General features: G+C 40.6%; 4 protein-coding genes and 3 long non-coding RNA genes across 11 annotated transcripts; 1 reads left to right on the plus strand and 6 right to left on the minus strand.

Annotated features, from left to right (window-relative positions):
- Positions 1–9,167: 9,167 nt before the first annotated feature.
- On the minus strand, positions 9,168–10,623 carry LOC143114584 (uncharacterized). Its single transcript, XM_076276262.1, has 4 exons — positions 10,317–10,623; positions 10,042–10,222; positions 9,632–9,759; positions 9,168–9,528 (listed from the first exon to the last, which is right to left on the minus strand). The coding sequence occupies exons 1-4, from the start codon at positions 10,617–10,619 to the stop codon at positions 9,205–9,207; spliced, it is 936 nt and encodes a 311-aa protein (XP_076132377.1). The 5' UTR covers positions 10,620–10,623; the 3' UTR covers positions 9,168–9,204.
- Positions 10,624–10,778: 155 nt separating this feature from the next.
- On the minus strand, positions 10,779–11,305 carry LOC143114590 (uncharacterized). Its single transcript, XR_012984956.1, has 3 exons — positions 11,205–11,305; positions 10,952–11,088; positions 10,779–10,865 (listed from the first exon to the last, which is right to left on the minus strand). It is a non-coding gene; the product is annotated as an uncharacterized LOC143114590 (long non-coding RNA).
- Positions 11,306–11,866: 561 nt separating this feature from the next.
- Positions 11,867–13,563, minus strand: LOC143114595 (uncharacterized). Its single transcript, XR_012984958.1, has 4 exons — positions 13,443–13,563; positions 13,049–13,113; positions 12,074–12,163; positions 11,867–11,992 (listed from the first exon to the last, which is right to left on the minus strand). It is a non-coding gene; the product is annotated as an uncharacterized LOC143114595 (long non-coding RNA).
- Positions 13,564–28,488: 14,925 nt separating this feature from the next.
- Positions 28,489–43,327, minus strand: LOC143116682 (flavin-containing monooxygenase 5-like). 5 transcript variants are annotated; one of them, XM_076277952.1, is made up of 10 exons: positions 39,045–39,270; positions 34,361–34,434; positions 34,127–34,270; positions 33,822–34,010; positions 33,547–33,712; positions 32,317–32,459; positions 31,715–31,911; positions 30,785–31,140; positions 30,493–30,565; positions 28,489–29,095 (listed from the first exon to the last, which is right to left on the minus strand). In XM_076277952.1, exons 1-10 carry the CDS (start codon positions 39,094–39,096, stop codon positions 28,681–28,683), a joined length of 1,809 nt encoding a protein of 602 aa, XP_076134067.1. In that variant the 5' UTR covers positions 39,097–39,270; the 3' UTR covers positions 28,489–28,680. The 5 variants fall into 5 exon arrangements, with proteins under 5 accessions (XP_076134067.1, XP_076134071.1, XP_076134069.1 ...); XM_076277956.1 differs by having other exon boundaries at positions 34,361–34,516; positions 39,045–39,106; XM_076277954.1 differs by lacking the exons at positions 34,361–34,434; positions 39,045–39,270 and adding an exon at positions 43,299–43,327.
- On the plus strand, positions 39,503–40,788 carry LOC143116683 (uncharacterized). The gene is made up of 2 exons (XR_012985897.1): positions 39,503–40,013; positions 40,675–40,788. It is a non-coding gene; the product is annotated as an uncharacterized LOC143116683 (long non-coding RNA).
- Positions 43,328–50,049: 6,722 nt separating the features above from the next.
- Positions 50,050–54,962, minus strand: LOC143116684 (flavin-containing monooxygenase 5-like). Its single transcript, XM_076277958.1, is given in 9 exon segments — positions 50,050–50,654; positions 50,759–50,831; positions 51,263–51,482; positions 51,571–51,703; positions 51,888–52,078; positions 53,515–53,580; positions 53,583–53,858; positions 54,005–54,193; positions 54,831–54,962. Coding segments are annotated over 9 exon segments (1,650 nt in total). The 3' UTR covers positions 50,050–50,284.
- A 3,902-nt stretch (positions 54,963–58,864) lies between these two features.
- Positions 58,865–68,224, minus strand: LOC143116685 (dimethylaniline monooxygenase [N-oxide-forming] 2-like). The gene is made up of 11 exons (XM_076277959.1): positions 68,077–68,224; positions 67,549–67,682; positions 66,540–66,687; positions 66,003–66,191; positions 65,663–65,828; positions 65,191–65,333; positions 64,331–64,530; positions 63,773–64,098; positions 63,101–63,122; positions 59,909–59,989; positions 58,865–59,629 (listed from the first exon to the last, which is right to left on the minus strand). Exons 3-11 carry the CDS (start codon positions 66,669–66,671, stop codon positions 59,200–59,202), a joined length of 1,689 nt encoding a protein of 562 aa, XP_076134074.1. The 5' UTR covers positions 66,672–66,687; positions 67,549–67,682; positions 68,077–68,224; the 3' UTR covers positions 58,865–59,199.
- Between the last annotated feature and the right edge of the window lie 3,448 nt (positions 68,225–71,672).

The following is a 71,672-nucleotide window of genomic DNA, read 5'->3' on the forward strand; positions in this document are numbered from 1 at the left end:
AGTAGGCCTAAGCTATAGGCTAATCTGCATAAAGTGTGCTGTCATAAATATCAGACATTCAGTATTCTGTCTTTTTATATCAGGATATAAAATAATACAGATATATTATATTGTAGTCTAGCCACCCCCCCCCCCTCCAAAAAAAGAGGTTTGTATCAAACCGTGGTTCAAAAATCACGATACGAATCAAATTGTTAAGTTGGTGTATTGTTACAGCCCTACTGTATATCGCTACAGCCCTATCCTCCAAAAATCTGTCTAAATTGGACCAAAAAACTCAACGTGACCAAACCAAGTTTAAATAGTGATTTAGAATCTTGAAAATGTCAGATATGGACTCAACATCAGTAACCCCTAAAAACATACTAACATTGTCCATTTTGGCCAAGCAGCTCTTATAATATCATCAATATAGGTGATTATGCTAATTTATGCTAATTAGTTCAATTACACAAATTGCCCAACATGTGCAAATTAGCATCCGGCAGTTTCTACATGCTGGGAACCCATACTATACATTTCCATCATAAAACTTTGGTGTACTCAACATTTCCGGTTCCACAATGGGGCTCTATGGGCTGTCCACCGGACTAACGGTCTAGCCGGCGGTTTCAGAAGTTCCCACTTCGGAAGCCGGTTTCAAAAGCTATCGGTTTCAGTCTCCTAAACTGCCGGCGTCGTGTACATGCAAGGCGTAACCGTTAACAAAACCTCACCGGTTTCACAAAAACCGGCGTCGTGTGCACGGACCCTAGAAGGTAATTAAAGACACACCTGAGAGCTCAGACCATACCTGAGCGATCCTGAGGACGCTGTATGCGAAACGCGTTGTTCGCTCTGAATAAAATCAAGTAAACGTCAAAACAGTGTGCGGTAGAACTATCTCAATTTTTGCTATTTAAGTATGTTCCTGCAATCTACCTGCACCTAACCAGGCTGTGCGTGGATCTTGGTATCATTTGGAATAATCAGTATAGTGTGAGTTCAGGGTTGGGAAATGTTTGAGAGTGCTGAGTAGTGAATGTGTGCAAAGTAATGTGAGTTCAGAGTTCGGATGGCCTTGGGATAAAAACTTCTCCTGAGTCTCTCAGTTCTGGCTTTGTGACTACATAGGCGTCTTCTTGATTTCAGCGGTAGGAATAATCCATTGTTAGGATGAGAAGAGTCCTTCAGAATCTTTTGGGCTCTTAGGAGTACTCTTCTGGAATAGATATCTTGTAGAGCAGGGAGTTGAGTTCTTATAGTACGTTCAGCTGAGCGCACTACTCTCTGCAGAGTACTACAATCTCTAACTGTGGAGTTCCCATACCAGGTGATGATGCTACCAGTTAGAACACTCTCAACCGCTGAAGTGTAGAAGGCCTTCATGATGGATGTAGAAACTTTGAATTTCCTTAGCTGACGAAGGGAGTAGAGTCGTTGTCTGGACTTCTTCAGAACATATTGAGTGTTAACAGTCTACTTGTGACTCTCTCTACAGGTTGCCCGCTGATCATTATTGGGGTGTAACTGTAGTTCTGCTGCTGCCTTGTGTAATCCACTACCATTTCCTTGGTTTTATTGACATTCAGTGTCAAGCTGTTAGATTGACACCACTGTGCCACCTCATCAACCTGATCCAAGTAGAGCTGTTCATTGTTGTTACTAATCAGGCCCAAGATAACTGTGTCATCTGCAAACTTGATGATGGAGGTATGACTAATGTTGGCTTTGCAGTCATGTGTGTAGATGTTGTACAGCAGTGGACTCAAAACACAGCCTTGGGGAGCACCAGTGCTGATGGTTAATGTGTCATTTAATACATTTCCAGTGTGTTTTTGCATGTAAGTGTTCCACAATGTTAAAGTTGTACAAACACATAGTTAAGCATTATTTAGCCTAGGAAAGTGTTTTTGGTGGTCTGATTTAGAGGTCACTGAATCATATACAGTATAGACAGTATAGTATGGTAATACAACTGAATACAACAGGAAAGCCCTGCAGCGCATAGTGAACACAGCTGGAAGGATTAATGGTGCTTCACTCCCCTCCCTGAAAGACATTTACACCACCCATCTCACCCGCAAGGCAACCACAATTGTGAGTGATGCAAGTCACCCCGCTCACAATTTATTTGATCTACTGCCCTCTGGGAAGAGGTACAGAAGCCTGCGCTCCCGCACCACCAGACTCACCAAAAGCTTCATACACCAGGCTGTTAGGATGCTGAACTCTCTCCCCCCTCCACCCTCAGCTACATAACATCCTGGACTTTGGACCCACAATGGCTGCCTTGCACTACTCCACTTGCACTACTCCACTTGTACACTGCACACTTTGCAACTTGTTGTTGTTGTCCTGTTGTCCTGAAAACACAAAACACTTCTGCTGCTCTTACATAACTTGCACCACTATGCCACTTGCTTACTTAGGTCAAACAGAACTACCTTAGCCATTTATTGGCCTGACTTTTGCACTATTATATTGACTGTCTATGCACAATTGCACAATTTCAACTTAATTTTGCTGCTCTTATTTCTTCATTGTATGTGCCTTCTTATTTACTTTTTATTGTTTACTGAATATTATGTTTGTCTGTGGACTTAATTGGTAAAATATGTCTTGTCTCCACCGTGGGATAGTGGGAAACGTAATTTCGATCTCTTTGTATGTCTTGGCATGTGAAGAAATTGACAATAAAGCAGAATTTGACTTTGACTTTGATAGGCCTATATCACACGAAAGTATCAGTCCATCATTTTCCAAGACTTATAGACTTTTAGTAATTGACCTCTTGCCCGGGGGTTGACTGAGAGACTGTCTGTCCAATCAGAGGGGCCTGTATGATGCCTCTTTACTTTGCACAATTTTGGCTAAAACAGTAATCAGACAGCATTCAGGACCAACAATCTGATGAATCCATTATGAGCAACCAGCCCTTGATGTTTCTCCACAGTATAACTTGCTCTGAACCAATTGTATTGCAGTTTGTTCTGAAGTAGGCTAATGTTCTAAACTGAGGGAAAGCATTGATCTCTCAGGGGCACAGTAAGTAGTATTCCATAATAGTGCAATCAGAGTAGCTTTAAAGCTCGTTCAGTAAAATGAAAATATCGGTACTAAACCGTGGTGAAGTTAGTGTGATGTTGGAAATTCAACAGATATTTGGATATTAATTTCGGTTCATCAGCAGTGTCGGCTGTGCTTTCACTCAGTCACTGAGCAAGGATTAAAGTTCTCCGTCGTAGGACGGATTTCCGTCAATTTGATTTTAGAAATGCCATATTTGAGATCGATGCAGATCTGATGAGAAAAACATTTCGGGGGGGGGGGGGGACTATCACCTTTTCTTTTCCTTTTTTTAAGGCAACTACAAATATTAGGTCCGATGAATTAATGTGTGTGATGGTAAATGTTTAAAGACCTAATAGTGTCTCAATCAGTGACCGCTCAAGAAGATACGTCAGCCATGAGTTTCGCTTTGTTTAGATGTTGTAGCTACACGCTTGTCTCATTGGCCTGGGGCGTTTGCTTAAAAAAAAGAACACGTCTGGATGACTAACGGTCTAAAAGTTGGATTATAGTGACACAATCGAGACAGGTGACGAGGTTGGCCAATCCGTTTAACTTTTTTAGATATGATACATTGTGAGCTCTATGTGCGAATTCGGAGAAGAGGCGTAGGCTGTGTTCTTTCCGTGCATCAATGTAGACAGTTTCTTGCAAACTCTTGTCAGGGGAAGTCATTCATTTTGGGTGTCGCTATGACTTGAACAGACAGCCTGCTATGCCACCCGATGTAACCTATTATTGTTACAGTTTTTAATCAATGCAACTAATAATATGTGTAAAGCGAGCGACGCAATATAAACCGTAGCCTATGCCATTTATTATCCCGTCTGTTATGACATGTACAACAATGTTTTTCACAATTTGCGGTAGGTTTTGCGGAAGGTTTTGACTGAGCTTGTTAACATAAAATAATAATACTGTCATCATCGCGAACTGTTGAGTAAGGGGGTCAGTCGTGTTTGTGACGCACAGACAGCCTTGTAGCCTATTTTGCTTAGGCCTTCACATTTAACGACAGTAGGTTGTGAGTGTATGTTGACAAAAAATAGCCATGCAATTAAAATAGTCGACTTTAAACTTTGCTATAAAATATTATTAATTTGTAGCACAAAACCATGACCAGTAGGCCAACCAGAACCTCGCATATTAGCGTCATGATTTGTGTGCGTCTATTTGGCAAGTCCACTAGCTGTCATGGATGCGTTGTTGCTAAAGGAAGGCACAGGTGTCATAAGTTAAAAAATAAATAGAGATGGGCGGCTGTTGGAAACGGGGGAGAACTACAAACTACGTTTATCTATGGCTGGCTCAGAAAGTAGGCTACGCGTGTTCTTTCATAGCGCAACACGACCTGTCCCTCACCATATCGCAACCTCTTGTCAACCTTATAAGCGCCCTCTCCAGATTGTCGTTATCAAATGCGCAGACCTCCTGCATGACCACACACAGTATTGCTGCTCATTGGATATCTGAGTTGTCTGTAAAACTCAAAATTACCACGTTTTCATTAAATGCGGATGAGGCAACAAATGGAAATATGAACAATATCTCGAATGTTCTGAGTCATTACTTTGATGAGGAAATGGGAAGTCTTGCAAACTTGATTTTATAGATTTTACTTGGTGTTGAATTGCATATTAACAAGAAAAGAAAAAAATCTCCCCTTTAAACACTTTTGGCCTGAAGTAATTAAATAAGAGTGTAAGTTAAAGCCCTTCTACAATATTGCTGCAGTAGAAAAGAACGGCAATGGCTTGTCAGCAATGGTCAGGGATGGTACTGAAATATTGTTTTGTTCATCAGGAAAACTCAATCTCAATCAGGGTACACAAACCATAGGATTGTTATGTTCTATGCATTCACCTGTAGGTGGCATTAATTATATAGTAAGTGTACCCTGTAGCCTCGTTTTGGTTTAAACAATGGCCGCCGTGTGAATAAGGTGAATACTCCCGTTACTTTGCTGTTTGCATCTTTTTGTACATAAAAAAAAAATTGGTCGCGACCGCAAAAGGGATGCTATCTCTATAGATAGATATGAACAACGTATGACTTATGGCCTTCAAAAAATTCAGTCAAACAGTTTTTTTTCACTTTAATCCCTGTGTCAGTCTTGGCAGACAATGGGACATCCCCCTGCTCCTAACTTTTTCCATACCTCCCAAGCCATGTGACCTAGTGACTCCAAACCAATGCAGAATAGTTCTCCTAGGGCTAATCAGGTACACCTCATTTTCTACCAATTGCATGCACACTCTATTTTATATTAATATTTTAAGGAAAATACATTATTTCCTATTAGGAATGGTCTCCTTTTTTCAATACAGACCTAGTAACTCCAAAACAATGCAGAATAGTTCTCCTATATGGGACTAATCAGGCACATTGTTTTTATACCAATTGTATTATTGGTATCCATTCGTCTTCAGGAGACGGTGGCGTAGCATCCGGTGTCGACCCCTTGCAAGGTTGCCGGAGTGTCCTCTCCAGTGGAACTACGAGGCCTGGGCAGGGTGATATGGAGGATCAGCTGTTCCCCAGGCAGACCCCCCCTCTCCACCTAGTTGGTGGACCCAAGGGAACGACGAGAGCCGATATACAACTTGGCACCATGGTGTGGCAGTATTTGCCAGAATGACGTTATGGTGTCAAGCTGCCTTAGGGACTCCATCTCCGGATTTTCTGTCAGGGTTTACACCCTTAAGGCCCATTTACACGTTCCCGACCTGTCGAAAGGGAGTTAAGTTATTTAGAGATGAGTGACCGTCGCAGGAAGTGCATCATAACACGGGACATCAGACCCTCTTGCAACAGCTGTACATGTACATCAGGCTTGGAAAAAGTTAGAAAATAAGACAGAAAAACAAAAAGTTTCCCATGCTACTTCCTTATATTGGAATGTGCAAAAATGTACAAAAAATTAAAAGGATACCTTCTTATTTGAGTGACTGATTAAAAAACCTAGGAACACTTTTAAAGGTGCCCTGCCACACAAAACTGTTTTTACTTGTATTTTTTAAAATATGTTAGGTCCATATGTGTTTGTGCTCTGTTGTGAATGTGAAAAATCCTCTGTCAGCTCTAGCCACTGAAAAGAAATACGCGAAAAAATCAGGCAATTGAAAAAGCTCTTCAGTTTGACGTGGAATTGATTGAGCTCATTACTATTCATGAGCTCGCCCAGTTGAGACCGTGCCCACAAAATTCGTTTAGCTCTGTGACACTTTTCGTATGCAAGGATGGATGAATGTCAACATTGTGCGCTATGCACAAATAGAACTTCAACAATGCATTTTGCTCAAGAACCCAGACTTGAGGATCAAATGGCTTCAGTTTATTTTTTGGAACAATGCCACAGGCTTTGCAAAAACATTGCTGTTGAAGCCTGGAGCAGTAGACTACCATCGAGGCAGTCTGCGACCAGTGCCCGGTCTGTAAGTACATATTGTCAACTCAAGGAAGTGATATGTTATACAGGTTTAATGCACTCGCTAGCCTAGCAGGTTTTATTTATGCCCATTTGGACAATGCTAGCACTCACAAGCCAAGCTAAGTTCATGCCATGAAGCTAAAATTAGTTGATAAAACGGCTGTCATGTTATAAACAACTTTTTCCTGCTGTATTCTCCATAAAGTGAAGTACAGTTGTAAATTATGTACATACTTCCGGCATTTTGACGCATTTGACGTCACTTCCTGGACTCGTCTGAGGCTGGTCTGAGGTCTCTAAATGACTTAACCCCTACTGGACCTGTCGCGTGACATTGTGACGTCAAAATGACGTAGATCTCGCTGGCGCGCCAGGATTTAAAGTGCGCGACCAGCTGTTGTGCACCACACTTTTTTTTCCAGCAGCATGCGACAAAGCGGAAACAGGAAGCATGGACGAGTTCGAGGGCCAGCTTTCTGAGCAAGTGCGCCTCTACAGGCATCTGTATGATCCTTCCATGAAGGAGCACAGAGATGTCAAAGTCCTTGCAGACTTGATGGAGAGTGTTACCTGTTACAGACGATGTTAAAGCAAACCCAGCAGCACCCGCCATGAACTTTGAATGCACATTTTAATGCACCTTATAACTATATATAAATCATATATTTTCTGAAAGCTTAGACCCTCAGGATGTGCTCTAACATGACATGAGACATGTCCCACCCTCCTCATTAGTATGCTGCCATTGCATAACACATTGGGTATTGGTAAATCGGTATATGGCTGATACCTTTGGGTCTGTGCCATTTAGGAAAAACTTGTTCAACTATATAAACCATATATTTTCTGAAAGCTTAGACCCTCAGGATGTGATCTAACATGACATGAGACATGTCCCACCCTCCTCATTAGTATGCTGCCATTGCATTACACATTGGGTATTGGTAAATCGGGTATATGGCTGATACCTTTAGGTCTGTGCCTGAGCATGTTTTCAAAAAATTATTTGATCATGAAAATACGTATATATATTTTAATGTAAGTTAATACATGTGTTATTCCACTTCATTTTAACATAATAATGAAGAAAAAAAGTCTTACTTTTGAAAACTTGGTAGATGTGACTCCACAAAATATGGCCGAAATCGCGTAAATTAATTTCTTAAATCGCGTATGATGAGAAGGTGTGGCCTTCGACATTACAGAGGTACTGAGCAAATATTTTGTGCTTAAAAGTGGCAAGTCATCAGCATACAGAAATAATTCACATGAACAGGAGTCTGCTATATTATTAATGTATGTAAAAAATAAGGACGGTTCGAGAATGCCTTGCCTGCATAATATATTGGGTATAGGAAAATCGGGTGTATGGCTAATACCTTTTGGGTTGTGCCATTTCGGGAAAACTGATTCACCCACCTAAACGATATATTTTCAGAAAGCATATACCCTCAAGATGAGATATAACATGGGTTTGGACATGTCCCACCCTCCTCTTTACTTTGCAGCCCATGCATAACACAGTGGGTATTAATAAATCAAGTGATATATGTTGGGCTGTACCTTGAAGGGAAAACTAATTAAGCCACCTAAACTATATGATGTAAACTAACATGGGCGTTGACATTTCCCACCTTCCTCATGATTTTGCTGCCCATGCCAGAGTCCTGCACGGGTCCAATTTTTTAAATCCGCACCCACCCGTACCCGTCATGTTTAAAACCGCATCCGACCCGTTTTCCGACACCAGAGCTTGTTAAAATCCGTACCCGACCCGACCCGCATTAAATAAAATTGACACCCGACCCGTACCCGAGTTAAACAGACACGTTTAATGAACTAATTACACAACCATTAACATTGCAGATCCAACTTCAGCTGAAGTTGACAGGCATACACAGCAAATTCTGGCCTTTGGAATAAACTCTCTGGGAGTTTATATCAACTACATTCGAGTGTACATGTGAGACCATCGAATGAACTCCAGGGAAAAGTTAAAGTAACTCTTTTCCGGGAGTTGATTTTAAACTCTTTTCTGGAGTTAAAACTGAACACTTGTGGGAGTTAAAATACTAATCCCATGTGGGGTAAAATACAACTCTCACCTGGGGTTAATTTTAATGTGAACTCTTTCATGGTGGTAACTGTTAACACTTAAAAATGTGTTTTATTTAACACTTTTCTGAGTTAATAATTAACAATTAAAATGAAAATGACTACAGAAAACATTTATTACCACAGTTTTATTTTAAATTCATGTTTGACATTTTGAATGACAAACTGTTTAAACATGTTACAGCCAACCAACCAAATTTCATATTTAAAACAAACTGCTTTAACAGCAGCTAAACATTGGAAAAGCAGTTGGATATTTCAAAAAACATGTCAGTATCACATCTCTCTGTGCAGAAAGTGCAAACATTGTATAAAAGCACTGCTGATAAAATAACGTTTCTGTAATGCAGTAATGTATTAACATGAGGTAGACTTTAAACCTGTAATATAAGTACATAAACATGTACATAAAAACAAATGTGAATTCCATATAGCTTACATTTAGTCAGCAATGTTGATACATTATAAAATACAACATACAAATGTGATACAACATACAAATGTGAATCACACATTTGAAAAATGTGTGATTCAAAGCTGTACCAAAGCTGTACCAAAGGTTGAAGCACAAAGGAAACATCTGAGCATTCTTGCTGGCTAAGTTAAAATTACTGCTTGTTCAACAGCTTTGCTCTGAGCTCTTTGACTCTTGGAGTTTCTTCTGTTGTACCTCTATCAATGTTGTACAGAGTAGTTTGCAAAAATGTGTACAGACTCAACAGAGCATCATCATATTTCATGCTGAAAACAAAGTGGGACTTGAACAACTCATCAAACGCACCCAAGGATGTGCATGACTGACATGGAAGAAGCTTTCTGTCCAAGACTATGTAGAAGCTGGAAACCTGTGCTTTTGAAGTTCCTGAGGCCAGAAGATATGGCTGAGGGCTTCCTTCAGTGGTCCTGAGGTGATCCTCCAGGCTCTGGCAGGACTGAAACACAAAGACAAACATCTACATATAAGTCATTAGTTTAAAATGACTTGAAATGTTGCATGAACCCTATTTGGAATTAGATCGTACTGTCTTCACAAACCTTTTGGAATTTTACCAGATGATCTGTTGCCTCTCTGACACTGATCTTCTTTGGCCTCTTCCTCCCAGCTGGTTGTGGAGTGAGAAGATGCAGCAAGACAAGAAGAGAAGCCATGTCGCTGTCCCACTCTGCAGACAGTGTAAATAACATGATTAACTCAAGAATATTTGCCTTCACATTTTTCCTATGTGGAGGACAAGGTTACCTCTTGTCTTGTGCCATTCATCTAAACTCTTAAACCTCACTGATCAGAGCAGACCGGTCATTACAAACTTGTGCAAAATGGTACATTTAGTCATTATAGTAAAATGTTAATGTGTAATTTATATGTACTGTTAATAGTTGTTTATTATTAAAAAGGCAGAACAAAGGTGCAAGCTGTTGAGATGTTTTGACTGTTACAATACTACCTGGCTCATCTGCAGTGTCAGGATTTTCATTCAGGGCAGATGTCAGCAGTTTTTTCAGGAGAGGTGTCTCTCTGAGGGCCCTGGCCTCTTGGATGACCTTGTCTTTAAAACCGGTCTCCCATTTTCCCAGGAACCTGGAAGCAGTCTCTGCTCCAAACATCAACAAGAAGTCTTGCAAAATCTATTACAAAACAATAAGGACTACCATTACAAATCACTGGAAGTAAATCACATATTTTCACAAATGTTTGTTAAAATTCAAATTTTTTGCCTACCAGTCCCTTCATGTCCAAGAAACGAGGAAATGTCTGAAGTATATCTGCTGATTGCTGTGGGTCATGGAGCATCTGTTGACGATATTGGAATGTCTCTTTCATCTTCTGGAAGACTAAGTCACGGTCAGTGGTGTGGTGAAGAAGAGACATGGCCTCCATACATTCATCTCCTGTTTGCTGGTCATCTATGGAGCAGACTGTTCTTGATGATGTGGGACCTCCTTTTAGCTCTACTCTGTTATGGGATGTAGATGTGGTTCTGGACTCGCCACTCAAGAAAGCCTTTGTTGCTCTGAATGTCATAGAAATGTTCCTGAAAGTAAAAGAGTACTTCTGGTTGGAGTGCAGACAATATAATGGCCCTGGTGCATTTATGCTGCTTAGACACAAAAGATCAACGAACCAAAATGTAACTGTCATCATTATTTCAGACCATGATTACAATGCAAACTCACATATCCCTTTTTTGAGTATGGGTCCTTCAAAGATGGGAAGAGCGACACAATCCCAAGGGCATGAAACTCCTTTGTCGTCTTACTTACAAATCTCCTGCAAAAGCAAAAGTATTGTTTGTGATAAGATTATTGACTTGTCTACAAATGTGAATTTTATGTCATTAACATCAAGAGTCTTACCCTTCCTTTTCACGCATGTGAGCCACAATGATGTTTACCATTAAACGCCGAGTGGAATCTTTCAAACTCCCGGTCTCTTCATACTGTTTGATCACCGTCATCCCTGCAGGCTTAGAAGTGAGAATTTGCTCCACTGCCTAGATACAAATGATATAAAATACAAAACAACAATTAACAACAAAATTAAGACATTAATTAAGGTGGGCTTTGAAGAAAGGCCAACAAGAACAAAGAATGGAGGTTATAAGATTACATTTTTTGCGCGGGTGCTGTCCATGCTGTCCATGACAGGCTGAATCATTTGAGATCCAGCATCACTTTGTGGACTGCTTAGACTGCTTGAGAGGGACAACGTATCTGTAAGACTTTTGCAGGAAGACCCTTCACCATCTTGCTGCAGTAGTGTAAAATCTGAGGACCACAAATAACAACATTAGGTTACAAGGCACATACAATCATAAATTAACAAACACAAAACTGCCATATACGTACATTAGGGTGCAAAGGAAGATCAAGCATGTTTTCATTCCAAAGGATCTCTTGACACCAAAGAACACTAAGACTTAGTTTACTTAAATCACAACTTGCCCCATTAGATGAGAGAGCCATTTTGTATTTCATAATAAACTTTTACTATAAGCCTGCCTACCACAAGGTGTGAGTGTCACAAATTCCGTCAGGTTGGAGTAGTCTGCGAACTCTGTTGAGAGTGAGCAGTCAGCTATGTTCTTGGATGATTCTGCAAGTAGGATGACTGAAATGCACATGATAGAGGAGAGTTAAAATACATTTTTTGATTACTCAGGATATCATCTGCAAGCTGCTGACATTTTTTTTTGACAAACATTAACACAAATCTTTAAAAGCTTTCCTGCAAAAAACAAACTAGGAAATGTTCAATACCCTTACCATCATCAGTAGAGATGACGAAACACATTGCTTCTGTTGCAAGTTCTGGAAAGACATCCTCATCCACCTCTATGCCCTGCTCATCTGCGACTTTCAGCACTTTATCTTCTGGTATGAGAAACTTCTGCTTCACTATAGCACAACATTCAACACGTTATTAAATTATTATGTCCCCTTTAATGACATCAGACAACACATAGGTACATCACCTACCTGCATTGATAAAGTCTGAGAAGCTGACCTCTTCCAGTTTCACATATTTCTTTGTCCTTTCATGTTGTACCTTCAACAACATCTTGACCACTGGAGGGAAAATAATAATTTTACCACTAATAAAAGCAACATGTGGACTGTCACTCTAACAAAAGAGTCTTTGTGGTAGCTGTTATTCAATCTATAGCATGTTTAGCATAATATTCAGTGGTCATAGTCATGTCTTTACAATAAAAATGATTGACAGACAGCCTCTAAGCTATAAGAGTCGCCGTCAAACTCTAACACGTTCACTGGCATTCAGAAAGACTCAGTTTCACTCACTGACAGATAACATATGACAGTAAAGCAGTGTTTTTCAACCTTTTTTGTGCCACGGCACACTTTTGATACTTAAAATGTCCCACGGCACACTAACATCCTGTGTGAAGGAAATATAAACATACCATAGCCTAAAATTTCAAATAATACACAGATATGGCCTTATTATGGCTTATGCAAGACCTGCTCAATAAAACAAGCGCCCTCTGTTTCATTTGTAGGTGACTATATCTAATTTAATTGTTGTTATGAACTGGATATGTGATGATTCTGTGAGTACTGGATATGGGGCCCCCGTTGTGCAATGCCTGCATACCACAAATAGTGCAATCATACAATCAATGAGAGCATGTGGTTATAAATTCTTTGATGCAACAGTTGCTTTTCTGGACCAGTGAGTGACATTTGGCTAATTTTCTGCTGCACACCTGATGATCTCTCACGGCACACTAGTGTGCCCCGGCACAGTGGTTGAAAAACACTGCAGTAAAGAACAGTTTCAAACAACACTAACGTTAACGTTACTTGTTAGCAAGGGAAACTTAGGTTTGTTAGGTTTAGCAACTAAGGCGACTGTGTTTCCGCCATTTAGGCTACGTTAAATGGATACAGCCTCTCAAGTGAGACAGACAGTCAGTGCAAGCTGAACCTTACCGTGTCGTAATTCCCTCACAGGTCCCCTTCTCGCATCCGTTACGGTCCTAGCCGTGCCGAGTAAACTAAGGAAACAACAACGTTACCGTTCAGTAGAATTCTATACGTTGATACGACAAGAAACAGAGTAGGCTAATGTTAACTTAGATACACAAAGACATATCAGTAATGACGATATGATGTTAATTCCATGAGCGCGAAGTGCAAAGCATGGTATGACAAGTTTGGGGCCAACTAAAAAAAAAAACTTCGGGGCTAACTTCAGCAGCTAGCTAGCTAGCTAGCGAGTTTGACCTCGCAAAATTCAGTCTTCGACAAAACATAAAAATGTGCCGTTATATTCTGATAGAAGTCTAATATAACGTTAGTTTGAGGAGTAAAATGGCACTTTTACCTGCCTCATGAGTCCCAACTGGTTCGGGGCGAACTTCAGCAGCTAGCTCTAGCTGCTAGCAAGTTTGGCCATCACTGTCTGACAAAATATACAAAAGTACCGTTATTATACGTCCAATTGACGTCTTAAAGTCCTGAATAGCCTAATATAACATTAGAAGTAAAGGTATAGTAAAGTAAGTATAGTAACATTAGAAGTAAGAAGTAAAATCACACTTTTAACTGGCTCAAGGGAGAAGTCCAAGTGAAAACTGCTGAAAGGAGCGCGGTGACAAAGCTGTTAACTCAGGTGTAGTGTTCAATCAGGCTCCTCGACACCCAATAAATGAACACCGAAATATTACACCACCAAAGAGTTACCCTGAATACAAGCTGTAGTTAAATGTAGAGAATAAACTCCCAAAATCTAACACTTTAACACTTTTTTGTTTGACTCCAGATTTTCGAACTCCAGAAATTTGCTGTGTATCCTACATGATGTATTGTGGTAGCCTGGCTACTTTTCAACACCCGAGTGATAACATTTTACCACTTTTCAAGCAGATGCGTCTACAAGGCTATCGCCACGCAAATGCCTAATTTAGAATTCAAACACGGCCTTGCACACACAACTTATTAACAGCAGTAGTAGGCTAGCCTACATTAAATGAAGGAATGATTCGGTCATAACCTACACCGGATTATGCATTAGCCTGTGAAACTTTATGGAAATAGGCATAAGACGTGTGACACTATCCCGTTTATTTGAGTGCAAGATTGAATGGGGAAAATGTGCCTATACCTTTTCCCACGCATAGGAGAAATCTCGCTCGCTTGCAGGGATGTCAATAGATCTCACAATCTAGGCAATATTGGGAATTAAACGAGCATGCTCTCTCCACCATGACAACATGTCAAAAGAGTCATCTTTAGGCGTTTTTTTTTATCAATGTGCAGCCACTTTTGTTCTGAAAGACTGCAGGCAGATCCCGCGCATGTGATTTTAAAAAGTGAAATAGCCTATAGGCGCCTGTTTTGGGAAGGCACGTACGAAACGTGCATTTCAAATGCTTTCATCAACTTGAATTGCAGGCATATTATTTAGGATGTGTTACTGTAGAAAATATTGTTACATATGCACGTGATGTTTATGAAAGGCCAATTCCGACCCGTGTCACCCCCGTGTCCGACCCGACCCGCACCCGCATCCGACACAGTAGAATATTTTTCACCCGTTTCATCAAAATGTGCGGGTCACCCGTCGGGTACCCGCGGGTACCCGAACCCGTGCAGGACTCTGGCCCATGCATCATTGGGTATAGGTCAATCAGGTGTATGGCTACCTGTAGTATATATTGAGTACTCAACTAAGCTTCAGCTGTGAGTCCCAGATGTTCATGATGCATGTTTGTGTTATAGACACATACAGTATAGCTATCAGAAAATAACAATTCAGTTGGCACCAATCGGCTCAAAATGGGCCTCTGGCTCATGGAGTAATACAATTGTTTTCATTTCCCCTGTTTACTCCCCTTGGAGAAAAAGACTACACCTTTTGAGACTGAAAATAATCTTGTTATACAGAAAATACAATTTGCTTTAATAATTTTCTTGACTTGTGTAATCACTAATGACACGGACAACGTAATATGTAAATTGTCATTTGTTTGACTGCCTGCTATAGCCTCATATAACTTCGAAAGAATTTGAACTTTACCTTTGATCCCATCACCTTTAGTACTTAACCAGTGCATGCAGGCTTTATCAACTGTATTGGTTTCATGAAGATCCTTCAGTCTAGTTGGAAGATATCACGCCAATATTTTGAGTATGACCTCATGTGACTGTGACCTTGAACTTTGACCTCAAGACCAGTTCATCAAGCCCTTATATTGAGTAAGTAGTCTATACCAAGTTTGATAAGGATAAAGATAAAGAGCTTGGGAGCCTATACAGCAAGAATAACATAATTTGGCTGATACATGAGAAATCTTATGCAAAGTGTTAGCTCCTAAGACTGTGCCCATTGTCGAATGTCAGAGTATATCAACAACGTACCTTAGTGATACACCCCAATTTATAAAGGAACAAAGTTTAAAAAGAAAAACACAATATATTAGATGGATTAGAAGAATAATTGGTAAGGAAGTACAAGATTATTCTTTCCTAATAAACATAATGGGCTACAATAAATATTTCATGGCCACCAGATGGCGGCATGGCACTGCACTTCGGGCCTTATCTGGATGTAAAGCAAGTAGCGAAATGGCGTCATCTGGTGACCATTCAGTGCAATAGCGCCATGAAATATTTAATTTAACAGGAAATTACGGTATAAATGTTGTTTTTCCTTACTTATTATTCGTGTAATCCATCTAATATATTGTGTTTCCTTTTTAAACTTTGTTCCTTTATAAATTGTGATGTAATATGAAGGTACGTTTTTGAATGTAATTACTGTCATGACTGACATGTAAGGGATACCGGCCGCCGAACTGACCTGTTATACATGACTAATGGACGACATGTAAGGGATAACAGCCGCCGAAGTGACCTTTTATACGTGACTAATGGATGAGGGGGATGCAAAGAACTCCCAGACGCACAGCGGCAATTTTCCTCGGCCCGAGATTTATCCACGTTGCTTCAGCCAAATTCTGTTATTCTTGCTGTATGTATCTAGCCTAGAAATCTAGACGCACAAAGAAGGTGGATGTTGCTTTTGGCAGCGTGACACGAGTTAAGCTTTTTTTAAGTTGGCAAAAGTTTGAACTAGCCAACTAGCTCCGCTGGTGGGAAAACGCATGGGACTTATGAGTTGTAGCGCTATCCTATTGCGTGCAGAGGGAATTTGAAAGACAACCGATTATCCCGCCCCTCGGACTGAGCACTGTGAATGGTGAGTCCCCAGACCCTACATTTTAATGTGGGTCTGGCTCGTCAGGCTAGTATATATCTTGTACCAAAATGTATTTTGAACTTTGACCTCAGGACCTTGAATACCTCATTAGTTTATCAAGCCCTTATAACGAGTAAGTATACCACGTTTGATAAGGATAAAGATAAAGAGCTTGGGAGATATTACCTAATATCATGATGCCCTAACCTATCATTTTGGCCCAATATCCATTGCATTGTGGTACAACAGAAAGCCCTCTATTTTTTCCCGGTTTTTCCAGCCGTGGTGAAGTTAGTGATATTAGTTTGATATTCAACAGATATTCGAATATTAAGTTTGGTTCATCAGCAGTTTCTGCTGTGCTTTCATTCAGACAACCACGGCACACCCCCTTGCTCCTAACTGCTTAGTTTTCAGCAAGGGACCATCAATAAATTACTTTCTGAATTTCATTTTTCAGGGTTTCACTCGCAGATCAGTCTGGATACTTTCCGTTGAAGAAAATTTGGAGCAGTTCACCAAACGAACGTCCAATCAGCGTTGGCTTTGAGGCGGGTTGAGGTGTGACGCAACGAACAACATGACGGCATCCACAGAGATGAGCATAGCTATCGCGCAATTTTATTCAAATTAGAAAGTATTCCTGGGTAAACTGTGAAGCTATGAGTCTCAGCCATGCAGCTGGGAGGAATGAACGACACAGACATCCTCCACGGCTGATTCCAGTTCATAATGGAGGAATATACTATCTTCAGAAGTGTAGGGCCTACCGTGAAAACTTGATGGGAATTGTCGTTGATTAGGTTCATAAATGGTAAGTTAAAACATCTTAACGTTTGTCACGTTACCTAACTTAATTGTATGTTAAACGGCATTAGAAGAATACTTTGTTCATCTAATTGGTTGATTTGGCCCGTCGATAACCAACAAAGGTGGTGATAGACAGATGGTTTATCCAATCAGCTAACCAGTATGTCCGCCCCTTCCCAAAAGTTCTTCAATGAAAAGTTCCCAGATGGATATGCGGAGCAAATCCATCTGGCGGAGTCAGGTTAGTGATCTAGTGACTCCAAACCAATGCAAAATATATGGGACTAATCAGTCAATCCTATCTCATTAAAAGGCATAAAAAGCCCCAAAAGCGAGTGGGAGAGAGAGTCAGGTGGGATCCGGAAGGGACCACTGGGCGGGAATCGAACCTGGGTCACCGGCGTACGGTGCAAGTACCCCAGGCAGTCGCGCCACAGCCGGGCCTTCTATTAATATATTAAGGAAAACACATCAAACACAACAGTCCCAGGCCACAAACCTTGCAGAATAGTTATCCTATATGGGACATATATCAGGTACACCTTTTTTATACCAATTGTATGCAATCTATTTTATATTAATATTTCAAGGAAAATACATTATAAGGAACAGTCTCCTTTTTTCAATAACGCCTAAGCCATGTGACCTATTGACTCGAAACCAAAGCATGGTTGTTACTTACATCTTGTGATGCACTTTTGGACACATCATCAGTGATAGTACCTGGGGTCATAGGGGGTTTCGGGTCTTTCAACTTCAGATTCCCTCACCCAGTCGACCCGACCGGGAGTTACCTGCTTGTGTCCAAGAAGCGTTAGCCTATTGCTTGCCTGTCCTGATCCAGAGCCATCGAGAGGCTTTCTCTACAGCCAAGCTGTACTGATCGCTCTTCTCTTGCGTGCCCCTGTGATTCCCAGGAGGCTGTCGGCCTTGCAGAGTGACTTTCCTGCAAACCCCTTACCCCAACCTCAATGGGCAAGCACTGTGCACTGTGCCACCCCTGTCTCCAGCACACCTCCACCAGCTCCCCATATTTCTCCCTCTTTCTTTTTACTGGTTTCCTCCATCCTCTCCTCCCAGGGCACTGTTAGCTCCAACAAGATAACCTGCTTGGATGTTACTGAGAACAGAACCATGTCGGGTCTAAGGCTGGTCTCCATGATGTCTCAGGGGAATCTGAGTTGCTTCCCCAGGTCCACCCTTAGCTGTCATTCGCTGTTCCCAGCAGGCCTGTCTGAACTTTTGGTCGGGAAGGCGGGTGTTCCCCTACTCTTAATAATGAAATGTTGTGCCTTGATGGTTGTCGACCCCAGCCCTCACTTGAAACGCATCCTAGCCCAGGTGGTTAACCTCTCTAAGCCCTGGAGGATCCATCTGCATCCTAGGACTGACAATGTTGTTACTGTCGTCCATGAATCGTCCAATACTGTTACATTGTCCATGAATGCCCTAATGGGGGACTGACAGATTCCGGACTTGGTTTTGGGGCCTCTGCATTCCAGCTCAGCGGATTTGACCAGCATGTTCATGACCAGGGAAAAGAGAATCACAGAAACGGTGCATCTAGTGATGATCCCTTTTTCCAGACGATGCCGCTCAGATGTAACTTTGCCGGAAGTGAACCTCAGATTAAAGATGTAATAATAATCCATGATGAGGATCTTGATGCTGCCTGGGACATGATGTCTCCCCAATGCCACCTCCACTGTGGGCAAGGGCGTAGGTTTGGTCTGAGCTTTGGTGGGGACACTACCCAGCCACCCCCCCCCCCCCCCCCCCAAAAAAAAATAATAAAATAAAATAAAATAATAAATAAATAAATAATGTATGATGCGTTTGCTTTGATGCATTACCTACTGATGCATATGCAGTAAAACATTTAGTCAAAACACCATGTCAAAATGTACCTGTAGCCCTGAATCTTCCCTATCTGAGGAACACTGTAGCCCTGAATCTTCCCTATCTGTGCAACAACCTGGCCGGGTTCCTCTGTCACTTTATAAATAAAATATTGATGTCATGAGCAGTGACATAGCACGACTCAAATATCGAAGAAGACCAGTAGTATTCACTAGGTCTAACTAGCCTATAACTAGCTAACACTAAAAAATCAATTAACCACCATGTCCTTATTCAAGAACCTGCTGCTGAGTGACCCTGCCACACCACCGCTGTCTGATAAGGGTAGCGGCTGGGTTGCTTTTTCTGTCTTCTGACAAAGTAACAAATCGATTGCCATTATGAGTGAGAAAACGGTTGGAAACAATGTTTTGCATTCATGTTCTATCTCCACCACGTCAAGCCCATAGAAATGCATTTGTTTTCACTGACATCCTCGTGTTTTTGCCATTTTCATTCATTTCAGCAAATATTTATAGCAATGCTGGTTAAAAGCATGCATTCCCTTTCCTTAGTAGTAACCATTGTCATAGTACACAAATGCCATCGCGATCTTGCTGGTATTTGGTCGATTCCAACGTCCATTTAATAGGCTATACACATATGTCACTGTCAACTAAATGTGTACCAAAAAACGAAGTTTCTGGCATTTCTATGCCTTGAAATACCGCATAATATTATGACTTAGGCCTACACTAGCTTCTGATGTCCTCCGCCTTTCTTTTCTTGCCCGACATCCTCGAATCCACAGCCAAGCAAAGATTGTAGAGATAAGATCTTTGCAGCTAAGTGTGCCAAAAACTTTTAATCGACAGCATAGGCTACAGCGAGCTAAGTCAATCAAAAAACAAACCTGTCTCAAAGACGTATTTTGGGTGGCGGTACTGAAGTGGGAAATTATGTTAACCCTTTGCATGAGGCGCGTTTTTCCGTTTCGACCTAAATATTGGTGGGGACATTTCAGTCATTATTTGATATTGGTGTGGACACGCCCTCGGACCCCACGCAAATCTACGCCCTTGCGTGTGGGGTATGGAGCCATAAGTCCAGCCATAGTACAGCCAGGTTTCCTTCCCCTTTACAAGCCTCTCTGTTGTGTCACCACTCCACTGTGTTCAAGGCACCTGGGAACACCTGGTTCTTTAGGAGGTAGTCTGACAGCTAATGGGATAGGATATTGAAGAATATCTTCCCCTCGACGTTTAGCAGTGAGATGGTCCTAAACTATTTGATGGTGGTTAACTTTTCTTCCTTCGGAACCCACAACCCTTCTGCAGATCTCCATTGTTGGGCAACTTTCCCCCTCCTCTGCATGACCCTCAGGATCTTCCACGGACGGCGCAAGAGCTTGGGGCACCTCTTGTACACCAGATATGGCACACCATTGGGTCCAGGTGCTGAGCTGTTTCTGGCAGCCTTGGCAACAGTTTGGATTCCTATCCAACTGGGTACTTTGGTGTTGAAGTCAGTGGTTAGTGTAGGTGGATTAATGAGGTATGGCAAGCGATTTTAACATTTTCCCGCTAGACTGGATATGTATTGCAGATATCTGTAATTCAGTTTTGCCTAGTCAAAACGAACATTTTAGATATCCGCAACTGAATTCTTCCTATCCATAATCGTCATTTCAGATATCCACAAAGACATTCTTCCTAGGACAAATGACGCCCAATTGGCCATTCATTTCTATGGGGTTTATCATTACGGATATCTACAATTCAGTTGCAGATATCCACTATGTGAATTACGGATATCTGCAATTGAATTGTAGATATCTGTAATTCCAGTTAGAGATATCTACAATTTGATTCTGACTAGTCATAACTCCAGTTGAAGATATCTTTAATTCACTTTAATTCAAGATATCTACATGTTCCTTTTCAGATATCTTGAATTAAGTTTTGACTAGGCGAAATGACATTGTAGATATCTGTAAATGGAATTTTGACTAGTCAAAATGACGTTGTAGATATCTCAAACTGGAGTTAGGGATAGTCATAATTTGATTGTAGATATCTATTATCAAGTTATAGATATCTTGAATGAGTTTTGATTAGAGATATCTGAAATTGGAGATATCTATAACTTTCATTCTGCCTAGTCAAAATGTAATTATAGATATCTTGAATTAGAGTTTTGACTAGGCGAAATGACGTTAGAGATATCTGTATTGCTATGCAAATTAGGCCCGCATCCCACTTTAGGCGGGAGAAGAGCGTGTTGTTGTTCAAATCATCAAATCACATAGCACCTGTTAACTGTTAACTTTGTAATTAGCACCATGTCAGAGCAGCCAGAGGGCGAAGGAGTTTTTAATCGTCTTTTTAATGCTGCAGCCTATGCAAGACAGGAGCTGGCAGCAAAAATTGATGATTCAATGTACCTTTGATTTTTTCGATTACAGCCAACACCATTATGAATGGAATTTCCTGTAGCTGGTGCTGGTGAATTTAGTAGCCTAGGCCTACTAATTAATGTAGGCTACGACATTACAGCCTGCTTATTCTTCTTCCATTCATAGAAATAAGGAAATAAGCCCACTTTTTCTTTGATTATGTTGGGGAGGGGAAATTAGCTGACAATGTCTAAGTAGATGGGCTAGCCTAGAAATCTAGACGGGTTCTGCTACGGAACTAAAGAGCAACGTCTTGCACAATAATTTGCACTAGTCATAATGACGTTTGAGATATCTTCACCTTTCATTCTGCCTAGTCAAAACTGAATTAAAGATATCTGCAATTGCCATTTAAGATGTGTGACGAGTTGAATGTTGTTTTCAATGACGTGAGGACAGATATCTGTAATTCAGTTTTGCCTAGTCAAAACTAAATTACAGATATCTCTATCTGACGTTTCGACTAGTCACAATTACGTTACAGATATCTTGAATGACAATTCCAACTATCCAAAATGTAATTGCGACTAGTCAGAAAGACGTTGTTGATATCTACAATGTTAATTCCAGATAGTCAAATAGCGGGTAAATGATAAAATCGCTTGCCATAGGTGTCTGCATTCGCCAAGATCCTCTTCCCAGGCTGCATCGCTATAGATGTCATGCAGATAGGAGTCTATCTCCTCTTTTGAGCAAGTGAGGTGGCCACTGTACACTCCACACAAGGAAAATATACAACTACCGCCACTCAAGGGCCCGCAGGGTCTTTGGAAACAGCTTTGACATCTTGCCTGCACACTGGAACGCACCGGAGGATTTTCCAGAAACCCATGGAGCCCCCATCCCCCCCCCCCCCACAAAGTTGTTGTTCATGTGTTGCTCTTCACAACATGCTTACACATACAGATGCTGCGCAGACTCCAACTTGCAGATACATTCCGCCAAACTTCATAGATACACAAACACCATCAGGTGAACTTCAGCCACGTGGACGAGGGTTGTTGCAGATGACACCTGAGAGTTGTAGCCAGAATATCTACAGCATGTGCATCCCGTGCTGTGAGGGAGAACCTCAAGACATTCTTTCAGACACAGCGAGGACTGTTCTCTGGCAGGAAACAGACATTCGGAGAGGTTGCCTGAACTGATCCGATCTTGTGTGGTGTGTAATACTGTAATACAGCTGCAATAAAATTGAGTTCTACTAATACTGGTACCCTTGTGTCTTTAATTTCTTACACATTAGACAATCGTTGAGATTTAGTTCTTGACCCTACATAATCGTAGTAGGCTCAACTCATTTATAATACTGAGGTAATCTGTTTCAATACTTACAATTTCAATACTACATTTTTCAGTTATCATATGAATAGTATCCTCCAGTGCACCAGGATGTCTCTCATTATACACATTAGTACCTGTTCCTGCCATCAACATTGTGTAGTGTATTCCATGGCAGCAGTTATCAAATGAATAGTGTCCTCGTGCACTTGGCTGTCTATTATTTTACACCACTGGCACACATTAGCACCTGAAGAGTTCAGATGCAAAACCCTCTAAATCCGTCTGACCACTTTTCTTTTAAATGAGCATTTAAATTCAGGCTCCTATAGGTTTTTGCCTATAAATCGATATTTCAGACCAGGAAGAGAGTGGTATTTAGTGGGTTTAGAAGTTAAATTATTTGATTAACGTATACTATGTGTGGAGAGCATCCCCTCACCATCTTTATCTCATTTTTGACATAGGTGGCATTTAGAGGCTTTTGCATCTGAACCCTTCACCTGTTCCTGGGTCAGCCATCAACATTCCAGAGTGTACGGCAACAGTTATCATATGAATAGTATCTGTAGGCTATCTGGCAAATTTCACAGCTTCTAAGAAAGTCTATCGTCTTCGTGTAAACCGAGTTTTGAACAGAGGCTATGCTGGTTCTCCTATAACGTTACAGATCAATGCACCAAATCAGAGCAATTTTAGTGAAATAACGTTCCTGTGACAGACTATAAAATATTGAACAATGGGATAACGTTTCATCATCACCTTTATTGATGCCTGAAATGTTGACATTGCTGAAATACAGAGATGTAGCCTACAGAGAAGCAGCTGCAGACAACGACGTTCAATAGGTTCATGGGTTCAATTTGTCCCTTGCCTACCAGGTGGATGTAAACAAAGCTATAGAACCTAGGCTACATCATGAAAAACGTTAATAGATACTATGCCTACATTTTGCATGGGTCATCTAGCATCCCAAATTGTATGTCTGTAAGTATCTAGCTTAATATGTTATATGTTCTATTATATGTTTGTATAACTTTAATGCCGTTTATGCATTGTCACGCTAGTTTTTCAGCCACGTAATTTCACTCGTCTTTGACCACAAAAACAGCAGACAGCACTTAGCCTACGTAAAACCACGATTTATTAACCCTTTAACTGCTTGCTCAACCGTTTGGTAGGGCACACTTTAAGACCATCTTACCAACAAAATCCAACTGTTTTGAGTTTGAACATATGGAGCCATATCTACCACTTGAGTAGCCTACTACATGTTAATGTCGCGTTTAAACACCAATCTACTCTAGAGAGCACCCTGAGTTCTGAGCTATCCTCTGTAAACAACTGGCTGACTGACAATATGCTGTCCTTACATCTTTGTAAGACAGAGGCCATCTTGTTCAGCTCAAAATACAGACTAAGTAGATGCTCTAAATTTAGGGTCATTCTGAATAATGTCTGTTTTAGATAGGTTAACAATGATAATTTTAGCTAACTCCTTAATTTGAAATTATTTTGAATTTGCATGTACTTCCTGGTTTGAAGGCCTAACAAACCGACTAAAAGGGAGCCTGCAAACAGCACAGAATAAACGAATAAGGGTCATTCTGAATTTGGGCCGTAGGTCTGATATAGGTAGGTCACAATTTGCTGAGCTCAACTGGCTCCCTGTTGAGTCTCGTGTTGTTATGTCAAGGCTGACCTTGATCCATAAAATATTGTTTGGTAGTGTCCCAATGTTTTTGCACTGGTGGCAGAATATCAGATCTGTGTCCTTATAAATTTAAGACATTGTTAGGGAAAGGAACCTTTGCCTATATAGGTGCAGTTCAGTGGAACAAGGTAGACAGGCAAATTAAAGTAATTTCCAGCATTTCCAAATCTTTTAAAAAGAGAATCAAGGCCTGGTTACTAGCGAGGGTAGCATTTTTATTTATTTAAGAAAAATGTGTTTATGTTATGTCATTGATTATCACACACTCTGTGAGTGTCTTGTCCTGGTGTTATGCGTTTAGGACCACAATGTAAATAAGTCCTGGACTTTATTGTGTTTTTATCCTCAATTGTATCTGATGTCTTTGCATATGTAAGGCATTCTTTAAACACCATGTTCTTTTCTCTACACCTAACTAACTTATTCATTTATCATGTAAACAGACCTTTGTGGTTTGTACTGACCCTATGCAGATGGGTCAGGCTATTGAGTCGTGGATCTGCTGGAGGTTTCTTCCTACATGTATCTCCAATTCTACAGAGTTTTTTCTCACCCCTGTTACTCATGGGCCTTCTCTGATTGTTTAACACTCTGTAAAGCGCCATGAGACATGTGCAATGTTTTGGCACTCTATAAGTGATATTAAATTGAAATTGAAAAATTCCAAGTCATAGCCGAAGCCCTGTCTGAACATACTCCCACACAAAAAGATCAGTCAAGTCCATTTGCCTCAATGTACTTGTCCAAAAATTGAAAAACTATCTTTCCCTTCGGCTCTACTTTCAAAAAGGTGTCCATTTTACCAGAACTAACCAGCTAGCTAAATAGCAGAAGCACTCGTGGATGTCATGGACTTGTACCAGGGCTACGCTGACAGTTTACACCAGTGGTTCTCAAACTTTTTCTGTCAATCCCCACTTTGGATGTGAGGAATATTTAAGCCCCACCTGACCCAATCACCCTTGGCAAAATGGGAATGTTAAAATATTATCGCATTTGGTTCCACATTACATGTCCTGTTTTGGTACGCTGGATCTGATGTTGTTTTAATTCACTAGTACAGTGCCCATTCAAACATGCTACTCCTCTAGAAAACCTGTATAGTAGCCTAATTAATTACATTACATGCCCGCAGGTGCCTGCTGTAAAAATAGGATGATAGGGAAAACATAATTTCAGCTAAGCATTCAATAATGAATACTGAATATTATATTATAATAAATTTAGCCTATAATACATTGCAATGAGCAGAATTTAGGCATGGCTGCATGTGACATTTTTTACAGATCAAAATGACATAAACCGAACAGTTGTTTTGAGTTGAGGCTATATGCTTATTGTTAAGCCTCTTGAATAACTTAATGATATAGAAGACAACATTTGTAGAAAGATGCATCATGAGATTTGCAACAATGTGACTCAAAAACAGTCTTTGGTAGCATAAGTGACATGTCCCTCTGTCTGCCACTAGTTGTAGCTGTATGGCATTCTAAAACGTCCTTAAATTCGGGACCATCAGACTATCTCTCGTTTCAATTTGGGACCTTGCAGTCGGAATTGTTGTGTGAGAGGGGGAGTGGCTACAGTAGTGTGGAGAAAGCCAATTTGTGCTTCTTGTAATGATATATTTAACAATATCTTTTGAATTTCTTATCCAAACAACGTCAAACTTGGCACTGCACTTACTCGTGCCCGTAGGAAGACACCTGTCAAGTTTGAAATCAATCGGATGAACGGTTCGACAGATATGAGGTTAACACACACACACAAAGACAGACAGACGTTCCTGCAATTTATAGATAGATATGTAGATATGATAGATATGTTTGTTTTGAATCTATGATCTTCCTTGTTAAAAAGAAAGGCATTATTAAAGACAAAAAATTCCTCATGCTCATCGTGCCCCACCTGTCATGTCTCTATTCTCCACTAGTGGGGCCCACCACACACTTTGAGAACCACTGGCATAGGAAAATATTTTCCTTAATAACAGAATAACATAACCAATTAAAACAATAACTTACCACATTATAAAAACATTATATTCTGAAATATGTTTGGACCTTTTATAAGCTCAGGGATTAAAGTGAAAAAAAAAATCGTTTGACTGAATTTTTTTAAGGCCATAAGTCATACGTTGTTCATATCTATCTATAGAGATAGCATCCCTTTTGCGGTCGCGACCTATTGATTTTTAATGTACAAAAAGATGCAAACTGCAAAGTAAAGGGAGTATTCACCTTATTCACACGGCGGCCATTGTTTAAACCAAAACGAGGCTACAGGGTACACTTACTATATAATTAATGCCACCTACAGGTGAATGCATAGAACATAACAATCCTATGGTTTGTGTACCCTGTAGCCTCGTTTTAGCAGCCAATGGCCGCCATGTGAATAAGACGAATTGAGAGTGTTTTTGATTGAGATTGAGTTTTCCTGATGAACAAAACAATATTTTAGTACCATCCCTGACCATTGCTGACAAGCCATTGCCGTTCTTTTCTACTGCAGCAATATTGTAGAAGGGCTTTAACTTACACTCTTATTTAATTACTTCAGGCCAAAAGTGTTTAAAGGGGAGATTTTTTTCTTTTCTTGTTAATATGTAATTCAACACCAAGTAAAATCTATAAAATCAAGTTTGCAAGACTTCCCATTTCCTCATCAAAGTAATGACTCAGAACATTCGAGATATTGTTCATATTTCCATTTGTTGCCTCATCCGCATTTAATGAAAACGTGGTAATTTTGAGTTTTACAGACAACTCAGATATCCAATGAGCAGCAATACTGTGTGTGCTCATGCAGGAGGTCTGCGCATTTGATAACGACAATCTGGAGAGGGCGCTTTTGTCTTCAGCATCAGATTGTATAAGGTTGACAAGCGGTTGCGATATGGTGAGGGACAGGTCGTGTTGCGCTATGAAAGAACATGCGTAGCCTACTTTCTGAGCGCAAAAACTGTCAGCCATAGATAAACGTAGTTTGTAGTTCTCCCCCGTTTCCAACAGCCGCCCATCTCTATTTATTTTTTAACTTATGACACCTGTGCCTTCCTTTAGCAACAACGCATCCATGACAGCTAGTGGACTTGCCAAATAGACGCACACAAAACATGACGCTAATATGCGAGGTTCTGGTTGGCCTACTGGTCATGGTTTTGTGCTACAAATTAATAATATTTTATAGCAAAGTTTAAAGTTGACTATTTTAATTGCATGGTTATTTTTTGTCAACATACACTCACAACCTACTGTCGTTAAATGTGAAGGCCTAAGCAAAATAGGCTACAAGGCTGTCTGTGCGTCACAAACACGACTGACCCCCTTACTCAACAGTTCGCGATGATGACAGTATTATTATTTTATGTTAACAAGCTCAGTCAAAACCTTCCGCAAAACCTACCGCAAATTGTGAAAAACATTGTTGTACATGTCATAACAGACGGGATAATAAATGGCATAGGCTACGGTTTATATTGCGTCGCTCGCTTTACACATATTATTAGTTGCATTGATTAAAAACTGTAACAATAATAGGTTACATCGGGTGGCATAGCAGGCTGTCTGTTCAAGTCATAGCGACACCCAAAATGAATGACTTCCCCTGACAAGAGTTTGCAAGAAACTGTCTACATTGATGCACGGAAAGAACACAGCCTACGCCTCTTCTCCGAATTCGCACATAGAGCTCACAATGCATCATATCTAAAAAAGTTAAACGGATTGGCCAACCTCGTCACTTGTCTCGATTGTGTCACTATAATCCAACTTTTAGACCGTTAGTCATCCAGACGTTTAAGCAAACGCCCCAGGCCAATGAGACAAGCGTGTAGCTACAACATCTAAACAAAGCGAAACTCATGGCTGACGTATCTTCTTGAGCGGTCACTGATTGAGACACTATTAGGTCTTTAAACATTTACCATCACACACATTAATTCATCGGACCTAATATTTGTAGTTGCCTTAAAAAAAGGAAAAGAAAAGGTGATAGTCCCCCCCCCCCCCATATTTTTTTCTCATCAGATCTGCATCGATCTCAAATATGGCATTTCTAAAATCAAATTGACGGAAATCCGTCCTACGACGGAGAACTTTAATCCTTGTAAGCTTTATGCATCTTATTAGTATAATCCAGACATAAAAAAAGACTTAAGTACACTTACACTTATCACAAGCATTAAGACAAATGCAAGAAAAACATCACAGACAAATCAATTAGTCATACTGCATGATACATCCAACACTGACATCTTACTAAGCAGGTAGATATGTCTTCAGCTTGTCCAGTATCATCATGGGATACTGAAGATACTCCTGGTAGTTGTCTCTCTTATAGATTACCGCCACCACCAATGTGGCAGCTGACAGAAAGAACAGGTGGGTGCTAAAGGTACGCTTGGTCTCCCTGGCAGGAATGGGTCGCGTCTTCATGGGCTGAGCCACTCGCTCCCACTGAGTGTAGATTGCCTGGCGGGCCCCCTCCCATTGACCTGGTCCAAACAGCCGGTACTGATATGGTGTGCAGGGTCCAAACACAGTTCTAAGCCACAAGCCAGGGTCTCGTAGGAGCAAAGACAGGAACCTGGGCTGCACTCCCACCTGTTCAGCCAGCTCGTCCATGTAGGGGACGTAGTCCACCTGGATGGTGTGCCTACTGGACGTTACGTACCTGGAGGAGAAATGAGATCATTAAAAGAACATACACCTATATGAAAGGAAAGAGTTAATCCCAAATGAACACAGCAGTTTGCTTATTCGGTAACACTTTACTTGACAGTATCGACATAAGAGTGACATGACACTGTCATGAACACATGACACTGTCATGACCCATGAAACCTAACCCTAACCTCTAACCCTAATCCTAACCCTAACCATAACTCTAAACCTAACCCTAACTTGTTATGACAAAAACCGAATGTCACTTAATAACAGAAGAGTTATGTCATAAACGTTTATGACTTGTTTATGACACGTTCATGACAGTGTCATGTCACTTTCATGTCGACACTGTCAAGTAAAGTGTAACCGCTTATTCTTATTATTTTTTTAAAGGAGCGATTTGTAGGATTGTTACCGAATGATCTGTAGGCCAAAATCAAAACACTGGTGAATGTTCTTAAGACTACCAGACGCGAGCCTCTTCTGGGTTGCCAGATGTAATGCAGACTTAGTTGACTTGCAGCTGCTTTAATGTTTCTCCAACCATGACCCAGCTACACATTACGGAAACAGTGAAAACAAAAAATACCTCTCTAACCAACGTAACATATTTAGCTGAAGTTAGCGATGCAGATGAAGTTTAGCCTAGGCTTAAGGCTACCTGTCGTGGAGAAATATGGCCAGTTCTGCGTCAGACTTGATATTCTTCGTTTGACAAAGACGTCGCCATCTCAGGAAGCTCCTCCGATGTCCACTTAATTTGTTTCTTGTTTTAATTTTGGAAAATTGACTGCCTCTCGTAGGCTACTCGTTTATGACTACAACTGACAGCTTTTGACAGTTGGCCTTTGCTAATTTGGCAACCCAAATAGGAGGACGCGCCAGCCCATTATTAATACGCTATTTTAGAATTAATCGTTCAAAACATAAACGAAAATTCCAAGAGATTCCGCCCCGTAACTCTTTTTTTTCCACGGGTTTTACGGGGTTTTATGGGTTATAGTAATGTTGTCAAATAAGCCATTACTTCAATTCATCATGTTTCCTTACTCTCTGACGACATATGGTGATGATTTTTGGAATGGTTACAATTTATTTTCCATTATTTCCTACATACTGGTCCTTTAAGTTTAGAACTGTACCCTTCTGTAAGCTTTTTTTTTTTTATGAATCGTCACAATATGTTCTGATCAATTGTCAGCTGAATTTGATACTGTTGTGTTCTGTTCTGTAAGTTGCCATACTCATTTTTAACTTCAGTATTCAATTATGGTCATTTTACCGCTTTCATTTCCTTTTGACTTTCATTGACTTCTGCTCATGTCTCTTAATTTCAAAAAAGCTTTCAAGGCTATAATAAGTACATTTGAGGAAAGACTTTGAGGATATTTGAGGACAGGATACCTGTTGGCCATTGCCTCTTCTTTGCACTTGATATCCTTCATCATGACACTCATCGAAGGAAGCTTATTCAACCCTTTAATACAGAAAACATGATCAACCCCAGGCTCAGATTCATTATGATTTACAAAGGTAGGGGTCAAGAACTTGTAGTAACATTTGTTTTCGCAATCGTTGGACTGTTTCTAGCATACGGTGTGCAGCACGGAGAACTAACTATTGACTTGCCAGTTCTGTTACTGAATTGGAAAACAACACATTCTCATTCTCATGAAGGAAATGTTGTCATCAGTACCTTTAAAGACCCTTGTGGCCCATCGAGCCTGCATCTCTGAGATGGGCATGATGGCACCGAGAGGCTGAATCAATCCAATTACGGCCAGAGTTGGGTGCTCTAATCCTGGTGGGTAGATGTGCTTGTACAGGGTGGTCTGGTTCTCAGAGACAGAGAGCACATGAGCGGGAAGGAAGGGGAATGAGAAACTGTAGCCGGTGGCAAACACCACCAGGTCGATGTCGTGCTCCACGGAGCCATCCTCGAAGACCACGCTGGAGCTTCGGAACTCCTTTATGTTGGGCTTCACCTGCACCGTGCCAGAGAGGATGCGGTTGGGTAGGTCGTCATTGACAGTGGGGTGCTGATTGAAGAACCTTTGGAAACACAAAATGGCAACAGCGTTATCAGTGAGTAATCAGTGAACATTAGTGTTCTTGCTGAATTCATTGGCTTCCTATGGCAGCCAGAGTTAAATTAAAATCCCTCACTTTGGCCTGCAGGACACTGTCTTGATCTGCTCCTTGCTATTCCATGATCCAGCTCTACACCATACCCATACACCCTAATGTTCTATGTTCTTGTGATAGTGTTGGGACTTTCAAGAAATGTTTAAAGACTCATCTATTCACCTTGCACAATGCACACTACACAATAATGAATTGCCTTATAGTTATGGTTTGTGTGTGTATGTTTTTTTTTAATATGAAAACTCATTATTTTCCTTGTTGATATTTGATAGTTATTATTGTTGATGTTTGATAGTTATTATTGTTAATACTGTTGTTATTATTAGTATTATTATTATGTTTATTTTGTTTTTTAGTAGGTATATGATGTAGTGTTTATATACTGTAAGTCACTTTGGAAGCATGAAAAGTGTCTGTGAAATACCATAAACATAAATATGCATGTAAGTGGCGTGTGGAGACTTGAGAGAAACTGTAATACCTGTGTTTGGGCTGCAGCCCATACATAGCATGGTCAAACCGATAGTTGAGCCGATTTTCCACAATACCACAGATGAAGTCACGTGGCAGTATCTTCTGGATCAGCAATGACACTCTGTTTAAGACCAGGTCCACAGGAAGGCCGTTGTCAGCCACTCGATTCATAACCCAGGCACCACGACGAGTACTCAGGAACAACTGTACAGTGTGTGTGTGTTAGTGTGTGAGAAAGAGAGAGAGAGAGACTATTGCATTTTCTCTTGTAGTGGTTTCTCACCACATACAGTACGTACATTTATATGGTAAGACCAAACTGATCTGTGCATATCTTAATGGAGGTGCAAAACTATAAAAGTGATGTTCAGTGTTCACAGAACGATGTGTTCTGGTTCTAGGAAAATGTTTTGTTGTGATAGTGAAATAATGCTTCTGACTGAGAGTATTTACCATATAACTATTATTCAGCATTCAAAACTGTTCCAATTTAAACAAAACCCTGAAAACAAAAAAATGTGTATTTTATGGGGATCAAAGCACCATAAAGCTTTGTATTGATGGACACCAGTCTTAGATATACTGTAATTTGCACAGTGCATTGGATACCTGCTTGGTCATTCTGCTGAGCTCCACGGTGATGTCCCCTCCAGAATTCCCGATGCCAACCACTACCACCCTTTTTCCGCGCCACTCCTCTGGTGCCTTGTAGTCCCGGCTGTGGAAGTACTTCCCCTTAAACGTGTCAATGCCTAGTAGAATATTCAAATCATAGTGAGTAAAGCAGACACATACATAGTGAGTAAAGCAGACCGGTAGAGGATGTCATCTGGGAAAACCCATCACATGTTGAAATAAAAAAAAATCCTTGATTTCTGCTCCATTTCAACCTTCTCTGGTGAAATTTCACCCATTTAAGATTTTGATACCATCCTAGCAACATCATAGATATCCCTAGCAACATCCTGGATACCATCCTCACAAAATCCTGGATGTTGTTAGGATGGTATCAGAATCATAAGTTGGTGAAATTTCACCATGTGATGGGTTTTCCCAGATCCCATCACATATTTAGGCTAGGTCAGTGTTTGGTGCTGTCATCAACAATTTTGAACCACAAGTTATGAATGATAAAAATGACATGCCAGAAATACAGATAAATGCAAGAATATGGCAAAAAAGTCCTTTCACTAGACCTTCCATGGCCTCACCTTACTGCACCCTTATCTTGACTATAAATAGCCACCGCAAACATCCGCACAGAAAATATGGGTGAACTAATAACCTGTGAAAGGCAAACACATCCCTGCATGCAGACTCATGCAGGGTTAATGATTGCCCTGCCTGAAAATAAACACATCTTTCTGCATTGACTTCCACTGCAGTACTTTGCTTTCTTGTCTCCTAAAGGTACATTTCATTTTTACACAGGTAGAGTTTTAGGCGCAGCATTTTCATGTAATAGCAAACAGTTATATTTGTTTATACTGGACACACCATCCAAACATCTCGTATGCACGTTATGCAACAGTGGATATCACAACATTCAACAGTCAGTTCTGGTCTGGACGCGACTGGATGGGACATTTTTTGTGATTAATCAGGTGTGAAATACGCAGAGGGAAAAAATGGAGTCAAGGGGGTAATAAAGACCTTGGGAATAACTTTGAGCACAGTGTTGCTATGGTTTTGTAGCAGGGCCTTTTTAATGTGCTAAATGTGAGGATACTGCACACAAGTTGAGAGGATACTTACTCTCCCTCCCTGTGTGTGTGTGTGTGTGTATGTGTGTGTGTGTCTTTAATTGTATATATTCATGTTTATGAGATCCCTGGTTACCTGGGAAATCAGACAGTGGCATGCGAGGGTGACAGTGATGTCCGACGCAAACCATAATTGCATCAAAGATGTGGCTTTCTCTCTTCCCATCCCTCGCCTCTGTTTCTACCTCCCATTGGCCGGAGTGGGAGAAATCAGGCCTCTGCTTGACTTGCAGCACCCGTGTCTGTGGCAAAGAAATTCACCATTCTTAGGTAAGAAGGACTTCTTAATGACTCCTGCATTCTGGACAGAGTTCCTGGGAAAAGTTAAATACATTTGTGCGAGTAGCCAACCTGGAATTGGATGTATTGCCGGAGCTGGAAGTGGTCTGTGTACATGTTGAAGTAGTCCATGATGAGAGAGTTGTGCATGTAATTTGGGAAGTGAGCTGGGATTGGGAAGTCGCTGTAGGTCATCATCTCCTTGGAGGTGTTGATGATGACAGAGTGGTAGATACTGGCTCGGTCTGGCTCTGGGTTCTCCTGTGTGTGTGTTTGGGTGGGTGGGTGGGGGGGGGGGGGTAAACTGCAATAAGGGGTATTGTACTATGATGGTGTATAAAGGTCAGAAAATGGGAAATGAAATGCAAATAGCCTACCTTAAACCTCCACAATCCCCCAATGTCATCACTGCTTTCAAAGCACACTGGCTCCAATCCCTCATCCAAGCAGCTCTTTATGCATGTCAAGCCAGAGGCTCCAGCTCCGATCACTGCTACACGTTTGGCCATAGTGGATGATCTCTAAAGAAAAAAAATACAATATTTATGTGTGTTTGTGAAATCAGCTCGGAAAACAAATGCAGGAAACGCATAAATAAGTTAACTGCTTACTATGGTTGAGCAAGAAGTCTCGGGCGAGTGTTTTGAGAGTGAGATTCGCCTCGTGTAGTTACAAGGGAGGCCGCCTTGGTTGGGGAATATGATAGTGACGTCGGTAACTTTTTTGCCTGGAGAGCCACTTTTACCAATTTTTTTTTTTTTTTTAATCTCAGAAGAGCCACATAAAGACGGTTACAAGAAAAAGTTTAGATATTTAACGTACATTTACTTTCATTCAACAGAGGATTTTTAAATACATGTTCTACTAGTTTTAAAAGTAATGTGCAAGTAACTTGAAATGTAAAGTGGAATGACAGAAGTATTGGCCTTAGGCTTCCCATGTAGGCTAAACACCACCCCCTATTTTCCCAGTGTTCTTTTGGTATGCAAAGTAACCAGTGTTGGGCAAGTTACTTCAAAATCGTAATGTACTATGCATTACTTATTACTGTCATTTCAAAGTGATTTGTTACATTATAATATTACTGTCTCTGAATTGTAAGGCATTACACTACTATTGCATTACTTTTAAGTTACTTTCACCAAAATATCTAGAAATATGGATTTGCCATTCTAAATGCAGTTTATTACGCTCAATGCAGCTTGCTCTTCCAATGGAGGGAGATGTGGTATAGCATAATGACTGAGCTAGGCTTAAGGCAACAGTAGAATGCAATAGGCGCAGTGCTCATAATGCAATACAAGGAACAATCATAGTCAGAATTTTGTTAAAAACCGACAAAAGGTCAAAGTCTGGTAAATTGTGATAGAAATACTGTAACTTTAAGGCCTAGGCCTACTCATTAAAATCAATAGAGAGCCTACTATATTGTAAATCAAAACTTAAAGGAACCGTATGTAAGATTGTGGCCAAAACGGTGCCCTAAGTGAGTGGCTTTGAGTGAGTGACATTTAAATGATAACTCAAACACCTAAAGTAAAATAAAAGGCCCATTATTTACAGACCATTACTGTGTATTTTTAAACATTAATTTCTGAAGAAATGCTGTTTTACTTATAAATGGTGCACTGTCACTTTAAGAGCATTGATCTTTACGTTGTCATAATGCCCTTTTGCCAGCTCTTGTTTACAAGCCTTATTTGTTTGTTACATTGATAGCACAATATTAACAATAATATGCACAATGTTAAGTTGTTTTAAGCTACCTTCATTGCTTTGGAAATGGAAGTATGCAATGACATGTTGCTTCACATTTCGTTTTGCGAATACAAGTGAATTATGAGCCTGGTATCCACCTAGCTATCTGAATGGAATGCGTTTCAGTCGACTCAGCATATCATGTGCTTCATGTAGCCTAAATGCTTGGAAAACGAATGATTGAAGACCCACTAATTCTAGTACTACGTGGTGATTGAGAGAACCCAAAAGGTGTCAAACTTGCATGTAACATCATATTAGTGCATTTTGACATTGTAAACGTTATTGATGAAGAGTGAAACGCAGTTTGCAGTAAAGCTACTATTCATTGGTTACATTTGGGTGCCCAATGCAAAGTGCGTGATGCGCGTGGTGGGAGCGGTGGCACTGCCAGGCTACACAATCTTTTTCTGCATTTCTATCCCTTTATTCTCTTCAATTTAAGTTCACAGCCCAAAGCTGACATGCACAACAGCATAGTTTTTGTTTTATCAAGAATCAAAAAGATGAGCATGGCACTACTTTAGATGTTTCATTAATTTACTTGTGCTATTTTGCGAGCTGAGAGATCTTTATAGCCTTGTCTCTGACAAGCTGAAAATAATGAGCGTAGGCTTATGTCCATCCCGCAAATAGAGTCCGCCTGCGAGTCTGCTGCAGCCACAGTCATATTCAACCAGTATCAGGAGATAACGTTCTTCTATTTTGCGCTTTTCTCCTCTGTTGTTCTCGCTTGGTGTTTGCGAATATGTATCAAAACAAAAGAAGCGCTTAATTTTGCGTTAAACTGCATTGTAACGCGCGTTACTGAAGTTTGTACCGAGTAAATATTACCCAATTTTTTTTTTGTAATGCCTTACATTACCGCGTTACCGCAAACAGCAATATATTACAGTAATTACATTACTTTTGTAACGCGTTACTCCCAACACTGAAAGTAACCTCATAGTTAACAACACAACACTCAATTTTCATGACATGACATGTCATTGGCGAAATTGAACATTAGGCCTACTGTACCAGAGATTAGATTTGGTGATGATGGCCTTGGAGTCTGGCTGGCTCATATTCAGTGAGGTGAAGTTTCATGCAAGAATTGAGGCTGTCATCATTTAAGGGCAACTCCACGCAAAACTGTCATATATCCATAACGCCAACATGGCATTGTGTTGGCGTTATGGATGTGACCGTTTTGCGCGGAATTGCCCTTAAACGTGAGCGCAGGTTTGTCTTTATATTTTTCATATGTGAGAAAGATTTCACATAAGTGGAACCGAACAGGGTTAACACAGCAATACTAACTCGTTGCAGTGTGCGATATATAACGGGCAGTTCATTTCGCGTTTTCAGTATCAGTCTTCGGATGGAAACTTTCCCATTTCAGCCCGCTTGTGTTCGCGCTCGCAAGCTGTGGTCACTGACGTTTCCTTTTTGACATTTTCCTTATCTAACCTACAGCAAGCGCACACATCAACAATAACAATTAAAGTGTTCTCGTTCATCTTTTTTTCTCTTCGCCATTTTCTTTGTTTTGGATACAACCGTTAGCTAGCAGAATTTTTAAGTAAAGCATCAGCGGGTGGAATGTTATCTCGGCACAGCATTGTCCAATAAAAAAACGCGTTTTTCATATCTGTACAGTAGGCTACATCGACGTAACCGTGAATTTCAGCGGTAGAGAACAGACATGGGATGGATTAAACTACGTGAACATATATATTTCGAACACTATTTTAACATTTTGATTTCAGTAGGTCCATTTTTAATTTAATACAGTACCAAAATTATTCATGACTTATTGAGTAAACAAATGGCAGGTTTGTCCGAGAGCCAGATGCAGTTCCCAAAAGAGCCACATGTGGCTCGCGAGCCATAGGTTCCCGACCCCTGCCATAGCCTATCATCACAGGGATTAAAGTGAAAAAAAATCGTTTGACTGAATTTTTTTAAGGCCATAAGTCATACGTTGTTCATATCTATCTATAGAGATAGCATCCCTTTTGCGGTCGCGACCTATTGATTTTTAATGTACAAAAAGATGCAAACAGCAAAGTAAAGGGAGTATTCACCTTATTCACACGGCGGCCATTGTTTAAACCAAAACGAGGCTACAGGGTACACTTCCTATATAATTAATGCCACCTACAGGTGAATGCATAGAACATAACAATCCTATGGTTTGTGTACCCTGTAGCCTCGTTTTAGCAGCCAATGGCCGCCATGTGAATAAGGCGAATTGAGAGTGTTTTTGATTGAGATTGAGTTTTCCTGATGAACAAAACAATATTTCAGTACTATCCCTGACCATTGCTGACAAGCCATTGCCGTTCTTTTCTACTGCAGCAATATTGTAGAAGGGCTTTAACTTACACTCTTATTTAATTACTTCAGGCCAAAAGTGTTTAAAGGGGAGATTTTTTTCTTTTCTTGTTAATATGCAATTCAACCCCAAGTAAAATCTATAAAATCAAGTTTGCAAGACTTCCCATTTCCTCATCAAAGTAATGACTCAGAACATTCGAGATATTGTTCATATTTCCATTTGTTGCCTCATCCGCATTTAATGAAAACGTGGTAATTTTGAGTTTTACAGACAACTCAGATATCCAATGAGCAGCAATACTGTGTGTGCTCATGCAGGAGGTCTGCGCATTTGATAATGACAATCTGGAGAGGGCGCTTTTGTCTTCAGCATCAGATTGTATAAGGTTGACAAGAGGTTGCGATATGGTGAGGGACAGGTCGTGTTGCGCTATGAAAGAACATGCGTAGCCTACTTTCTGAGCGCAAAAACTGTCAGCCATAGATAAACGTAGTTTGTAGTTCTCCCCCGTTTCCAACAGCCGCCCATCTCTATTTATTTTTTATATCGTATCTTCTTGAGCGGTCACTGATTCATCGGACCTAATATTTGTAGTTGCCTTAAAAAAAGGAAAAGAAAAGGTGATAACCCCCCCCCCCCCCCCCATATTTTTTTCTCATCAGATCTGCATCGATCTCAAATATGGCATTTCTAAAATCAAATTGACGGAAATCCGTCCTACGACGGAGAACTTTAATCCTTGTACTATCATCATGTAGTTCGATAACAATCAATTTACTTTTTTTACCTTTTGGCCTTCATCTCTATTCTTACTGGACAACGCCACGTAAAGCTTTTTTGCCACGAACCATTTTTGCAATAGCAATACTAATGGGGATTAGGAAGTCCTTTTAAAGTTTCAAAATGTCCAGCGAAACGTCAAGCGAGTCTTGGTAAAGTCGTTTACTTATGCTACATAACATTAACGCTACGTTTGAGGACACGTTTTCATTTACAGGGATGTGGACATATTTACAACAAGACAACATTGTTTACATTGTCTGCAGCAAAATGAATCACAAGTCCACTAAAAAGACTTTTCACTGACCGCACCCACCCCAGTTGTTATTTACAAATTTCGTTACCAGAGTAGGCTAAAAGAGTTGTTGAGGCGCTGTTATGGTTTGAGCGCCTTTACATGCAATGCTTTAGGCTATATAAGTGCCTTAACTCACCTAGCAAGCAAGATCGGGGGGTTTTCAAAGTTCGGAGGCAAGTCAAATGCATTTGATTCAGCGACTATAGTGAGCTATATCATTGTGGGCGGAGTGGTTCTTACATGGACTTTGAGTTGCTTGATCTGAGCAAATTTGGGTTGAAGGTGGCAGTAAATAGAGCGAAAGCATATTTGGTATCATCAAGAATTTCAGGTGTCTATAATGCCAATCCTTGACTTGCCGAAAAAAAGAGGGCCTTCTTTTGTATCACAATGCAATGGATATTGGGCAAAAATGTTAGGACATCATGATATTAGGTAATATCTCCCAAGCTGTTTATCTTTATCCTTATCAAACTTGGTATAGGCCTACCTAGGCCTACTTACTCATTAGCCTATATGGGCTTGATGAACGAAGTTCAAAGTACATTTTGGTACAAGGTAGCCCCCCCCCGTCCATTGGACACGTAGGCCTACAGGTCAACTCTGCGGTTGTTATCCCTTACAAGTCAGAGTAATTACATTCAAAAACTTACCTTCATTACATCATAAATTATAAAGGAACGACGTTTAAAAAGATATCACATTATATCAAATGCATTACACGAATAATTAGTGAGGAAAAATAGGCGGTGGGCCGAAGCCGCGTATCTGTTCAATTTTGAAAAACGAGAGATGGACTACTTGTTTTTTTACTATTCAGTAGGATACATTTATTTTAAGCGATATGCCACTTGTTGCCACAGACGTTCGTGACGCAGAAACTTGAAATATTAGTTTTATTAAGTCTTAGTGGTTCAGGCGAACGCTGTGGTCGCCCATGTCAATCTACCAATAGCATAGTACGATACTGACATACGAATATGACAAGCCTATCAGATTTGGCTATACGAATCAGCTGTTGGACAACAACATACAAACTTTTTTAGCAGCCGTCCGACATGGCTACCTGAGCATGGACATCGCCAAAGAGGATTGGTTTTGTGGGGTAAGTATCTTTGATAGGTCCTATATTATATATTTATCCCATGTTGGTTTCGTAGACAGCGATGGTCAAATGTGTTTTGTCAATGTAACGGCAATCTTGGTTAATTAAGGTTTGCCTTCTTGGTAGGCTAATGCTTGTTGCTAGCTTGTCGAGCTAAAACTGTCTTTAGGTACATTGATTTTGAACTCCTCAGTGTACAAGACGTCTGCGATTACTTTAAAATGCAGTTGTTGTTAACACAGAACGATCCATTTTGTTACAGTGTCTGTTAACTTCCTTAAAATTGGCAGGCTGTATTGACAAGATGGCTATTTACTTGCCACATGCGGTAGGCTATATGTGCGGTATAGAACTTTTGACGTAAGTGACAGTGTTACAAATCAAGTAGCAGTGCTAAACCTTATGTCAGTGTTGCATGCATGAAAAGAAACAAATTTGACTTGCTTCGGAATGAATGCTTCGGAATGTCGCAATACATCATACTTTCATAAAATCATGCAACATACTCTACCGTGTCTGTGGACATTGTTATTTGCAAAGCCGGGGTGCTGGATAAACAAATAGCATGCGTGCGACAGAAGAAAAGTGCTTTAGTGTTGCTTTAAAAATGTCCCCTAATATGAGATTTGCCACTAATTGCCATTTATTTTCTCATTTACAGGGCAAGTTGAATTCAACATTGACGTTAACACAAACATTCATTTTAATGTTTCATCTTTGATAGCAAACTTTGGTTACATTTTCTTTCAATAAATCTCTCCACTTTTGGGCTCTAGTCTTTGTATCTTGGTTTTATTTGTGAAATGGCAGTAGCAGTCTCTGTGGTAGCCACTGTTGTCTGGAATAGCAGTTGATTCCTGGCTGTTCAAATTAAATCTCTGCACTGCCTCTTCTGCAACAACATTCTTTACAGGCAAGGTCTTTCCAGAGAAACACTGACTTAATGAATTTATCCCAATTTAAAGCTGTAAATGGGCTTATTGATATTTGGTATTATTGGCTTATTATCAACTTCCACTACAGGCATGCAGCAGTTCATGGTTGTAGATGATGTAGGTACCATGTGCCTAAAGAGCCTACTACATGACTTTTTCATGACGTGATGGATGTATAAAACTTGCACGAAATACAAATTCCAAAATGTATGGAAAACGTTTATTAGTGTTAGTTCAAAGAAACAGAACAACCATCATACATTATGCTGTAAACGTTACTTCTACACCCATACTTGTTTAATTTAGCCTACAGCCTTTTTTCCCATCAAGTTGAGTAAAGAGTTCAAAAGCCTAAAAATTACCCAAATATTCCACATTTCACGTTGGACACAGGTGTTTGTTTACAGTGTTGCATTATATTAAGGTACAAAAAAACTCTTTGGTGTTGCTTTAAGAAACTAGTTTGTAGAGTACTTGCGTCTGTTCCAAGACCTAGGAGTTAGCTTCACCCCCATCTTCAGACCTTTGTTAAGCACTGACGGGCTTCACCTGTATGAACAGGAAGACTGTAAATAACTGAACATTGCAAGGGCCAAAATTTTTAAGGCAGGAAAATGTTCAGAGAGGGACTTACCTCCAAATAAAGACTGCTTGCACAAACATATTCAGCGGGCAAGTGATCAGGTTGCAGTACACCGCCGAAGCCATGGGTGTAAGTTGGCTGGAGATGGCTACGAAGTGTAGTGGATGTCACTGCCACCAGGTCCAGAGGCTGTACTGGCACTTACAAAAAAAATGTACTAAGGGTAGATGTACATGCAAAAGATCTGCCATGTACAGACCTATGCCAGTGCTCAATGTGTGAGAACAGGTAAAGCAATGACTAGAGTGGCATTCTCCTGAATGATGTTCACCTCTTGAACTATTAGCTCTGTTTATTTGGTTATCAAATATCTGTTAATTAAATGTTTTAATTAAATCTTTTTTACAATGTCTCTTCATGCATGCAACACTGACATAAGGTTAAGCACTGCTACTTGATTTGTAACAGTCACTTACGTCAAAAGTTCTATACTGCACATAGCCTACCGCATGTGGCAAGTAAATAGCCATCTTGTCAATACAGCCTGCCAATTTTAAGGAAGTTAACAGGCACTGTAACAAAATAGATCGTTCCGTGTAGAGGGTGACACGGGAAGCAATTTTCACTCCCGTCCCATCCCGAGCCCGCACAAATACTCCCGTCATATCCCGATCACGTGACAGCCCCCCCAAAAAAATTCTGTCCCGCAAAATCCCGAGAGAAAGACTCCCGAATCCCGTCCCGCTCCCTATGTTGATGTCTAAAGTTATCCGACTGTTAGGCTACAGTAGCGTGCGGTGACCATACATTTTGGTAGGGCAGAAAGCCTTGTCTAACTTTTCTTTAATAGCCGATCATTTTGGGCTATATTAAAATTACATATTTTACAGTACTTTGCTGTAGGCTATGCTTAAATCATTTCATAGTTAGATCTCATCCCATCAGTTAAGTTTGCACCGTTCTCATCACGTTAAACCAGCGAAGCATAGCAACGTTGCTATGAGTAAACAAAACAATTTTTTGTGTTCCGCCAGGGTTATGCGATAAATATATTGAGGAATGCGATCGTCAAGGTGTCATGCCCCAACATTGCATGACACATTAAACTCAACGAGAATCGCTTTCCCGGACAGCTCGTGCAATTGAATAGAGTTGTCCTTTGCTGATACTTTCGCCTGTAACTGTTTCTTTGCATCCATTTTGCCTTAGGGCCTATCGCTGAAGCTGATTGATTGTGAACAGGGCAGCTGCTTGTCTTGCTCTGATAGGCTACCAATCAACAACAAACGTATTGTGGGTTGTAATTGGTTCTCTTTTCTAAAACGAAATGCCTCACGTCTTTGGGCGCACTCACTGCATTGCAGCGTCATTTTTTAAGTTAATAATCTCTGGCTTCCCGCCAGCTCCCGTTTATTATTTCCTGTCCCGTCCCAATCACGTTACCAACAGTGAAATTTACTCCCGTACTGCGGGAAACCCGCGGGAATACCGTGACCCGCGGGAGTCCCGAAAAATTGTCACCCTCTAGTTCCGTGTTAACAACAACTGCATTTTAAGGTAATCGCAGACGTTTTGTACACGTTTTGTTCAAAATCAATGTACCTAGACAGTTTTAGCTCGACAAGCTAGCAACAAGCATTAGCCTACCAAGAACGCAAACCTTAATTAACTAAGATTGCCGTTACATTGACAAAACACATTTGACCATCGCTGTCTACGAAACCAACATGGGATAAATATATAATAGGCTATATCAAAGATACTTACCCCACAAAACCAATCCTCTTCGGCGATGTCCATACTCAGGTAGGCTGCTAAAAAAGTGCATGTTGTTGTCCAACAGCTGATTCGTATAGCCAAATCTGATAGGCTTGTAATATTCGTATGTCAGTATTGTATTATGCTATTGGTAGATTGACATTGGGGACCACAGCGTTCGCCTGTACCACTAATAGTTATAGTCTGAGCGAATTAGGGTTGAAGGTGGAAGTAAATACAGCAAAAGGATATTTGGTATCAATCGAACCGTAATTTCATGTAGATTAAGAATTTCAGGTGCCTACAGTGCAGATTTGTACCAGAAAAAAGATATACAGTTTTGAATGGACCATGGTATAATGATTATTGGGCCAAAATTGTATATAGATATTAGCTGATATCTCCCATACTGGTAAAAGGATCTTTACCAAACTTGGTGTACTTACTCACCATAAGTTCTTGATGAAATTAGTAGGTGTTTAATGTCTTGGGGTCAAAGGTCAAGGTCACGTGAGGTCATCGTTGACATGCAATGTTTGTTTTATACCTCTCAAGCAGACTGAAGGATCCTCATTAAACCCAACACAGTTAATTAAGCCTAAATGAACTAATAAGGCATTAAAGATCATGGAGTCACAGGTAGAGGTTAAAGGTCATGAGGCTATAGCTGGCTGAGGCATAGAATCAACTATCTGAATTGACATTAAAAAAGATTTATTAAAGCAAAACAAACTTTATTTTCTGTATAAAAACAGTTGTCTCAACCTCTACATCTTATTTTAGTATTGTAGTAGTAGCCTTTCTGAAACCAGGGAAAATCTAAATAATTTGCTGTTTTAAAAATGCAAACATCTGTGTAAATACCTGTTTTAAAATAACTGTTTCAGTTCAGAGTTTTAGATTAAATCCAAACCATTTCTGTCAAACATCTGATAAACATTGTCATCTACAGATATTTCCTTCAACTTAAATTATAACGCCAGACAATTTATGTAAATGTCTATGTTGATAGAATACTGTTAGAAATAAAAACTACCCTTGCATCGCATTGCAATAGTTATACTTTGTTCCCTGAAGTTGTAGGTGGGCATATAAGCAACGGCAGCAGCGGACTGATATTACCTAGGATTCTACTAGGTATTATGGTGGGTTTTCAGGATGTGAAGGGATGTAATCATGGGTTTCATAAAGCACTGGGGGTACCAGGATGAGAGGATCTCCTCCTTACATGGTTAAGGGAGAGAGGGTGTTATCAAGCTGGTGTGGACTGGACAGGACAGGGATGAGGAGGCCACTGTGCCTTATGAGTTAGGGCCTGTCTAGCTAGGAAGAGAATAAGATAAGGCTTTATTTCACCAAACTGGAAGGAACCAGAAAAACTTAAGGTTACACTATTTTACATATGTAACCTATGCATTACATAGGTTTGCATATAGTTTTATGCATGATGGGAAGATGGTTTCCACCAATGTAAGCGACCCTGCTTGGTACTGATTGGTGAAGGGTGTTGAGGGAGAGGGGGATGAGGAGGCCACTGTGCCTTATGAGTTAGGATGGACTTTGGTTGGTCTGTACTATCATTGCAATACGGTGAATAATTTTCTAGCCTGGAAAATCCATACCCTGGTAATCTAGAAAGATTAAGGGTCTGGCCACGAACAATGTAATGGCCCAACTCGAGAGGCGGCACCAAGCATGCATTTGAAAATCTCACTGCACGCAATTGGATAACACTAGACCAATGTTTACTCCACTCACATCCATCTGGGATCACTTCTGTTGAGAGTGATTTCGGCACCAGATTTTATGGTAGAGCCAATCAGTACGCAGGGCGGGAGTTTCATAGATGTGACGTAGCGTAGAAGCGACTGTGAGACTGTTCTCAGCGTCACGGGTTGGCTTCAATGTGAGTGGTTGAAGTTGCATGTTAATAGAGGACGGACAAGTGGCTTATCCAATCATATGCAAGGATTTTTGATAAGGCCCAGCCTTCTGAAACACCCCTCCAATGGATCGATCCCAGATGGATTAGTGGAGCTATGCGGAACAAAATTCATCTGGCGAGAGTCAGTCTCATCATACATTGCAGTGAAATGGAAAATATTGAATCAAGACAGTACTGAGCACAACTAAATACTGATATTCATCCCAGGGGAAAATATTGCTTCTTACAACAGTCTCATCTTTTAGAAACAAAATTTAGAAAATGAACTGCTATCCTAATACTTTGTGTCCCTTAATGTGCTTTGTAAGAAATTATAAGGTGGCTTGTAACAAATTCGTATTTAATTATATTATTGATATCTACCGTCAAAATCTTCCAAAATATTTAGATATTATTTTTTGCCCACCCCTAACTTCAACTGAACAGAGAACAACGGACATGCCACATTACTAAAATCAAAACTGGAAGACAATGCTAGTCTTCAGGGTCACAGAAATTGCCAGGAGAAAGTGGACAACACCTTGTCCATGAAGGGAAAAATAGCAAGGGCCACAGTTAACAGTCATACTAACTTATGGAAAGTCACAATAGCACAGAAAGCTATAATTTACAGCTGGAAGTAGCACTGCTTGTACTGTGGAAAGGACTGCATGGGCAATATTGAAAGAGATATTGGTCAGGTCATGCTAGTGGAAGTATTTCACTTATGTAACTGCTAAGCACATTTGCCTACAGTACAGTAATTGCAATCAGATACTTGATTATTATATACAAAGGAGGGGTATTAAACTCATTGTGCTGTAGATAGGGACTCCCCATGTCAAAAACAACCAAGTCTATGTTGTGCAACATAAAAAAAAGTTCACTATATTTACAGTAATTGAATTGAACATGGCATGTTGATTAGCATGTCTCCACCGTCTATAACCTTGTATGTCAGGGGATGAAACTGACCTTAACCTTTGACCCCATGGCCCTGAGTCCCTAAGTTCATCTAACTTGTATAGACAATAAATGTACTAGAGTTAATGAAGATCCATCAGTCTGCTTTGGAGATATTAACCAAATACTGCATGTGAGTTATTTGTGTGACCCCTTGTAACCTTGACCTTTGACCTCAAGACCTAAATTGTCTTGCCAGCTCTTTGACAACTTGTAGTTGGTAAGTAGACCAAGTTTGATGAATATCTTTCAATTGGCTTAAGAGATATCAGCTAATATCAAGATGTACTAACACGTTTTTGGCCCAAAAAACATTGTGCCATGCTCCATTCAAAGCCCTATATATTTTTTTCGGTACAAATCTGCGCTGTAGGCACCACAAATTCTTAATCTACAGAAAATTACGATTCAAATGATGCCAAATATGCTTTTGTTGTATTTACTTCCACCTTTGACCCTTTTCTAGGCTAATTCGCTCAGACTATTAATAAAACTAATATTTCTAGTTTCTGCGTCACGAACGTCAGTGGCAACAAGTGGCATATCGTTTAAAATAAATGTATCCTACTGAATAGTAAAAAAACAATTTCTCTCATTTTTCAAAGTTGAACAGATACGCGGCTTCGGCCACCGCCTAAAACAACATTTCTAGAGTAGGCTAATTTCCTGCTGTTGCGCTGCACGGTCACCAGATGACGCCATTTCACTAAATGTTTTAGGCCTACACTCAAATAAGGCCCGAAGTGCAGTGCCATGCCGCCATCAGGTGGCCATGAAATATTTAATATAGTCCATTATATTTTTTATTCGAAAATAATCCCCTCTTGTACTATATTGTGCATAAGATTTCTCTACATTGCTTCATCCAAATTACGTTATTCTTGCTGTATATATCTTGTACCAAAATGTAGTTTATTATCAAAGTGAAATGGTTGCTGGCATAAGTCAGCAGCGTTAGTTTGAGCTGAACTGAGCTCATTATTGAAGTATTGTTATGTGTTGAATGGAAGTTAATGGGAGCTGTAAATTGGTAAACAGTGGTGATGAGAGAATATTTCTCTGGATAGCGTGACTGCGGTTAATCCTTGCCGGAAAAAATAATAGAGGGCTTTCTTTTGTACCACAATACATGGATACTGGGCCAAAATTATATGTTATGACATCATGATATTCATATCTCCCAAGCTCTTTATCTTTATCAAACTTGTACTTACTCATTATAAGGGCTTGATGAACTGATTAGGTATTCAAGGTCTTGAGGTCAAAGTTCAAGGTCACGGTCACATGAGGTCATACTCGAAATATTGGTGTGATATCTCCCATAAATCTTCATAAAACTAATACAAAGCATGCACTGATTAGGTATTAAAGGTCATGGGGTGAAAGGTAAAGTTCAAATTATTTTGAAGTTATATGAGGTTATATGAAGCTATAGCAGGCAGAGTCAAACAAATGACAATTTACATAAGTAGCCTAGGCTATGTTGTCACTACTACATTATGTTGATTACACAACGTTTGCATTACAAAGTTTTCTCAAGTCAATAAAATAATTAAAGCACATTTTATTTTCTGTATAACAAGATTATTATCAGCCTCAAAAGGTGTAGTCTTTTTCTCCAAGGGGAGTAAAACTAGGGGAAATGAAAACAATTGTATTACTCCATGAGCCAGAGGCCCATTTTGAGCCGATTGGTGCCAACTGAATTGTTATTTTCTGATAGCTATACTGTATGTGTCTATAACACAAACATGCATCATGAACATCTGGGACTCACAGCTGAAGCTTAGTTGAGCACTACTACAGGTAGCCATACGCCTGATTGACCTATACCCAATGATGCATGGGCAGCAAAATCATGAGGAAGGTGGGAAATGTCAAAGCCCATATTAGATCTCATCTTGAGGGTATATGCTTTCTGAAAATGTATCGTTTAGGTGGTTGAATCAGTTTTCCCTAAATGGCACAGCCCAAAAGGTATTAGCCATATACCCGATTTACCTATACCCAATATATTATGCATGGGCTTCAAAATCGTGAGGAGGGTGGGAAATGTCAAAACTTATCCACATTGTCTGTCGAGTTCCATTAGGTGGCAAATAGAATACAAACAGTACCAACCAGATGAGATGCTGGTATGTTGCTTAAGTCAGGTGCTCTTTGGTGTCAAGGGGAAAAGTCAGTTATTCATTTTGTTGTCATGGCTTAACTGAACAGTTAAAAATTGGCAACACTGTTACTGGTCATGATGACATGGTCAAGGCAAGCTTTTTTGTGTATGTGTACTAGACTACTTCTACCAAATGTTGTTTCCGAGATATTCAAGTTAAATGGGAGCAACTGTTTTTGATTAAATGCATTGTGACCTTTTTCCAATTAAGCATTCCCAAAGCTGGTGCATCACTCACCTTGACAAAGCTTACAATGGACTGCAAATGCTGGAGCTAGGGCTGACATACATTTAACAACCACTCTGAATTCAAGCATCTCATCCTACTGGTTGTATTATTCCTTCAGTTTTCAAATGGCCAACATGGAGAGAAATAATGTTTTATATCTTGTGAACACTTTCGTAAAGTCTCTTTGAAATTTCCTGTTTTCTTCAAACTCAGCCTGCAGTCTCCCAGTACTCTAAGACACAAAACACTTTCAGGAATGTTTACAAGGATAAGGATTAGAACAAAACATTTGCTCATTGTAGTCAAATGTAGATGTAATTTGACGTTGTCACATATCACAACTTGTCATAATCATCTGGAAAGACCTTTAAAATAAAGTGATCAGTGGTCAATGTTGGCAATACATTAGATGGTTATTTCATCAACCGGATCCATCTGACGCATACCAAAACACTTGGCGCTTGTATGTAGATTAAGCCTAATCCAAGACTAAAGGCTTTGTTCAATGGATATCTCCATTGAAGTTCTACGTTAAGAGCTAGGCTTAATATAGAGCACCCAGCCCTTGATGTTTCTCCACAGCATAACTTTCTCTGAACCAGTTGTATTGCAGTTTGTTCTGAAGTAATGTTCTATTGTTATCTCTCTGAGGAAGAGTCTGCACCTGACTAAACTGAGGGAAAGCATTGATCTCTCAGGGGCACAGTATTATTGTGTTCCATAATAGTGCAATCTGAACGGAATAATCGAATAATCTGAAAGTAGCCTACAAAGTTCGTTCAGTAAAATAAAAATATATACCAGGTATGTACAAGACATGATCATGTATCTAATCTGAAAATATTTAATGTCATACGGTTTTGACCTGTATGGTCTTACATTCAGGACTGAAAATATGACTTGCAGTCACCTGTTGAGATAGCCTAGACGCACCCTAGCGGCAGCAAATGTAATTTGCAGCCAGGGTAGTCTAGCATCTCTCCGTTGGCTTGCGAGCTGGAAAAAGGAAACTTCAATCAGGCCAATCACATTGTGTATAGAGTCGCCGACGGTTCTGTGCGTGAATTCCCTACTACTTGAAAACAATAAAGATGGATGCTGCTGCTGGCAAACAGCAGTCTTTGAATTGGGAAAATGCATGGGACTCATGAGTTGTAGCGCTATCCTATTGCACGCAGAGGAAATTTGAAAGACAACCGTCTATCCCGCCCCTCGGATTGAGCAGTGCCAATGGTAAGTTCCCAGACCCTACATCTAGAGGTGGGTCTGGCTCGTCAGGCTACTGTTAAGGAGTATGGTCACAAATATGAGATTAGAATGTTCGCAAACAGAGAATTCCGCACTATGATGCCACAATTACCATCAGAAATAATAAAAAAGAAACTCTGAAACTGATTGTGTAAAATTCTAGAATAGAAGGAACCAGTAATTTTTTTTTACACCTTTTACAGTACGTCTTTTATTCATACTCATCACACATAATCACTCCAATATCATACCTCACACAATAAAAGTTAGTTTTGTTATACGGTTTCATTATTCTTACATATCCGCAAACTAATATGTCATTATTATCTGCACCATAAAATCTATGTAGCTAAAATCTCACTCACATGTTAAAATCATGTTTGGCCCTGTTAAGAAATCAAAGAGGGGAAAATTCAGTATTTAAAGTAGCAGTTATAAGAGAGCTTCCTGAAACTGCTCTGTTACTTATGTAACTGTAAACAATTTCTCATGTACATTACAGTAACCAGTAGGCTCACACTTGCAAATGTGAGATACACAGGGGAGCGTTGCTTCGTCTCAGGCTGGATCTCTGGTAGTTTCCGTGTGCCAAAGGGACGGATCACCCTCTCCCACTGCGTGTAGATGGCTTGGCGGGCCCCCGCCCACTGGCCCGGCCCACACAGGCAGTACTGGTATGGAGTGCAGGGCCCAAACAGAACCCTCAGACCTAGACCAGGGTCTCGGAGAAAAAGTGAAAAGAACTGTGGCTTTGCTCCCACTTCATGTGCAACATCATCCAGGTAGGGGATGTAGTCTACTTGTAAAGGATAGCGTTCAGAACAGGCAAACCTGCCATGCAAGCAACAGGTAAAAAAAGTCACTTTCAGTCAGACTGTAACATAATAATACAGTGTTATTTAAATAAAAATAAAGAGAATGAACTGTTCCACTACCTCTGATGCATTCTCTTGGTGGTTCCTTGAATGTCTTCAAGCATTATGCTTCCTGAGGGCAGCTTGGTGAGGCCTGAGGGGAAAACAATCAAAACGGTGAAGAGACAACTGGAAATAAGTGGGAAAGAGAGATGGGGAGTGGGTTCAGGAAATGACCTCAGGTTGGACTTGAACCTGGGTCCCAGAGGGCACCTAGAACAAAATGTGGTATTGCCGCTGCCTCTTGCCCCACAGCTCCCCCTGACATTCATAATGTGCATTTCTATAACTGTATCTGCTCCGTTCAGGGGTTCCCAAACTCCTCCCCACAAAATACCACTAGATTCTGGCCAAGGCCCCCCTTTTGCAATATGTCTTATTAAACCCATTGTCAATACTACAACAACTTTTATTTATTTTATTTATTTATTTATTGCTTTAATTTTTTTCTTCCAACCTGCTGCAGCCCCCTCCTCACGGCCCCCACTTTGAAAACTACTGATGTACTTGACTCTCTCCCTGTACCTTTGAAGAGTCAGGAGGCCCAGCGAGCCTGCATCTCAGCCAGGGGGATAATCGCTCCGAGTCCATGGATGAAGCCTACCACAGCCAGTGAGGGTCTCTCCAGGCTCGGGGGAAAGATGTGTTTGTACAAAGACAGGCGGTAGCCATCTTTAACCCTCAGGTCTTCAGGTAAGAAAGGGAAGTCCTAGTTATAGCCTGTAGCAAACACCACCACATCCACCTGGTACAAATGTAAAAGGAAATCAATGTTTCAAGGTATTCTAATTATTTTGTGGACATGAAAAGTGGTTTCAATAATAATGCCTCACCTCATCAACCACTGTTCCATCCTCAAAAATCACACTAGAGCCAATGAACGTCACATTTGGCTTTATCATCACATGGCCAGAGATGATACATCCAGGCAGATCATCATTCACCACTGGGATCTGAGCAAAGAATCTGAAAGGAAACAGACCAAGACAAAACATGGCGAATAAAAACGTCATGTCAAGGTAGTCATGTGTACATGTCTATAAATAATAAAACAGCCGGTAAGCACAATTTGCAGTGTTGTTTTGTAAACATGAAAGTCTGCAAAATCAAAAACAAAATGATACAAAAATAAGCCTTTTGTACTTCATACCCATGAGGGGCCTGTAGCCCATAAAGGTGGTGGTCAAAGTGCTTATTGAGCTGCTTCTCCACTGCCCTTGTATTCCAAGTTGGCATTAGTCTGTGCAAGAGCACAGCCAGACGGGCACCACTCACCACATCAGCGGGCATCCCACCCTCTCCGACGCGCCCCACCACCCACGCTCTGGTGCTCAGGTACACCTGAGGGGTTCACGCAGAGCAGTTTGTAGTTACTGACGCTTCAAAAGCCACTTACAACAATGAAGGTACAATCAAGGTACAATGTGACTACGACATGTTAGTGCAGCAATAAGTACTACTCGCAAAGAATAGAGCTTTGCTCCTTTTATTCTTTATCTAACTAGATGTACCGCAGAGCGGTACAAAATATGACCGCCGCCCAGTCCAGCACATTTTTTCCACAAAAAGAAATCACGCTGAAAGGCCTATATGATTCTAACTGTCTCACTAAATTGCATTATCCACACTCAATTCTCACTGGTATCTGCTAGACAACAAGTACCAAAACATGATGAGTTCATAGATTTCACATGTAAAATTAATTTTATACAATCCCACCTCCATCTTGCCTGTTTATAATTCTGAGAAATTCTTGATTGTTTGTGTTATGTTTATGTTATGTGTGTGTGTGTGTGTGTGTGTGTGAGTGTGTGTGTGTGTGTGTGTGGGTGTGCGTGCTTGTGTTTGTGCCTGCGTATGTGCCTGTGCATGCAAGCGTACATATGTCTACTGTGTGAGTATGTGTCATACGTATGATTACTGTGAATGTATGTGTGTGTGTGTGTGTATCTGTTTGTGCACATGTGTGCACATGAAATGGGTTAACATGACCCCTGGAGGCAAACATACGGGAAAAAATGGTCATCCTAGGCCCTACAGTTCTCAAGATATTCACAGAGAACTGTGTCTGCCCTACCCTCCTTTCGGGGGGTCCAGTCCAGCGGGGGGGCTACAGATCAAAACGAAAAATGACGGTTCCATGCTATCCATGTAGGGGTACATGCCCACCAAGTTTCGTGTACCCCGGTCTTTCAGTGTCCCGGGAATCCTTGTTGGTGTACGTCACTAAATGTACACATAAATTATTTTATTGTAAGGCCCCCCATGAACAAAAGTACACAAAACTTGGCATGCATTCGGAGGGTGTCATAATGATCCTACACTTTTAATTTCGTGCAGTTTTAACCTTGTCAGCCAGAGATATTGTGATGAAAACACCTCATTTTTACTTTTTTGTGTTTAACTAGGTGGCGCTATACATGAAATGAGTGGTTATGGAATGGGTTGACATGGCCCCTTGAGATCAACATACAAAAAAAAAATGGTCCTCCTAAACCCCACGGTTTTCGAAATATTCACAGAAAACTGTGTCTGCCCTACCCTCCTTTCGGGGGGTCCAGTCAAGCGGGGGGGTTACAGATCAAAATGAAAAACGATGGTTCCATGTGGGGTTACATGCCCACCAAGTTTCGTGTACCCCGGTCTTTCAGTGTCCCGGGACTCATTGACGGAAATTTGGGCATGCGAAAAAGAAAAAAAAAAAAAATTCTGACTAAACCTATATGACCGCCGCTTCGCTGCGCGGCGGTCATAATAACTTAACTGATTCCACTAACTTGCTTTGCCACTCTGCTGGCATCCACAGCAATGTCACCTCCAGAATTTCCAATACCAATCACCATGCCAGAGTCTTCCCCTGCATTCCATCTGCACCCCCCCCCCCATGGCACCTCTGGAAACTACCCCGAGCTGTAAGTTATTATGAAGCTCACAACCTCTGGCTGAATGAAATACCTTTGAAGTCCTGGAGAGGTAGGTGTGGCTGTGTAAAATGTCCTGTACAGACCATCACAGCATCAAAGACGTGTCTCTCCACCTGACTGTCCTGCTTCTTAGTCATCAACTCCCACTGACCTGAATATGAGAAGTCAAACCTCTGCCTCACACTGCACACTGTGGTCTAAAGACACTCGCACACACACACGCACCAAGGGCCAAGTGAGAAAGAGACATTAACAGGTTTTACATTAAACAAAGCAACCTTATCTATTGATATTGATTTAGCGATTTACTGGATGCTTGCATGGCACAGGTTGGTCCTCTAACCTGGAAGTGAATGTGCTTCAGTAGGTCAAAGTGTTTGGCATAGAGCCGCAAGTACTGCAAGACCTGAGAGTGGTGCATGTTATTGGGAAAGTCAGCGGGGGGAGGAAAGTCGCTGTACGCCATCATCTCTTTGGAGCTGTTGACAATGACAGAGTGATAGATGTTTGCTCTGCCTGGCTCTGGCCTCTCCTGTGTACAAAAGGAAGGAGGAAGTAGGGAATCATAACTTTTATTAATTATGTAATGGCTTATCGGTCCATCTTCAGAGTAGCCTTTTGACAAGTAAAAACCCTATCAAAGCACTATTCATCTTCACCAATCGTCTACACACATCTATGAGTCATCAATTTGAGAGGGAATAATGAATTCTGGGGGCACTGCGTGTTGTGCCTTTGAGTACACAATGGCACAATTCTGCACTCCCTTTGCTGGCAAAGTTCCCACTGCTCGTGTTTAGCGACAGTAAGCAGGTTTGAAGGAGAAGAGCCACATAGTTTGGCCCTTTCTGTTGCAGTGGTGGGGGTGGGACACCTTTTTTCAGAGGGCTCCAGTGCTATGCCACATATTAGGATATATGATGCAGTTTGAGTTAGAGATCACTGGGATGTGAAAATATGAGTTATTATGGATTGTAGACGGGGAGTGCGGTGACCTGATTATGGTGTTTTCATGGGAGTGTTGCAATCTTTATGTTCCAAAAAAACTGAACTAAATGTTTTGAACGCTTAAAGATTGTCTTTTTTTGTCCTGGGTTGAATGTGTCCCTCTGATCAAACCACTGGCCCATGCAGTAAAATTGGTCCAGAACCGTTACTGAATCATGTACTTTGAACCTCCACAGTCCTCCGATGTCATCACTGCTCTTGAAACACACAGCCTCCAGCCCCTCATCCAGGCAACACTTGATGCAAGCCAGGCCGGAACAACCTGCTCCAATCACAGCTACACGCTTGGCCATGGTCAGCCGTCGTTGGAGAGGAATCCGATCATACAAACAAAGCACTTTTAAGTCCTTTAATAGGCTTTTTGCACGTACAACGTTTGTTTCCAGTGGAGCCAGGTGCGTTTGGACCCGCTTCTATTGTTAATGTAATTAGTATCTACAAATTGTGACACTCTGCTGATGTACTCTTTACAGCAATACTCAAAGCATAAAAGTGTTGCTGCTGATCAATGGGCTCAAAGTAATCAGTATGTTACAATAAAGAAGGATTTATGTGAGTTACATTTTTAATATTTAGTGTCGGAGTGAAGATGTAAGGAGCAGGATATAACAGAAGATCCTGTTACAACACAGTTAACGCTCCACTGGAAACGAAGCGGCCGCATTGAGAGCATTTTGTGCGAAGAGCCCACTGATCAGCAGCAACACATTTAGGCTCTGAGTATTGCTGTAAAGAGTTCATCAGCAGAGTGTCACAATGTCACAGTGTGGTGTGTTTGTGGTGTGTATGCTTGCCAATGGTGTGTTTGTGTGTGTGTGCGTGTGTATGCTTGCCTGCATATGTGTGTGTTTTATGTGTCTGTATGTGTGTGTGTGTGTGTATGTTCGCTTGTGAGTGTGTGTGGGGAGCAATGGGTGGTGTGTGTGTTTATGTGTGTGTGTGCCTGCTTGTTTGCATGTGTGTGTGTTTTATGTATTTGTGTGTGTGTGGGTGTATCGTGCAGCCCGGTCTTTCAGTGTCCCGGGAATCTTTGACACAAAAGTACTGAAGAAAAAAATTAAATAAATAACAAATCAGGAAGAAAAAAAACTAAACCTATATGACCACTGCTTCGCTGCACGGCGGTCATAATAATACAAATGCTAAAACATCTAGGACCATACTGATTAAAAACCGTGGCTTGTTGACCATTCACTGGATGGTTCATTAATCAAGTGAATTCTGCTGCCACAAGTAAATTATTGCTATTTCTTTCTTTAAAAACAAACAATTCTTTACCTCTGCAACAACAGTGCTACCTGGCTAAAATATTTATGCAAGTACAAAACTCTTTCAGCAAAATGTGAATTCGGCAAAACAATGGTTAGAAATCAGACAGTATCACAACAAACTTACCCCTCTTCCTCCTTGGACAGAATGTGGTGAAATAAGCCCAAGGTTTAAGACTAGTGATCCTTCACATTGCCTGTCGTCTGAATCACAAACTCATTAACGGGTTCAATTCCCGCCCCGTGGTCCTTTCCGGATCCCACCCCTGCTCTCTCTCCCATTCACTTCCTGTCACTATCATTAAAGGCATAAAGCCCCAAAAAATATACTTGAAAAAAAAAAAAAGATTACAACGCATGATTGGCATGATGTATTCACAACACACCACATGATTGGCGCAATGTGTTCACATGTCGACTTTTTTGCCGCGGAAGGGGCGGGATATGTGTAGACAACTGCCATATTGGCGCTACAAACTAACCCCATGCATTTCTATGGAGGATTTTTTGAGTGCTGTGTCTCCTCATTAGAAAGTCTCTGGTCATACTTTCCTATTGACGAGATCTGAGAAGCACGTCACACCTAAGTTAGCCAGTAGATGCCACCAGAACCATCAAACCCCTGGAAATTGCCCTATAAAACCCCAGGCAACCAGAAAACGACAAATGCCCCAAGCTCATGCCAATCACATTGAGAAACCCTGTGACAGGTGATCATGGGAATCACCTGTGGCTCATTCTTGATGGCCTTCTTAAAGTGTTGTGGAGACCGCCGCCGATATGAGTGTGGCACATGCTGCTTTCGCCGGTGAGCGAGGTTGTATTGAGAATAATTGGGTCTAAGTAATTAAATGTTGAAAGCGGACATATCCTGATTTAAGCCTGTGTTGCTGAAGTTTAAGTTTGCTGTGAAATAAACCCTCTTGAAACCTTACTCCTGTGGTCTCCTGCAATTGTGCTCAACCAGAATTATAACAGCAGGACTGAGCCACAAGAGAGAACAGCGGAGACTACGGATGTGAAAACCATTGTAAGCAGAATGGGAGTAGCTTTTAGTGAACAACAAAGACGTATCGTCAAGCTTTGGCAATCCTTGGACAAGCTCAATGCCTCCTTCCAGACTTTCTCCCAGTCGGTGTCCAGGATTACTACAGCAACCCCACCGGCGACACCAGCCCTTGTAGCTCCAGTCCCTCGCTCTGACCGCCATCTCCAGTCACCTCAGTGGTTTGATAGAAGCCCACAGCCCCATGACTTTCCTACAGAAGAGTCCAAGCTAACATATTAGCTTGGACTCCACCATATTGGAATACCATATAACAACCCTGCTGTCAGGCAAAGCCTTGGAGTGGGCTATGGCGGTCTGGGAGAAGGATCTGCCAATCTAGCCTGGCCCTTACCGCCTGTGACTACGAATTCTCTTCGTCATACACGTGCGATGCTGAAATCAAATTTTGGCCGGAAGTACGTAGGATGGTAACACCAGGCTACTGCCAATCTGCCACCAGGCCGATTTCATGACCCAGCTCCAAACTATCTTTGGGCATTCTAACAACCAACGTGAGTCAGCAAAGCATCTCCTTCACCTTAAACAGGACAGATGATCTGTGGCAGAGTATGCAATTCAGTTTCGCACTTTAAGTCATCCTTAGGGGGGATCACTGCAGTGTTCAGTCACACTGGAGTGGGAAGGGGTCCCCGAGTAGTGCGGCAGATTAGTGAAACATTCGTTCAGTCTGTGATACAAGCCGTCCCCTTAGAATTATAAGGTTCTATCTGACATTTTTGTCAAAATTGAGTTATTGACATATTCTTATTCTGTGACACCTTAAGAAGATGAGGTGAGGTGTTTCTTGTAGTTGTATGCATTTTTGGACATTATATCTGAAGAGGTTTGTTCCACTTAGCAGTATAACCAAAGTCCTTTTAAGCAAGTCCCTCCACTGGGCGGCCATATACCAACGTTTTTTGGGCACTCATCGGGCACAGTCTTTGGGTCGAACTTCGCGTGCGCAAGGCTTCACGACACCAATCTTGCTCCAGCGGCGAGATCACAACACATGATTGGCACGATGTCTTCACAACAAACCATATGATTGGCTCAATGTATTCACATCACACCACATGATTGGCTCAATGTATTCACATGTCGACGTTTTGCCAAGGAAGGGGTGGGATATGTGTAGACAACGGCCATATTGGCGTGACAAACTAGCCCCATGCATTTCTATGGAGTATTTTTTGAGTGCTGTGTCTCCACATTAGAAAGTCTCTGGTATAACTCTATGGAATTCTAAAACTTTGAAGCTCAATATCTCAGAACTACTCAGAACGTAGATAGAACCCTATAATTCTAAGGGGACAAAGCATAAAACTTCGCAAAACAAAGAAGGTGGATGTTGCTGTTGGCAAACGGCATGACACGAGTTAAGCTTTTTTAAGATGCCAAAAGTTTGAATTAGCCAACTAGCTCCGCTGGTGGAAAAACGCATGGGACTCATGAGTTGTAGCGCTATCCTATTGTGTGCAGAGGGAATTTGAAAGACAACCGATTATCCTGCCCTTCGGACTGAGCACTGTGAACGGTGAGTTCCCAGATCCTACACTTTAATGTGGGTCTGGCTCGTCAGGCTAGGATTCCAGGGGAAGAGAAGAATCTCATGGATGTCAATTTGGCAAAGCAACTCGGGGGTGAGCCCATCTCCTTTCTCGGTTCAGGCCTTAGGCTTAGATGGTCGGCCTCTAGGTTCAGGGGATGCCGTGTCATCCATTATCCCTTACATAAACAATGGCTGATGATAATGATGAAATCAGTGTCATCATTACACAACAGAGAACAAAACATAGTTTTTAATATGAGGAAGTTCAGCCTTATTTTTTGCTCTGTGCCATCTCTTGATACTTTATAAAGGTATTGAATAAAAAGACAAAAAAACATATCACAGCATGAATTGTATTGTATCAATTCCTCCAAAGATGTAATTGTCATTGACATGTGAGACCCATAGTAAGCACCTAGACAAGACAAACTCAAACATTACACTACTTCTCAATTTTCATTGAGTGAAGTTTGTGAACTTGGGCAACATCATAAAACGTAGGTCTTCATTCTTTGTGTCAGACAATAACTGATATTTAATGTGATTGCATTTTATTGTTACTCTTTCAAGAATAATTCAGGAGATCACAAAAGTGAAAGTGTGGAATTGAATGAATGTTATTAACAGTGTGAACAGAGTCTTGTCTCTAATAAATCTTTGCTCTAAACTACGGGTGCTATCCCATCCTTCCACAGATCATCAAGCACCCCACCAAAGGCTTCTGACAGGTTATCAAAGAGGTCTGGGAGTTTGATCTGAAATGCCAGGACGGCAAGCACCACCGTGAGTCCACTAGAGAGGGCCAACCACCAGCCCGGCATTGAAGAAGGGTTTAGTCTGGGCACCGGCCTTGTCCTCATGGGTTGGGTCACCCGGTCCCACTGGGTACAGATGGCCTGCCGGGCCCCTTTCCACTGACCCGGCCCAAACAGCCGGAACTGGTATGGTGTGCATGGACCCAGCAGAACTTTCAGAGAAAGACTGGGATCCCGGAAGAGCAGGGAGAGGAAGTTGGGTCTCGCGCCTACTTCCTGTGCTAGATCATCCAGGTAAGGAATGTACTGCACCTGGACAGTAGCGTGGCTGGGATAACTATAGAAGAGAGGTAAACAAGAATCAAAATATTATTATTATGAGTATTATTTCAGGGGCGGTGGTTAAGGAGCTGGACTAGCATGCAGTAGCCAGAAGAGTTTTGGGCTTTAGCAAGGCACAAGACACCCCAAGTTGCTCCAAGGACAATGGCCTTTGTAGTACAATGGACATATGTCCATAAGTCGCTTTGGATAAAAGTGTCTGCTAAATGAATACATTTTTTAAAAATGTAAAAATGTATTTCTGACTTTCTATTCTTATATGTCTGTTATCTACCTTTCAGTGTATCTCTGCATCTCAGCATCAATGACCTCATTCATTTTCTTCTCAGAAGGAAGTTGGCTTAACCCTTGAAGACAATTGAAATGTGAAGTCACAAAGCATACTCACAGACACATAAAGTACACCTTTTCTCTCTTGTTCCCATCATGGCAAGGCAGGGGCGGAGCCAGAGGGGTGGCTCCGAGTGGCACAGGCCACCCTTGAGATTTGATTGGCCACCCCAGGTGCCACCCCCAAATCCTACGATTGGCCATTAACATGGTCTAAGGCGGGACCTTTCTTGATGCACTTGCAGCAGTTTACATAGCTTAGGCTAAACTGTATGTTTCCTTCGTCCCCCATGCCTGTTTTATTCGTCCCGATCAGGAGGGATAAATGAAACATTGCGCACATTCCACTTTTGCTTTAAAGGCTGGCTATCTGGCATACTTTTTTCTTTTTTTTTCTTTATAAAGTTAATTTTCCATAGTAGCGTGTGACAACAAAATCATTCCTGCATTCTATTCCCAGAGCTTTCTCTGTCTATGATCTGCAGCGTTTCTGAAATGATGAACCTCCTCGACAAGTAGATTGCTGGTCTCAGGGACAGATCATGGCTTCTGCCAAGTGTGCACGTGCACAGGGGCCCTGAGCCAATGGGGGCCCTCTGATTAAAAAAAAAAAAAAAAAGAAACGGAACTGGATAACTGCACAATCTTACCAAACGCTATAGTTTTGCTAACATCTCCACTGTTAACGTGAAATATGTCTCCATGCAAGGTAGTATCAAGCAGCAGTAAAGTGAAAACCTTATCATGCAGGTAGCCAATGTTCACGTCACCTGAGTCAGACAGAAAACAGGCCCTGCTTGCTCTGTTAAAGTTTGTATGCCCCTTCCAAACTGCGTTAAAAGGGTGTATTTAACAGCCAGAATTAAAAAATTTTCCTGGGGGGAACCCGTAATATGATCGATCAGCACCACCTCTCACAAAATACTATCAACGTCCCTGCTACCGGTCCTTCAGAAATATGACAACTGTTGTCCGGTCCGTTTAATGAAAAATGTTGGGAACCCCTGCTGTAGACTGTTTGGACAGCAAAGGGAGATTACAGCCTAATAATAAAAACAGCTGCTGCTTTCTGTGTGGGCCTGAGTTATAATATATGACATAATGTACTACATTGTCATTGTGTGAAATTGTGCAGCCTGCACAGCGACAGCAAATAGAGACGCGCTGGCTGCACGTGCATGCGCGCATTGCGGTCAGGGGGAGGGGGGGACCTTTTTTGATATTGTGCGCAGGGGGCCATATCTGTTTAATCCGTCCCTGGCTGGTCTAGAGCCATGTATTTAAAATACAAAATAGTATATTGTCATTTGTATTTTATTTAGTTGCCATCATAAAAATGCCATCATATTTTGTATCAAAATACTTTATAGGTTTGTAGTTTAAAAATACTGGCAAATATTTTTGGTAAAACCAATAACCTACTTTTGCTGATGTGATTATAAAAATTAATGAATGCAGCACTGGTGCTGACTTGCAATTTGCCCAGAGTTGTTGTGATCAAAATATTGAGATCTTAGCAGATAAGTAACATGTGGGTTGCTCACACACACAATACACTCCCTCATACCAACCTCAAGTTTCTTGAGAACTTAAGTCATCCAATTCGAACACATGGAACAATGTGGTTGCACTGCAACAAATTGCCCCAAGTATTGGCTAAAGCAAAACGTTGAACATTTTATTTAATTCATAATTTGCCCAGACTTGCTCACACAAACAATACACTCCCTCATACCAGCCTCAAATTTCTTGAGAAATTGTTCAATCAATCAAGCATTTCTTTCAACATTGTTCAATCTGGGCATGCATTGACGATGTCAGAGGCTTGTCTCCACTTTGTACCGCTTGACAAATTCAGTTGTGACTTTTTGAGTGCATCTCTGATACAGTGTTTAGGCTATGAGATGTAATAGGTAGGTCAGCATAGTTGATCTGTTGACTGTTTGCAGGTTATGGCATGTCTCGTAGGCAGAGAAAAACTGAAAAACTCAAACACTGTCCACTTAATCAACAGAGTCAATGTACTGATGAAGGAATAGATTAGATAGATATGGAAGGTTTGCAAAGTGATATCATGCTCCTTTTAAAGAGTATTTTTGGTACTTTCAAAATAGAAAACTACAGTTGATTTTGATACATGGTGTGGCTATGTATTTTATAGTTTATTTTGATACATTTAAAATTAGGGTATATTTGATATTTTATTTTAAAATACATTGATGTATTTTTGCCCATCCCTGCCAACAGCTAGAGCAGCCAGGCAGCTGCAGTGCTACACTCGGTTGGCTGCAGTGCTACCTAGGGCTGGCCCTGATGCAGGGTACTGTCAAGTAGTAAAGTGATATGCAGGTAGCCAATGTTTAAGTCACCTAGCTGAGTTAGACAGAAGGCGAGCCCTGCTTGCTCTGTTAACTCATTGAATGCCGCGCTGTTTTCGGAAGCTTTGGCCCAGAGTGCCAGCAATCTTGATCATTGTTGACGATTTTTGTAGAGCCACAGCGTATTCTATGTTATAGCTATGGACACATACTATGAATTGTTCGAAAGGTGAGACTTTAAGCTCTCAGTGGGTACAAACCGTTTATTTCTACATGCCTCTGTTCCTAAGAAATCCCAAGCTAAACAGTGGCTAGTTTTCATCAAAATCGCTGTTTTATTTCTAGAAATGGAGATGTAGCGTCTTTGATGAAATATGAAGTCTTGCCTGTAAAGTTTCCGGGAAGTGACCTAGCGAGACCTGGCGAGACTGCCACCTAGTGATAAACCCACGAAAATGGCCTGGTTTTGACCTGACGTGCATGTGTCACTGATTCAACCCAAAGCGGCAACCATCAAAAGCAGAGTTTTAAGATTAAATGTCCAGATAAAATGTCCAGATTGTGCGTTTTCATGAGTTTTCGATCGTCATATATTTCATTTCCATTCATCACAGAGTTCCCAAAATCACATATAAGGTGTGTTAGAGTGTTTAGTTTCGTAATTTAAAACAAAAAGAGCTAAAAACGTAAAATTACGTTTTTGGCACTCAACGCATGGGAAGGAAAAACGTAATATTACATTTTTGGCACTCAATGAATTAAGGTATTACTGTCCCTCCCAAACTGCATTAAAATGGTATGTTTAACAGCACCCCTGGACCCTCATAGGCCAATATGATCCTCAATATTAATCAAAATAGTAATAATATAATAATATATCAATAGAATATTAAATATCAATAATAAGAAATAAACAAATAGACAAAAAAACAGGTCAAATTATTTTAACAGCTACAAAAATAGATGGCCATATACGTTATTGTGGGGGGAAATGTCTTGGATGAGTATATTTGTTTCATTTAATAGAATAGAATAGAATAAATTGTAATATCCCCATGATGTAATTTGTTTTAGCACAGCATAGCCCAGTGACAGACAACTTAGATAATTAACTTAAATATGTTTGGTTATTTGTATTTGCATTTTATTCAAATACAAAGAAATTTTATGTGAAAGTAAGGTATTTGTGGTTTTTTTGTCCTTCAATTTATGAGTATGATGTTTGGTGCAGGTTTCCCTAATGTATTTGTGCTAATTTCACATCTTGAGCCTGTTTCTGTTTATCTAGATGTTTTGCCTCATGCCACCCTTGAATTAATCAGTGCCACCCTTGTTAAAAATGTCTAGATTCGCCACTGTGGCAAGGTCATATTTTCAATGCAAATCTGTTTCAAACAAGCTGATGTCAATGTCAATATATTTATAGCACAATATATTGATAATCACCGACAGTTTACCAAAGTACTGTACAAACAAACAAACAAACAAACGCAGCTCCATGCATGGCATGATTGGCCCGGACGTCTGAATAAGACCCAACAGAGCCAGCGTAGGGGGCTCTAGCGAAGGGGGAAACATGTGCTTGTATAGGCGGATCTCTCCCTGGCGACCGGTAACTAGAGACGAGGGCAGAAAGGAAAACGTTGGGCTGTATCCAGTGCAGAAAACAACCGCGTCAATGTTCTCCTCTACTGACTGGTCCTCGAACACCACGGATGACCCTCGGAACTCAAGCATGTTGGACTTCATGGCCAGGGCTCCGTAAAGAATCCGCCCTGGTAGATCATCGTTTATTATGGGGCGCCTGTCAAAGAACCTGCAGTGGTGTAAAGGGAGTGTTTTTGTAAAAGCCAGCAGGATGTATGTTTGTGTCTTAACTGACGTTCTTTAGTATTAGATCTAATTGTGCAGCCGCTTTTGAGTTTTAGATCAGAAAATGATGCCTTTTTCATACTGTACTAACTAAATTGTGTACAGTAACTTTCCCCATATTAAATTAGTTCCGATACTGTAAGCACTATTGCAGATGGGCTGGTCTTCTATGTTACCTGTGCTTTGGCTGCAGACTGTACAGCCTATGGTCATATTTGTTGTTGAGCCTTCTCTCAGTAACCCAGTTTAGCAGCGCCTTTGGCAGTAGCCGTTGCATCAGGAGGCTCCAGCGGTTGATCATCAGCATGTCCAGTGGGAGGCCTTTATCCGACATCCGTCCCAAAATCCACCCACCTTTTCTCGTACTTAGGAAAGTCTGTGAAAACAGTTAGTAGATGGTAAAGATTTTGTGTGGATTTACAGGCAACCAGTAATTCCTTAGATCTACATTGTGTGTTCTATATCCATAAATCAATCAATCAAAAAATACCACAGGGATACAAAGTCAGCTGTTTATTTCCATCAATAATGCCCAGAGTTATTTATGAGTTTATGTATAATGTGTGACATTTATGATTTTATGTGTAATGTGTGACATAAGTTTATGTATAATGTGTGACATTTGAGATAACTGTTATAACGTTATAATGTGACATTTGAGTTTATGTATAATGTGACATTTATGATTTTATGTATAATGTGAGACATATATGAGTTTATGTATAATGTGTGACATTTATGATTTTATGTGTAATGTGACATTTATGATTTTATGTATAATGTGACATTTATGAGTTTATGTGTAACGTGTGACATTTATTATTTTATGTATAATGTGTGACATATGAGTTTGTGTAATGTGTAACATTTATGATTCTATGTGTAATGTGTGATATTTGTGATTTTATGTATTATGTGAGATATTTATGAGTTTATGTGTAATGTGTGACATTTTTATGTGTAATGTGTGACATTTTAAGGACAGGTGTGGGCAGGATGGAGGAGGTGAGGAGAGGAATGTTTCAGGGCATCATGCCTTCTTTGCGGTTCTGCTAATTTCCACAGCAATGTCACATCCAGAATTCCCAATTCCAACAATCACAACTCTTTTCCCAAGGAATGGTTCTGGGTCCTTGTATTCCCAACTGTGATAATATTTTCCTGAGAATGTCTTTGCTCCTGGAAAACATGGGATAACCGGTCAGCATTAGTTGATAATCATTAACAGTTTAAATGTTTTCATTTAACTGTATGATGACTGCATATTCCACAATGGCACATTCAATGTATCTAATCAATTTACATATCATGCTTGTTAACTTTTGATGAAAGGACAAAATATTTATCCTTTTTTATCCTCTTTCTATCCTGCCAGATTTTTATTTAATTTTAAACTGTTCCTCCATCCCTGAGGCTCCTGCATTACTGGTTTTAGACAGACAGCTCCTTTGAAGAGGTTCAGATGTAAAACACTCACTGTACAGTGTGCTTTGAAATATCGTCCGTACCTTTGATATTATCCATTGGGGTCACTGGGTGTGTGTAGTGCCCTGAACTAACAAGCACTCCATCAAAGACATGGCTCTCCTCCTGACCGTCCCTGTTCTCAGTAACAACCTCCCATTGGCCTGAATAGGAGAAGTCAGGCCTCTGTCTCACACTGCGTACTGTGGTCTACACACACACACACACACACACACACACACACACACTTTGTTTTTGTACTGCCATTAAAAGTCGTCAAATAAATATATTGAAATGAATGGAGATTTTTGTTAACCAAATAGGTATTAATTATAGATGCTAATTTAAACCTATTTTAAAAACAGATGGAGGGACGGTTGGCACCTGGAACTGAATGTATTTCAAGAGATCAAAGTGTTGTGCATAGAGCTGGTAGTATTGGAGCAGCTGGGCATTGTGCAGGTAGTTGGGGTAGTCAGCAGGCATGGGAAAGTCACTGAAGCACATTATCTCCTTAGAGGTGTTGGACACCAGAGAACGGTAGATGCTGGAGTGCTCCGGCTGAGGCCTCTCCTGCAAGCCCATGAGATTGTCATTAGCCAATTATGAACTGTAATGCAAAATGTTTAGCATTTGACCTGGAATTTGAAATGGAGAGTCCAGAACTGGGGGAAATACTGCTAAGCTTTGCTTCCACACAGTCTCACAGATCCTCATGTGAGATGCTACTGTATGCCAAAAATTAACAAACCTGGGTCAGAATGAAGGTTTCCCCCTGGTTCTACTGTATACATTTGTGTATGAGATGATCTGATTCCTGCTATACTGTACTGAGCCCTGTGTACTCTTAGTTCATCCACCCAGTTAGGGAGTTTCCCAATGAAAATTATCTTACAATGACCCTCCAAGCATCCCCCTTACCTTAAACCTCCACAGTCCTCCGATGTCATCGCTGCTCTCGAAGCACACAGGCTCTTGCCCCTCATCCAGGCAGCACTTGATGGACACAAGGCCCCCGCTTCCAGCGCCAATCACAGCCACCCGTCGCACCATACTGAAGGTCTGTAGACTGTATAAGTATGTTTATAAGCTACTGGTCAAAGTGGAAAAAGATAGAGTGCAGCTAATGTGGGGGGCAAAAGTGTCACTGTATTGCCATAAATGATATCAAATAAAACAATGTCATGTGCTAAGATCACATGACATATGAAAGAGTGAATCTGACTCATTGCTGTATGTACCTACTGTATATTTCTTCTGTTCATTACTCATTTGTATCTCTTCTTTATAAATTCTCTAGATTTAGATTTACAATTGAATGAAAGCCACCTCTGCTTACTCCCAGGTGTGACTCTTTATCTATACACAGATACTTTCTAATGAGGAGACACAGAACTCATAGCACCTCCCATAGAAATGTATGGGGTTAGTTTTTAACACAAACATGGCAGTTGTGAATACATCGTGCCAATCATGTGTTGTGATCTTGCAGCTAGAGCCAGGTTGGTGTTGGTGGTTGGTGAAGCCTTGAGCATGTTCTGCGTGAAATTGATTCCCGATAAGTGCCCAAAATGCGTTGCAACATGGCCGCAGAATGGAGGGAAAAGCCTGGATCCTGATTCTGAGTCTCCAGATATCTGTGGTACTAGGAGAATTTTTTTTTTTTTTGAGGGTGGGGGGGGGGGGGGGGGGATTTTGCCCAGTGGAGATATGATGGGATTTCATTCATTTCAAAATAAAACATTGACATATAGTATTTGCATGCTAGATGTAATACATATCTTAAGTGTTATATAAGTCCTTGTTAGTGAATTTACTTGGCCTGTTTTGTCAAACTGAAACTGAAATTGAAATCAATTGAAATTCAAGCAGATTCTAATCAACAAATTCTAATCAAAACTTTACTATTTGTAAGGTGCCTGCTTGTCACCTGTCAGTTCTGATGTCCGTGTTGAGAGCAGGTTGGTTCCTGAGGCTTCCTGTTTGAGGCTGTTTCCTTGTGGAGTCTGACGGCTGTTGTTCTGCAGGTGTGTTGCAGGCCTTCCTGTAGGGACTGGAGTGAACCTGTTGCATAAAACACTGCTGGTGATCAGATCCGGGTGAACTTTGAACTCTGTGCTGTCTGGGGTGGATCTAACAGGATGAGAGGGACTTGGTAAAGTAGGTCAGGTGTTGTTGATGTGTAGATAAAGAGATTAATACTTTACTTATATGTGTGTACAGCTTTCTCAGTATGCACACATGTATCAAGGGGAAGGTGTTAGTATATCGTTAAGCTTTCCAAAACATGGCAAGACATTACTGAGTATGTTACAGTCACTCATACAGAAAAATGTGATCATGCAAAAATATCTAAATAAAGTGGTGCACCACATATTTAACCTGAAAAGAACTCTGCTCTTTTTTTTCTTGGTGTATTCACTGTGTATGCATGCTCTGTGTCCACATGTTCACTTACACTGAGCTGAAGCCAGAAGGGATGGTCCTAGGAGAAGTTGTTGTGGTTAGTCTCTTACAAAACAGGAAGGGATCCTCCCCTGGATCACATAAAGATGTTGTGTGCTGACATGTTGATTTTACAGTGGCGGATTCAGACCCAGTTTTTGTTTTTATAAGTCTGTAAGTAACTGCTAACAGTTTTTGTTTTGTTTTTGCAAGTAACTGTTAACAGGGCTGAGCCAAAACCAGTGGACTAAGGTGGGGCCAAAAAAGGCAATATGAGACAGTGGGTGGAGTAAAAAACAAAGGGGCTGAAACTATCTATGGCCATGTTAACCCCTGAGTTTCTCAATGGGTTATATAACCAATGCTGTTAAATATTATAGACCTTAACAAAATGTTCAGTGCAATGTTGATGACATTGCCAAGGATTGCTCAATGTAAGACCAGAGCCAAAGGATTACAGCCAAATATCATGACAGCGCATAATCACAGGCACATTCTGGAAGTTTCTCTAAATCATGAAAATATTTCCTCGGCCTACTCTTGATAAGACCAGAGTAGCTGCATCAATTTTGATTTCTTTAAAAAAAAGGAAAAAAAAGAAAACATCATGGAAGAATTGATATCAATATTCAACACCTTTTAGCGCTAAAATGGTATGCTATAGACAAAAACCGATTAAAAGGGTCATGATCTGATTAACATTACATAGTGCATATCAAGCGTTCCAGAGACTTTATTCTCCAAATTATATGTTAGCATCAGAATGAGTTTAAAGTCATTATTTTAAGAACTGCTTTGTGTTATGTTACACAGGGATGGATAACTGCATGGGCCTACCGGGCCCAGGCCCAGGGGCCCAAGGGGTCAGGGGGCCCTGAAGCCCAAGCCTTTGCATGGAATCACTGCCTCAATATCAACAAATCAGGATGTAGGCTATGAATCTGATTGAATTTAGTATTGGCCATCCCCAAAATGCACCAGAATACAGGAAATCACATCAAACAAATTAAAAATTTGTGGGGGGCCCTTAATACATCTGGGCCCAGGGGCCCAAAAGTTCATAATCCGCCCATGATGTTACACACACACACACACACACACACACACACACACACACACACACACACAAACACTTGGATAGCCTTTTACAGTAAGTGTTTTGTAGATAAAGTCCTCAACTCAGAATTATGGTGACGCTTTAGAATAACATGTGCTTATTAGGTATTAACAGTGCATAATAAGCAGTTAACAATTCATTACTAACAGTTAGTTAACTGTTGTTATCCTTTAATAACATTAACTAACTGTTAGCATGCAGCTTGTAAGTGTTAATAAGCAGCCTTTTAAGTTACTTACAAGCATATTTGTTAACAGTTGTAAGTGTTAACAAGCAGCTTGTTAATGCTTGTTAATGGTGTATAAGACAAAAAGTTGGATAACTAATACGCTTATAAGACCTTTCTTACCTATTTGTAGTAAATTTTGCAGCCCCCCAATCTAAAGCGAGGACCATGTAGCCTATAGTTCCACAAGCCCAACCTTCTATCTCTCCATCTAACTTGGTTTAGCTGTGAGAAATGCACCTTCAAAATAGATGCAGTGAGCAGGAATCGAACCGCGGTCTCTCACGTGAAAGACTGCATCGCTACTTGTTAAGCTATACTACTGTTTGTAATTCACTGATGAAAATGGTCATTTTGATTCTATATTTCGATGTTCTATATCATACTAGCTATGCTTTTTACAAATATGTTTCTGATGGAAAAGTGGTGTTTAATTTCCATAATCTTTGTTCAGTGAACGCATAAAACAGTTTGTCAGTTTGTCAGCAGTCTAAAGATATGCCAGCTTTGTATATAGTTTGGTTACCTAGCAACCGAGGCGATAAGTGGGTGCGTTCAAAGCTCTGGTTCAAAGTTGCAAACATAGGCGAACGTTCGTGATCGATTTGAAACATGTTTCAGTTTGCTTTGAACAGAGGCGAACATTCGTGGTCTGTTTCTGCATTAATTAAACACCACTTTTCCATCAGAAACATATTTGTAAAAAGCATAGCTAGTGTGATATAGCACATCGGAATATAGAATTAAGATAAACAACTTCATCGGCAGTATAAGGAAAGTAGTGTAGCTCAATAGGTAGTGATGCACTCTCTAATGCAGGAGACTGGGGTTCGATTCCTGCTCACTGCAACAATTTTGAAGGTGCATTTCTCACAGCTAAACCAAGCTAGATAGAGAGATAGAAGGTTGGGCTTGTGGCACTATAGGCTACATGGTCCTCGCTTTAGATTGGGGGGCTGCAAAATGTACTACAAATAGGTAAGAAAGGTCTTATAAGCGTATTAGTTATCCACCTCTTTGTCTTATACACCATTAACAAGCATTAACAAGCTGCTTGTTAACACTTACAACTGTTAACAAATATGCTTGTAAGTAACTTAAAAGGCTGCTTATTAACACTTACAAGCTGCATGTTAACAGTTAGTTAATGTTATTAAAGGATAACAACAGTTAACTAACTGTTAGTAATGAATTGTTAACTGCTTATTATGCACTGTTAATAGCCTACCTAATAAGCACATGTTATTCTAAAGCGTTACCAGAATTATTATTCTAAGGGCAGTGAGAACAATAATCCATCAGCACTAAAGGTAAAAGAAATAGTCTGGCAAGATCAGATGTCAGGGCTTGGATGTAATAGATTGTAGATTGTAAGAAAGTTTTGGCACCATAGGCTAACACAATCAATAATGCTATGAATTGCAATCTTGTAAAGGGGTGTTTGGACAAAGAACTGGGTTTGTAATCACCTAAGAAACAAAGAATAAATTATTTACTTTTTTGATTAGATTTCTCTTAGCAAAAAGAAGTTCATGAAGTGTACTGTTGGTCTACTTATTTTGAACTAAGTATACGTATAGATTACTTTTTGTGTACTGATCAGAGATACATTATACCTCACTTATACTAATAAGTATACTTAAAGGTTTAAGTATATCTAGCGTATACTTGGTACTTATACTTAAATATACTATACTGATGGAAAAGTCTAAGTATATTTACTTGTACTTGTAGCCAGAGACTGATCTTTGAGAGACTGCATGTGTCACGCCTGTAACCAGGTTCTCAACTGGCCACACCCCCTCCGAACTCTCCTTTCACTCACATTCACTGCTCCTATTCCCCCAATTACTGGTCATTGTTACCTCCTGATCACTGTCACCTGTGCCTCCTGATCACTGTCACCCGTCCGGTAAAAAAAATATTTTTACTAAGGATATACTTTGAGTATACTATCATGAACATGAGAAATTGGGCTAGAAATATATATCAGCCCAGCTCCTCCTGACACAACACTTAACCCCAAAAGTGCTCCCGGTGTTCCAGTTGGCACCCTGCATGGCAGCTTACACCACTGGTGTGTGTATTACAGTCTATAAATAAGTAATATAAATGCAATCTATTAGTAAACAGTATACTATAATGAACTAAAAGATGTGCTAGAAGTATAACTAGTATCTTATCTTATCTTATCTTATATAAATATAACTAGTATCTTCACTAATTTACTTACAGTATAGTTCTCAGTACTTAAGAGTTTACTATT

The sequence above is a fragment of the Alosa pseudoharengus genome, unplaced genomic scaffold, assembly GCF_046254945.1.
Source record: "Alosa pseudoharengus isolate Yale_2024_CS ecotype anadromous, Long Island Sound unplaced genomic scaffold, YU_APseudo_1.1 YU_APseudo_1.1_scf_11, whole genome shotgun sequence".
Lineage (NCBI taxonomy): Eukaryota > Metazoa > Chordata > Actinopteri > Clupeiformes > Clupeidae > Alosa > Alosa pseudoharengus.

Coding starts and splice junctions, on each gene's coding strand:
- LOC143114584 (XM_076276262.1), bottom strand. CDS start 10,619: ATGACATTCAGAGCAACAAAGGCTTTCTTGAGTGGCGAGTCCAGAACC. Junction 10,223..10,316: donor TCTTGGACATGAAGGGACTG/GTAGGCAAAAAA, acceptor GTTTTGTAATAG/ATTTTGCAAGACTTCTTGTT. Junction 9,760..10,041: donor TGACACTGCAGATGAGCCAG/GTAGTATTGTAA, acceptor CACTGTCTGCAG/AGTGGGACAGCGACATGGCT.
- LOC143116682 (XM_076277952.1), bottom strand. CDS start 39,096: ATGCATTTGACTTGCCTCCGAACTTTGAAAACCCCCCGATCTTGCTTG. Junction 34,435..39,044: donor CCCCCGATCTTGCTTGCTAG/GTGAGTTAAGGC, acceptor TCCCCAACCAAG/GCGGCCTCCCTTGTAACTAC. Junction 33,713..33,821: donor GGCAATACATCCAATTCCAG/GTTGGCTACTCG, acceptor TCTTTGCCACAG/ACACGGGTGCTGCAAGTCAA.
- LOC143116685 (XM_076277959.1), bottom strand. CDS start 66,671: ATGGTGCGACGGGTGGCTGTGATTGGCGCTGGAAGCGGGGGCCTTGTG. Junction 65,829..66,002: donor TGAAATACATTCAGTTCCAG/GTGCCAACCGTC, acceptor GTGTGTGTGTAG/ACCACAGTACGCAGTGTGAG. Junction 65,334..65,662: donor CCCAATGGATAATATCAAAG/GTACGGACGATA, acceptor CATGTTTTCCAG/GAGCAAAGACATTCTCAGGA.